This window comes from Ovis aries, chromosome 11, assembly GCF_016772045.2.
Source record: "Ovis aries strain OAR_USU_Benz2616 breed Rambouillet chromosome 11, ARS-UI_Ramb_v3.0, whole genome shotgun sequence".
In the NCBI taxonomy this organism is placed as follows: Eukaryota; Metazoa; Chordata; class Mammalia; order Artiodactyla; family Bovidae; genus Ovis; species Ovis aries.
In genome coordinates, this window is record NC_056064.1 from 5,522,783 (window position 1) to 5,594,871 (window position 72,089).

The 72,089-nt window shown below is 42.3% G+C and overlaps 1 protein-coding gene across 2 annotated transcripts; it reads right to left on the bottom strand.

The window, feature by feature from the left end:
- Positions 1–1,043: 1,043 nt before the first annotated feature.
- SMIM36 (small integral membrane protein 36) lies at positions 1,044–48,568 on the bottom strand. 2 transcript variants are annotated; one of them, XM_060395097.1, is made up of 2 exons: positions 48,018–48,568; positions 1,044–2,616 (listed from the first exon to the last, which is right to left on the bottom strand). In XM_060395097.1, exon 1 carries the CDS (start codon positions 48,464–48,466, stop codon positions 48,185–48,187), a length of 282 nt encoding a protein of 93 aa, XP_060251080.1. In that variant the 5' UTR covers positions 48,467–48,568; the 3' UTR covers positions 1,044–2,616; positions 48,018–48,184. The 2 variants fall into 2 exon arrangements, 1 of the variants encoding a protein (XP_060251080.1); XR_009595435.1 differs by lacking the exon at positions 1,044–2,616 and adding an exon at positions 9,470–10,167.
- Between the last annotated feature and the right edge of the window lie 23,521 nt (positions 48,569–72,089).

Below are 72,089 nucleotides of genomic sequence, written 5' to 3' on the forward strand. Positions count from 1 at the left end.
CTTTTGCCAAAACAGCAATAGAGCTCATGAAAGAGATAGAGATCTTTGAAACTTGACCGTCGGTATTGCAGAAGCCTCAAGTGTTTAGGTCCGGGTCAGCAACACTGGGAAATGAAGATTTTTATCTCCCTACTATCCTTTTCTTCTTTCTAGGGCAGTTCCCCTAAACTGCAGTAAATAAGGACAAAAGGCCACATTTTCCTTCCATAACTTAGAGGAGACATATGTTTCAAAGGACTCTGAGAAAGAAAATATTTAATTTTTAATTTGAAGACGTTCAGAGCATGCCTCCCTTTATAATAGGCCACTCTGACATAGGATTATTTTGTGCCAAAGGCAATGAGAAAAAGCAGACACAAGAAAAGCTCCCTGCCTTCCCCATCTCTACTTGGAAGGGCAGGATGATTGTTAATCACTGGAGACAACTCTGGACTCTTAGCAGCCCGAGATGGCACCAGGGGAAATCTAGGTAACAAACTTTGCTAACTAGCCCTTATTTTCCATTGGTTTTCCCCATGTATTTACCTTCTCACAATTTTCTGCCCCTGAAAACTTGAAGGGCCTCTTCCTTTGTCTTGTCACATCTCTACAAATTTGTTGTTCTTTTGCTAAGATGCTATAACAAACCTAAATTCTAACCTCCCTTTTGAGCTATGTATCACTGAATCCTCCCATCTGTATGCATGATACATATGTTAACAAACCTCTGTTTCACTCTTGTGAATCTGTCTTTTGCCCGTCTAAATTGCAAGGACAATCAACCTGGGCCTGGGTAGAATAAAATGTTTGTTTCTTTCTTTCCCTACAAATTCTTCTTGTGGAATATAAGTAATGTGAGTTTCTAGAAGCCAGTCACGTTAAGCTTTTCTTTCTCTTTTTTTTGACGTGGATCGTTTTTCAAAGTCTTTATTGAATTTGTTGCAATATTGCTTCTGTCTTATGTTTTGGTTTTTTGGCCATGAGGCATGTGGGATCTTGGCTCCTAGACCAAGGATTGAGCCCACAGCCCCTGCATTGGAAGGTGAAGTCTTAACTACTGGACAGACAGGGAAGGCTCTTGCCCTAGTTTATTGAACAAAATAAATCATCTGCAAAAGTCCACATTTTAATATTGCTAATAAGTTACATGCATCCCATCTCACAGTGGATCATAGATTACAACAAGGCCGGTGGTAACTAAGATGGGTCTAAGCTGCCTACGTGTCTGACGTAGGCGCAGCAGGCTAAGACGTACCCTTCTGAGCAGCTTGGGGTCTACCTTGCCTGCAACCAGATGAAGACTCAAGCTCCTCAACAGACAGACACCCTCCCCCGGCAATTGAGACAGACAAGTCAGATGACACGCAACCACCAACGCTGCCCTGCAGTGTTAGCCTTTGGGGGCTGGACCACAGCTCTGGTCACTGAGGTTCTAGGAGAAAATCTGGCGGGTGCTTGTGACCACATCACTCCCACATTCAATGGCCAGCACCTTCAAATCTCTCTGTTCTCCATCCTCTCAATGCCTTCCCTTCTGTGGAGCTAGGCTTCTTTCTTTAGAAACCAATGCCCAGACAGCCGGAGAGACTTGCCCGCCAGAGTCACAAAACAGACTGGTGAAGAGGGGGGACTACAATCCGAGCCTCTCATGCCTAGCTGAGCACATTCTTTTGCTACTTCACAAATCAGCTGATGTCTGGTTGACTTTCTGGTCTTTGAATTGTAAGTGAAGTGCCCAGGGTATGCTTAGTGAAGGGTTTCTGGAAGTTTCTGTTTGGGAGCAGTATCTATTGAAGAGCTATCTACCCTATGCAAAGTCTTTCACTAAGCACTATAATGGAGAAATGAAAGACATAAAAGTCATCATGTAATGGGAATTCTGGAAAGGAAGAGTGATTACCCTGAAAATGGTGTGAGGACATTTGGAGTGAGGTGGTAACTGACGCCTGTGGTGGGCTTGGTGGTGGTTTCATGTTACAGATGAAGTGAGTGAAGCCCTGGGAAGTGAGTGCCTTGCCCACACTCTCACAGCTGCTTACTGCGAGCCCAGGCGTGGAACCCAGGCCTTTTGATCCCTGGATTTTACTCTTTGCTTTCTGCTTAGGACCTAGTGAGAGGGAACTTGCAATTGAGTTAGGAAACAGAGGTTCACAGCCACAGAAAGACAGGATGAGCAGAGCACAGATAAAGTGCGGAAGCATGAGCTAAGTCCAGACGGTAACTGGGGAGTTCCATAGGCACTCCACCTGGACACATTTTTTTTTTTTTTTCAGTTTACCTTCTGTCTTTATAAGTAAAGTTTTATCAAGACATAGCTATGCTCATTCATTTGCATGGCATCTACGGCTATAGCAAAACTGAGTAATTGCAGCAGAAGCTACATATGACTTCTGTCGTTGTTGCTGAGCGGCTCAGTCATGTCCAACTCTTTGAGACCTCATGCACTGTAGCCTGTCAGGCTCCTCTGTCCGTGGAATTTTCCAGGCAAGAATCCTGGAGTCGGTTGCCATTTCCTCCTCCAGGGGATCTTCCCAATGCAGGGATCAAAGCTGTGTCTCCTTCGTTGTGGGCGGATTCTTTACCACTGAGCCTCCGGGGACGCATATGTGAACAGCCAAGCCCAAATATTTGCTGTCTCTAGAAAAGATCCCAGTTTTAGACCTATGGTTCACAAACACAGGTCAGAAATCCATACCTCGTAGGCCACATCAGATTGAAATAGAAACATAAAATAAGTTGACATAAAATAATAAAATAACCAAATTATACATGTGTGTACTTTTTCAGAATACATTTCTAATTCACTCTCCTCTCCATCTCCCTTGGCAGCATCTCGCTACTTAAAGTCCCCAGGGGCTTCTTATCACCCTTAGACTGAGATCCAAATTCCTGATTGTTGCCACCAGGCCTTATGTGATCCAGTCCCTGCCTCTTGCCCAACCTCATTTTTCACCACTGTCTTCATCCCTCACTGTCCTCCAACACCATCAACCTGGTCAGACCTGAGCAGCCCAAGATCTTCCTGCTTTTGGGCCTTTGCACTTGCTCTCTTGTTTGTCTAGAATGTTTTCCTTTTGGCTCTTCCTGTGGCTGACTTATTTTTGCCTTCAAGTCTCAGCTCAAATAGCTTCCCAAAGAGTCCTTAAATTGGGTTCGAGCTATTTCCTTCTTATGCTTCTTACCACATACTGACGCCGTCTCGTTCACTGCTTTGTTTTCTTCTCTTGCCACTAGAATAAAAATGCTCTGAAAACGGCCTTGAGAAATATGTATTTTCCAGGCACCTGGAACAGTGCCAGACACATAGTAGCTATTTGACAAATACTTGTTGAATGAAGGAATTTACCAGATTTCCTAAACTAAGCTGCCTGAGGAATGACTATTTATTCCTACAAAGAAGATGTAAGAGTGTTTCTTCTTTTTTAATTTTCTGGGACACTGATAGTGCCTATCAAAGGGTCTGAGAAGTTCTAAAGTAAACACTTGAGAAAACTCAGCAATCCCCGGTATATTTTTCCATTTATCCTTTTGTCAAGGAATTTGCATGAATATCCCTGAGTATAGGTGCTCCACAGAACATAGTCTGGGAACTTCTGGTATAGAAATCCTGCTACATTCTGTTAAACTACCAGTTTGTTTGAAAACAGCTGTCACCTCTAGACTACACACACGTGAGCGTAAACACAGTATTGTCTATATAAAGAGCAGAGCAAAGCTGGTGGCGGAGCTGTGTTATAATGGTGATGCCAGAAGGAAAACTCGCAGGATGGAGAAATAGGAGGTTTTCAGGTTGGCTCATGAATCCCTGGCATTGAATGTAGGAAAGTGAGGTAGGACATGTCTCAGCTTCTAGTGGAGATTTGACCATGACCCGGAGAAACCGCAGAAGCCGCAGAAAGCTCCAGCTCTTCGGCTCTGCGTGCTCCCTGCCCACAGTGCCTGTCCTGTGCTGGAAAACGGGCTTTGTCGTCATTCAGTGTATGTCCTGAGTGACCTGAGAGGCGCATGTGAATGTTTAACTTTGCTTTCTAATAAGAAAAATGATTCTGTCAATCATTGCTGCCTATTTTTGCAGTACTCCCCCACAAATTATGTCTTTTCGTTTAACACCCAGTGAAAGCAAAGCTGTTAGTTCTTCTCTCCATGGGAATCTCTAGGCAAGAATACTGGAGTGGGCTGCCATGCCCTCCTCCAGGGGATCTTCCCAACCCAGGGATTGAACCCACATCTCTCACATATCCTGCGTTGACAGCTGGGTTTTTTTTACCACTAGCGCCATCGTGGAAGCCCAGGTCATGGTTAGTAATATAAATATCCTCTTTTTCTAGCTGGCCCAACCTGAAGTTCAGAGATGAAAAGTGCAATGCTCAGCGATCTACCGCAGGTGAAGGCTGCGGTAAGAGGCTGTGTTCCCACGTGGTCACCTACCGTCTTCTCTGAAACACACCACTTGGACAGTTCCTCAGAATATGAGGCCACGCAACGTGGTTTCCAAGCATAGGTCTCTCCTATTTTCCACTCTTCTCCCTTCCTTTCACTCTCAAGTGAAAATGCAAAACATATATATTATCCTACACATCTCTTGGCAAGTTCAGCACTGATCCAACTGAAGATCCTTGCTCTGGGGATGATAATAGTGGTACCCAGGTGGGTTTATCTTTTAAACTTTTTTTGAAGTATATCATATATACTACAATGGTCACATATGTACAGTGAATGAATATTTAGAAGCTGAATAGACCCTTATAGCCAGCACTGAGAACAAGAAACAGAATATGACCAGCTTCCCAGGAGCCCCCATCACTCCCTTCTCCCCCTGCCGGTGTGGAGCCATACACCACAGTGTATTAATCCAGTCTACTGTTAATGACAGGTCCCAGGGTTCCAATACTTTGGCCACCTGATGCGAAGAGCCGACTCATTAGAAAAGAGCCTGATGCTGGGAAAGATAGCAGGTTGGAGGAAAAGGGGATGACAGAGGATGAGATGGTTGGATGGTGTCACTGCCTCAATGGACATGAGTTTGAGCGAGCTCTTGGAGATGGTGAAGGACAGGGAAGCCTAGCTTGCTGCAGTCCCTGGGGTCGCAGAGTCATACGCAACTTAGCAAGTGGACAGCGACAATAACAACAGCAGTATTGTCCCTTTTGAGGGCAATGGCAGAACCCTGGTTTTCTAAGAACTATCTACCAGCGTGGCATTGTGGGAATCTGCCTTCTGGTGTGACCCCATTAGTTCCCTGTTTAAACACTTGTCTGGCTGGAAGGACCTCAGGTCAAGTTAGAGTCAAGCCTTCTTCCTCTTCTCTCTCATTACTAGCTGATCACTCAGCGTCATCTGGTCAGCTGTGGAATTTTTGACAAAACCAGAAGTAGCTTTCTTAGTGGGTTTTGAATGTGTGTTTGGTATGAATCTTCAAACTGTTTAATAGGTAAGCTAAAAGAACAATGAAGCCCCTACATAAATTATCCCAGACAAATTAAGTCTTCAAAATAAGGTAGGAAAGGAGTAGAAAGGGAAGTTTGTGTGACATTTGGATGCGCATTACAAAAGAGAAGAAACCAGCCCAGGAGGTCCAAAACCGACCTGGCGAGGTTAACTTCCTCAGTCAAAAACAATCGCACCCGAAGGATTGCAGTGTTCAAAAATAACACCTGTATTGCTTTGGTTTTAAAATGATCACTTGTTACTTAAAAATAAAAATTTTTAAGAAATGATCACGTGTTTTTTTGAATGTAGAAAACATAGAAAAACAGAGCAAGAATTTTTAAAAGCTAATTTCAGAAGTGAGGGTTACCATTATGAACTTTTTGATGAATATCCTTTTAGTTTAGAGATCTATTCACACGTCTTTTTATAAGAATGATAGTATACTTCTCTGCAACTTTCTTTATTTCTCTAAATATGTATCATGGGCTTCCTATGCAAATAAGGCACACAGGCAAGTTAAAAATCTCTGGCTTCTCATTTGAGAAAAACACAATAGGGAAGGTGAAATATTCAAAACAAATGTAAAAAATTCAAAATATGTCACAGGCATTTTCCCCACTAACAACTCTTCTACAGTACAATGACCATTATTTTTGTTTTTCTATCTTGAGAAGGTGTCATAATTTATTTAACATCCTCTATGTTTAGTGACTGTGTGGATCACAATAAACTCTGGAAAATTCTTCAAGAGATGGGAATACCAGACCACCTGACCTGCCCCTTGAGAAACCTATATGCAGGTCAGGAAGCAACAGTTAGAACTGGACATGGAACAACAGACTGGTTCCAAATAGGAAAAGGAGTACGTCAAGGCTGTATATTGTCACCTTGCTTATTTAACTTCTATGCAGAGTACATCATGAGAAACACCAGGCTGGAAGAAGCACAAGCTGGAGTCCAGATTGCTGGGAGAAATATCAATCACCTCAGATATGCAGATAACACCACCCTGATGGCAGAAAGTGAAGAAGAACTAAAGAGCCTCTTGATGAAAGTGAAAGAGGAGAGTGAAAACGTTGGCTTAAAGCTCAACATTCAGAAAACTAAGATCATGGCATCTGGTCCCATCACTTCATGGGAAATAGACAGGAAAACAGTGCAAACAGTGTCAGACTTTATTTTGGGGGGCTCCAAAATCACTGCAGATAGTGACTGCAGCCATGAAGTTAAAAGACGCTTACTCCTTGAAAGAAAAGTTATGACCAACCTAGGTAGCATATTCGAAAGCAGAGACATTACTTTGCCAACAAAGGTCCGTCTAGTCAAGGCTATGGTTTTTCCAGTGGTCTTGTATGGATGTGAGAGTTGGACTGTGAAGAAAGCTGAGTGCCAAAGAATTGATGCGTTTGAACTGTGGTGTTGGAGAAGACTCTAGAGAGTCCCTTGGACTGCAAGGAGATCCAACCAGTCCCTTCTAAAGGAGATCAGCCCTGGGATTTCTTTGGAAGGAATGATGCTAAAGCTAATACTCCAGTACTTTGGCCACCTCATGCAAAGAATTGACTCATTGGAAAAGACTTTGATGCTGGGAGGGATTGGGGACAGGAGGAGAAGGGGACGACAGAGGATGAGATGGCTGGATGGCATCAGTGACTCGATGGACGTGAGTCTGAGTGAACTCTGGGAGTTGGTGATGGACAGGGAGGCCTGGCGTGCTGCGATTTGTGGGGTTGCAAAGAGTCAGACACGACTGAGCGACTGAATTGATGTGTAGAGACTAGACAGTTTCTAATTAGTCATAAGTAGAACAAACACTGCAGTGGATAGTTTCGGAAATCTCTGGGAATGTTCATTGTTGTTTGCTGCTGCTACTGCTAAGTCACTTCAGTCGTGTCCGACTCCGTGCGACCCCGTAGATGGCAGCCCACCAGGATCCCCCGTCCCTGGGATTCTCCAGGCAAGAACACTGGAGTGGGTTGCCATTTCCTTCTCCAATGCATGAAAGTGAAAAGTGAAAGGGAAGTCGCTCAGTCGTGTCCGACTCTTCACGACCCCATGGGCTGCAGCCTACCAGGCTCCTCTGTCCATGGGATTTTCCAGGCAAGAGTACTGGAGTGGGGTGCCATCGCCTTCTCCCTAGAAGAGGTATGCTACTGCTGCTAAGTCGCTTCAGTTGTGTCCTACTCTGTGTGACCCTATAGACGGCAGCCCACCAGGCTCCCCCGTCCCTGGGATTCTCCAGGCAAGGACACTGGAGTGGGTTTCCATTTCCTTCTCCAATGCATGAAAGTGAAAAGTGAAAGTGAAGTCGCTCAGTCATGTCTGACTCTTAGCGACCCCATGGACTGCAGCCCACCAGGCTTCTCCTTCCATGGGATTTTCCAGGCAAGAGTACTGGAGTGGGGTGCCACTCCCTTCTCTGAGAAGACGTATTGCCCATTCCAAAGCTATGCACTCAAGACATTTTGATACTGCTTTCCAAATTGGCCTCTAGAAAGATTGTACCAGTTTAAAGAAGGCTGAGAGCCGAAGAATTGATGCTTTCAAACTGTGGTGCTGGAGAAGACTCTTGAGAGTCCCTTGGACTGCAAGAAGATCAAACCAGTCAATCCTAAAGTAAATCAACTAAATCAATCCTGAAGTAATTCAATCCTTGTATATTAATTGGAAGGACTGATGCTGAAGCTCCAATACTTTGGCAATCTGATGGGAAGAACTGACTCATTGGAAAAGACCCTGATGCTGGGAAATATTGAAGGCAGGAGGAGAAGGGGACAACAGAGGATGAGATGGTTGGATGGCATCAGTGATGTAATGAACATGCGTTTGAGCAAACTCTTGGAGATGCTGAAGGACAGGTAAGCTTGGCATGCTGCAGTCCATGGGGTCTCAAAAAGTCGGACATGACTGAGCAATTGAACAACAACAAAATAGTCCCACCAGCAACTTTTATGAGTGTTTACTAGTGCTGAGAAGGTGTGAACATACAAAGAAGTGTCTGGAAATGTGATAGGGGATATATGGTACTTGGTGGATTTTTTAACTTGTGTTGTACATGATGTATCTGTTCTCTTTCTACTTCTGACACCTTTCACAATAGGACCAGTGCCTATTTTTCCAATCTTGCCTCCTATTGTTCTACACACACACACACACACACACACACACACACACACACAACACACACACACACACACACAGATTCATGTGTTCCTAACTTTATTTTTCCAGTTTTTCTTTTCCCCAGATGACATTCATACTTCATCTACTCTCACCTTAGCCTTACCAATAATATGTCTCAAAATTTATCATTTGAGACTATTTCAAAGGTCACATCAGGTGACCATATCAGGTGACCTCATCAGGTCTTTTTTGACACTTAAAACAAATGCAATCTTTCCCATTTCTTCTGTAGTTCTTTCCTGTTACTTATCTCACTTTATCTGAGTCATAGCCATAGTTAGCTCCAGCATGAGAGATCTGGCCCATGTCCTGGTGCTATCTGGCAGTTGGGGCAAGTCATTTTCCCCTGTGGCATCTCAGTTTTCTCATTGGTAAACTGAAGACTAATTAAGGCTGGATGGCTTTAAAGTACATTTCACATTTAACAATTTATCATTCAATCTTTATATATGACTTATCCCATGACCTGGGACTTCCCAGGTGGCACAGTGGTAAAGAATCTGTCCAACAATGCAGGAGACCTGAGTTCAATCCCTGGGTCAGGAAGATCCCCTGGAGGAGGAAATGGCAACCCACTGCAGTATGCTTGCCTGGAAAATCCCATGGAGAGAGGAGCCTAGTGGGCTACAGTCTATGTGGTCATGAAGAGTCTGACGCAACTATGTGACTGAGCATGCATGCATCCCATGACTAAGACAGAAATCCTTAAATATCCTGAAGTCACTGGTGCCTTTGAGAATCTGATGAAAGTTTTTGAGCCCTATTTTTCCCCCAGTGGATTTAGAAGTATAAATATTTAATAACAATATGTTTATAAAAGCATCACTTGAAGCCCATGTAAGGCCCTGAGGTTAAGAACTACAGCTCTCTCTCTCTCTTTTTTTTTAAACTATTTATTTTGGTTGCCAGGGTTCTCAAGAATTATCCACAGTTTGCTGTCTGCATAGTCCAAGGCTTTGTTGTAGTCAATAAAGCAGAAGTAGATGAATTTCTGGAATTTTCTTGCTTTTTTCAATGATCCAATGGATGTTGGCAATTTGATCTCTGGTTCCTCTTCCTTTTATAAATCCAGCTTGAACATCTGGAAGCTTGTGGTTCACATACTATTGAAGCCTGGCTTGGAGAATTCTGAGCATTACTTTTCTAACTTGTGAGATGAGTGCAATTGTGCAGTAGTTTGAGCATTCTTTGGCATTGCCTTTCTTTGGGATTGGAATGAAAACTGACCTTTTCTAGTCCTGTGGCCACTGCTGAGTTTTCCAAATTTGCTGCCATGTTGAGTGTAGCACTTTGACAGCATCATCTTTCAGGATTGGAAATAGCTCAACTGGAATGCCATCACCGCCACTAGCTTTGTCCATAGTGGTGCTTTCTAAGGCCCACTTGACTTCACATTCCAGGATGTCTGGCTCTAGGTTAGTGATCACACCATCGTGATTATCTGGGTCATGATGATCTTTTTTTGTAGTTCTTCTGTGTATTCTTGACACTTCTTCTTAATATCTTCTGCTTCTTTTAGGTCCATACCATTCCTGATCTCCTGATCTTCCTTGATCTCCTGATTTCCTAGGAAATCTGTATGCAGATCAAGAAGCAACAGTTAGAACTGGACATGGAACAACAGACTGGTTCCAAATAGGGAAAGGAGTACGTCAAGGTTGTATATTGTCACCCTGCTGATTTAATTTATGTGCAGAGTATATCATGCGAAATGTCAAGCTGGATGAAGCGCAAACTGGAATCAAAATTGCTTAGAGAAGTATCAATAACCTCAGATATGCAGAAGACACCACCCTTATGGCAGAAAGCAAAGAAGAACTAAAGAGCCTCTTGATGAAAGTGAAAGAGGAGAGTGAAAAAAGGTTGGCTTAAAGCTCAACATTCAGAAAACTAAGATCATGGCATCCAGTCCCATCACTTCATGGTAAATAGATGGGGAAACAATGGAAACAGTGACAGACTTTATTTTCTTAGGCTCCAAAATCACTGCAGATGGTGATTGCAGCCATGAAATTAAAAGATTCTTGCTCCTTGGAAGAAAAGGTATGATCAGTATATTAAAAAGCAGAGACATTACTTTGCCAGCAAAGGTCCATCTAGTAAAAGCTATGGTATTTCCAGTAGTCAGGTATGGATGTGAGAGTTGGACTATAAAGAAAGCTGAATAACGAAGAACTGATGCTTTTGAACTGTGGTGATGGAGAAGACTCTTGAGGGTCCCTTGGACTGCAAGGAGATCCAACCAGCCCATCCTAAAGAAGATCAGTCCTGAATATTCTTTGGAAGGATTGATGCTGAAGCTGAAACTCCAGTACTTTGGCCACCTGATACAAAGAGCTGACTCATTTGAAAAGACCCTGATGCTGGGAAAGATTGAAGGTGGAAGGAGAAGGGGATGATAGAGGATGAGATGGTTGGATGACATCACTGACTCGATGGACGTGAGTTTGAGTGATCTTCAGGAGCTGGTGATGGACATGGAAGCCTGGTGTGCTGCAGTCCATGGGGGTCACAAAGAGTCAGACATGACGAAGTGACTCAGCTGACTGCCTGGGTCTTAATTGCAGCACATGGGAGTTCACTGAGGCATGTGGGCTCTCTAGTTGTGGCCTGGGGACTAGTTGGCCCCATAGCATGAGTTTCTAGACCATGAGTTTTGACCAGGTTCAAAACTTGCATCCCTGCATTGAAAGGTCGATTCTGAACCACTGGACCACCAGGCAAGTTCCAACTGTGGCTGTTTAAGTCTATGTTTTTTTAATTTTTGTTTCTCTCTTGAATATAGTAGGAAAGGTCAGTAAATGTTTTTTGCAATGAATCATTTATACAGTAAGGTAGTGAGACTAAACCATAATGATTTGAATTTACTCTTTGAGATTTGAGGAGAAATTTCATGATTTTTTAGTTATCTTGGTGTCAAATGTCCACCCATATCAACATATTAAATAAGGCAAACTGAGGGGCTTTCAGAATACATTCAACATAGACCATGACCTTTAGTCTTTCAGACACTCTTAAACCTCAGGAATTTTGATGATTCTTACATAATAGTCTGCAATTTCAGATTTCCTATCCAAGGATTGCAGATCAGCAAGCAGTTATAATGTAGTGGTTTTTCTCTAACACAAGAACACCGATTTTTAAGAGATTAGTTCATGGGGTAGGAATAGATTGGGAGAGGATAAACCAGGCATTTTTCACGTAAATCTGCATTACTAGAAACTACAAAATTGCTCTCTAAATGAAGAACAGTGTTTACACAGGCTTATATTAAAAACAAAATCCTGTTGACAGCTCTCAAGTTCTTTATCAGGACCTATCACAAAGGGAAAACATTTGTAAATGCCATTAACTCACAAGCAGACCTTGAGAGTAATGGGAATGGAGAGTTGGGATTTGCATGCTGTCTGAACTGATTTACACTCTTGCTTAGGCTCCTGTTTTTAGACTGTTTCCTGTTTGTTCCTCCTTCCTACTTCACATTAAATGGAAAATAATGCCATATAAGGGCTTCCCCCATAGCTCAGTCAGTAAAGAATCTACCTGCAATGCAGGAGACCTGGATTCAATTCCTGGGTCAGGAAGATCCCCTGGAGAAGGGAATGGCAACCCACTCCAGTACTCTTGCCTAGAGAATCCCATAGCCTTGCAGGCTACATTCCATGCGGTTGCAAGAGTCCGACACAACTTAGGGACTAAATCATCAGCACCAATGAAATATAAAGTGTTTAGTCAGTTTGGGGGGCTTCAATCCTGACTTTGAACTTGGGTTTTTCCTCTTGGTGCAATTCAGCGCTAGAGCTGAGAGCAGTGACTTGACCCTGTGTCCAGGGGTTCTGTTACTTGCTTTCTCTAATTTCACCTCTATCCAAGCAAGCAAACAGACCTGCCCTCTGACCCACCATGCATGGCAGGAACTCAGTATTTCTTTTGATGGTGCAGGCCTATTGTGATGCCACGTATTTACACAGAATAAGAAGGTGACAGCACACTTTTGGTTCTGGACTTTGGTCACCTGTGTCGTGCCGCCACCTCTAGGTCATCCAGCTTTGACTCATCTCTGCCACTCACGGGACTGCCACTGGCAGTGACTCTCCAATGAGAGCCAGTTTTCTGCAGCTCAGTCCTAGATTTCTTTTGTTCAAACTTGCCTGTCTGAAGAAAACGCAAAACCCATTTGGTATATGCACAATATATATGACTTAAGTCTATAGGAGCCCTAGTTATGGGGCAAAAAAATGGCTAAAGCACCCTCATCTCAGAGAAGCCGTCCCTAGTCTCAAGATAGAAACTCCTAATACTTAGTTCTTTACAATTTTGAGATTACCATCATCTTTATATAGTTAATTATGGACTTACTTGTTTTCCGTATTTCTTCATAAGGAATTGTCTCCTTTTTTTTGTTTGTTTTAAAAAAAATCAGTACATTTAGAACGTTTTTTATTTTGGCTGATTGGGTCTTCATTGTGCAAGCCTCTCTAGTTATGGCGAGAGGCTTAGTTGCCCTGAGTCACGTGGGATCTTATTAATAGTTCCTTGACCAGGGATCAAACCCACTTTCCCCATATTGGAAGGTGAATTCTTAAGCACTGGACCATCAGGGAAATCCCAGAACTGTGTCTTTTTAAGAAACAAAACAAACAAATACATTTCTCCATATCTAGAGTTTAACAAAGTAGATGCTCAAAAATATTTCTTGAATAATTATTATTATTACTACCACTACTAGTAATATGATTATGACTACCATTTCTAAAAGTAGTAGTAGCAAGTACTGTAGAGTTATTTACAGTTTACAAAGTGCTACACATTAACCCATCAAGGATAGAACTTAAAAACAGAGCTGAGTGATAAAGAAACATTTCAAGCTCTATATCATAACACCCTTTACTTACATTTAAAAGACACGAATATAAAAATCAGCACTTTATAGATTTTAAAAATCTTCACACACCTAAGCAGACACAATAAGCATATTAGAGAGGAAGAGAGTTTGGGGGGAGAACGGCAGTGGTGTAGAGAGCAAATTGAGAAACATAATACAATTAAGAAGGAGTGAGTCCTCACCCAGACTAATGGTCATAGGAAACTGAGGACTAAGAAATATGATTATCTCAGCTCTGACCTAAGACCAAGGAGAGAGAGATTCATCTATATTAGATTTTGGAAAAACCTAAAGTAATTACTTGTACGATATTTTGAGTACATTCAATTTCTCAAATACCTAATTCTTGACTCAACATCCCCTTGTTCCTCAAAACCAACATCCTATTCCTCTTCCTTCTCGTTCTCTTTTCTTTTGCTCACATACTCTCAAAATATTTTCATCAAAAAGAAATAATTATCCATTCAGCAACGTAGATGAGTTACAAGGCGTCATGCTAAGTGAAAAAAGGCCAGATTCAAAAGGCTTTCTATTGTATTCTGTTCATATAATGTTCTGGAAAAGGTAAAATTATAGGAACAGAAACAGGGCAATGGCTGCCAGAGGCTGAAGGTGGGGAAAGAGGATTGACTGTAAAGATGGAACTTTTTAGAATGATGGAGGCATTCTGCCTCTTGATTACGGTGGAAGTTACGCAGCTATGTTAGTGGGCTAGGGGTTCTATGATAGAATATCACAGATGAGGTGGTTTAAGCAAATAACTTCCATGAGTATCCAGAAAAATACAACTTGTGCATTTTTATGACCTATTTCTTTAATGAGGAAAAAATCCCTAGACATCTCCCTCACAGTGGTAGTCCTGAATGAGTTAAGAGTATCTGTGAAATCCTATTGTTTTTGATTCTGTAATATGGTTAATAGAACACTTCAGGGCAGAGAGTTCCTGTGGAGGAAAGCTGCAAATGTGGGCTACATTAGGAACCCACTGGGAGAATGAATGGTCTGGCGGAGCAGACAGGAAAGGCTGTAGAGAGCCTCTGGTGGGGGCCCTATCCCACTTTTCAGGGTAAACTAGAACTAACCCTCCTCTTGCCCCCTTGTCTGGGGTTAGTAGAGATCAAACTCAAAATAACTGAGGACAGATTTGAGGGCAAGCATGTTGGTTCTGCGGAAAGCATACTGCCTTAAGCTGAACCTTGGACTTAGATGGATGCACTTGGGTTTCCGTAGTGGTTTCTCCACTTATTATCTTGGAAAGTTATTAAACTTCTCTGGATCTTTATTTCCTTATCTGGAAAATGAGTGAATGAGAGCCAGCATTCAGAGTTGTCCTGAAGATTCGAAATAAAGGATGTAAAGCACCGGCCTGGGGCGTTCTATAGGGACTCAAAAATCTACAGCATCTGTTATGCATTGTGATTTGAAAAGCAGAATTCAGGACAGAGATAGAGCACTTGACCTATTGGATCACTGGCTTCTGATGTGGTCTAACACTCTCGAGAGTCTTTGGAGGCCAGTTGCTGTGTCTAAGTAATGATAGAAGACTTGTTTTTCTCTTCTAGAACCCCAGAGCTCCTTTCTGGATCTCTCTGTTAAGAGTCTTCCCTTATGATGACTAATTTAGTACCCAAAGAGCTGGGGTTTTATTTGAATTCACCCAGGAGCATTTGATCTCTAAGTCAAAAGGAAAAGATCTTTCTTCTGCCTTAATGGGGGCTTCCAAGGATCCCCTTAGGCTTGATAGTAGTGCAGTTATAGGATCAACACACATAATTGGGGAGTGTCGATTAGTAAGTCTGCTGGTTGGTGTGTTGGGAGGTGTTCTGACTTAGAAAATAAGAAGCCTGGGCTATTGAGCTGTTTTTGTTTATCCGTTTTTTTCCTTTAAGGCGATGATTTGAGGTAAATAATTGTTCTTCTTTGGGTTTCATTTTCTTACTGTATGAAGGGAGAATGTTGAATTAAATGACTTTTAAGGTCCTTTCCAGTTAAAGATTTTCTAATATTCTATAGTTTGAAACTGGAGAAGGATCTTACTTGGTTGATTTCTACTGAGTTGGCCAAAAAGTTCTTTTGAGTTTTTCCATAAAATATTATAGAAAAACCTGAATGAATATTTTAGCCAACCCAATGCAAAGCTTGACAGCAACCACTCTATGTGGAGGCCTGTGTTGTGTTCTGGGCAGACAGGGAGGAACAAGCCAGGTCAGCCTACTCCCAGCCTGAGCTTGTATCTCTGTCACAATGCTTCATGTCTGGGGTCAATTTCTCTTTAACACTTTTATCAATGACTTCTCAGCCATGTTCATTCCACTTGTGGGAAGTTCAGAGTTGGGAGTATTGACATGGTGGAATCAGATTCTTGAAATATCAGGCTCAACAACAAAAGTAAGCACTTTATAATTTAGGAAGATGGACCAAAACTCACAAGATAAATATATAAGGTACAATTAAGTACAGAAAGAAAATCCTCAACTAAGGTTTAAAATAAATCAGATTTGCAGGCACAGGATAAGACATATTGGGTGGTAGCTTTAAGCATATGATACACTTTTCTGCTCAGCCTCCAGAGGTTAAAGAGTCACAGAGTAACATTAGTCACAAAGTTGGAGAAGGATTGAGTCGCTGGGAGGGATTGGGGGCAGGAGGAGAAGGGGACGACAGAGGATGAGATGGCTGGATGGCATCACGGACTCGATGGATGTGAGTTTGAGTGAGCTCCGGGAGTTGGTGATGGACAGGGAGGCCTGGCGTGCTGCAATTCATGGGGTCGCAGAGAGTCGGATACGACCGAGCGACTGAACTGAACTGACCTGAACTGAACTGAACTGAAGATCTCTGTGCCTGACAGTTGTATAACACCAGTGATGTGGCCAGGCACCAGTTCTATCATCTCTTCTATTCCCATCCCCTTTCTTTTCTTTGCTCCTTTGAGAGCAGGGTGTGCCGTATCTAACACTGTATCCACACCTGCATTTCTGGTCCATAGTTCTTTGATTTACTTATAACAGGCAATTTTTTATTTTTTCCGGAGAAAATTTGCTCCTTATTTGGGGACCAAAGAAGGTGCAGCCCTCCAGCCCAGGGGGCGGGGGCACTGAGAAATGGAATGAGGGCCCCACTCCAAGCCCTCCCTAGATGCAGTAGATGGGGAGAGGAATCCCATTATAGGCAATTAATGCAATAGAAATAATGCCTGATTTTACAATAGTCCGTGTGGATTTTGACATCAGTGGAACGTGTGATAGAACTGCCAGGAAATACTAAGATCATCTTGGCCTGTATTAACAGAAGTTTGCAGTGGGCAGTAAGAGAACTCTGTATTCTGTGCTAGGCAGACACGTTCACAAACATTGCATCCCATTCTGGATATCACATTTAATGAAAGACATTAACATTGGAGACTGTCCAAAGAATGATGAACAAGTTGGTGGCTGCATATCAGTTAAGGCCACCCACTTTGCAATCAGACAGACCTGCTCAGGTCCAAGCTCTGACACCTACTGTGCGACTTTGGGGAAGTTCCTTAATCTCTCATAACCTCAGTTTCTTCATGCAGGCAATGGAAATAATGAACTGTACCTGTCTCATGGAGCTATGGCAAGAACGATGAGGATGATGATAAACTATGATCTATATTTGAAGGAATTAGAATTGTTTAGCCAGAAAATTGAAGACTTGATGGGGAACGGATGAGGGAAGTGAAGGGGAGGTGAGACCTATTTTTAGACATCTGAACAACTGCTATTAGGAAGAGTTATTGGATTTCTTTTGGGTGATTCTCATGGCAGAATTAGATCATATAGTAGGATTTGCAGAGAAGAAGATGATACTGTCTTAAACATATGGCATAAATTTTTAACAAATGGTACTATTATAAAATGCAATTCAAGATCATACCGGAATGTTCAGGCAGGTGCTGACTTCCATGCCTTAGGACGGTACAGACGGGAGTCCTATATTGAGTGAATGAGTTTGGGCTTTTAGGTTCTCAAACTTGGCTGTGTCTCAGAACCATCTGGGATCAGGGCTCAGGAATCTCTAAGTCCTTCAGGTGTTTCTGATAAAGTCAGTACCTGCGCAGGCAATTTAGACCCTTTGGACTGGAGGAGGGGTCCCTTTGCACCTACATTAGACTGTGATGGGATTCTGGTAGCAAGGTCCTGAGAGCAAGGAGACAGGAAGATTAAAAAAAAAAAGTGCCGAACATACTTTGGAGTATTGGGATCGAACGGATGTTTCATGTAGGTGGGTGGTTGGAATCTGGTTGGAGTGAAGTTAGGGCCAGTGTGTGGAGAGTTTTAGGTGTGAGGCATGGAAGCTTGAGGTTGTATCAGGCAGGGTTCCGTGAGAAATGTGACACAAAGGAAGTTGTGTTGCAAAAACCCCTCATTCTAGAAGGGTGAAGGCAATTCCAGATGCTATATTTCATTCCTCTTGGAGTTCACCATCTTGGAACCTATAGCTTGACTCATCACTTTCTATTTTCTTCATTTCTGAGCTACCATCAGTTGGACAACGTGTGGTGATAGATCCGTGATACATTTTTAATGCATCTGTGCCTCCCTAGTATGTGGAAAGAAAGTGAGGACTTTCACGCAGGTAGTTCTTCAAGGTAGTAGAGGAAGCACCCACAGGTCTGCTCAAGTGAAAAGCAATGGTCTCGAGATCACAGTCTTGATGATGTCAGAGGTGCTGGAAGGCAAAGTTCAGGGATTTCCTTAAGGGACAAGTTCTTCTGCCTACATCCAAGCCACTGAATTCTGTAAGGTAAGCACTTTTGTTTTTATCTCAAGGCAATTCTCAAGTTAATTAGTTACAATTATTAGCTCTACTGCATGAGAACGCACAGTAACAAAAGCGGGAAATGAGGTCATCAGGGAGATACCCTTGAGTGTTCTGAGACAGCAAAGGGAGGAACTGCAACTGACCACAATGACCAATTTAAGTCTTAAGAAAACAAAAATCTAAAACAAAAACTTACTCCCCAGTCCTCATGAGCCAAAGAAGTGCAACTTATAAGACAAATACTGTACTTTCACAGTGTGCCTCCTCATATCTGCCTGCCTTTTGCGGCCATGTCCCTGAAGATGGATCAGCGGGCAGAAAGAACAGTGGGGCTGGTCAGAAGCTCTGCGTTTAAGGGCTTGCTTTCCTTTATCAGCTGTGGGATTTGGGGCCAGCCAGTTCCACCACCTGTTGCAGGTAGAGATGCCAACCTTTTAGGGTGTTGGGAGCCTTGTGGGTGAAGCCCCTATGACCATACTTATAGTTTGACAAACGTAGATTGAGTTCATGTTGGTCTCCACTGTAGTTTGGCTCTCTGACTGAGCTAGCACGTGATTTGCATGGCCCTACTTTTGTGCCTTCAAGATCATCCGGGATTGTCTCCGCTATTCTAGCAATGTTCCCTAGCTACATGTCTAAATTTGCATGCTTTCAGGGAGCATTGTAAGAAGGTGTATAAGGGTTTGGAAGTTCTGTTTGTTTCTTAGAGCTGCTGTAACGAAGTACCAAAACCTGGGTGGCTTGAAATGACAGACGTTTATTGCTTCATATTTCTAGCAGCTAGAAGTCTGACATTCAGGTGTCGTCCCGGCCGTGCTCTCTCTGACGGCTCTAGGACAGGACCTCTTCTTAACTCTTTCATCTTCTGGGCTTTGCTATCAGCCCTTGCCTTTCTCTGGCTGCAGACATATCATTCCAGCCATGTGGCTGCCTGCTCTCTGTGGGTCTCCACATCATCTTCCCTTTGCGTTGTCTTCCTCTGGTTTCAGTTTCCCTTCTTATAAGGATATTAGTCATGTTGGATTAGGGTCCACTCTAATGAGCTTATTTTAAGTTGATTACCTCTATAAACATCCTGCTTCTATATAAGGTCATAAGCTGAGATAGTGGGGATTCGGACCTTGACATAACTTTTGGGAGGCACGCAATCCAACCTATGATAGGAGGCATAGATACCTGTGTTCAAACCTTGGCCCTGCCATCTATTAGATATGATCTTGGTTGAGTTATTTATCTCTCTAAGCTTTGTTTCCTCATCTGTAAAATCAGGACTGTATTATTAACCACCTCATGAGGTTGTTTTGAGGATACATTTTTCAAGTGTCTGGCAAATGATGAAGGAGAAGGGCATTTCCATAGACATATCACTGATTTTTAGAGAGAAGAAAGCCCTTTCCCCAAGCCCCCGGAAGGGGTGGGTCACATTCCCATGTCCTCAGTACAAGAAAGCCTGGGGAAGTGGATATCTGATATTTTTACTCTCAACAATGAGACATGGGCCCTGCCAGCTATAAAAAAGTTAATATGCTGAAACCTGAATTAAAGAGAGTAGGGAGACCAGGAAAGGGCCCCAGATGACAGCAGAGCCCAGTGAGAAGAAGAAAGTCTCTTCTTTCTTGGTGAGGACTCACTTACGGGCTCTTTGCTCGCTGCAGCCTCCCACCTTCTTTTTCTTCTCTGTAAGAACATGTTCCTTCCCTTGTGCTGTGGGGACTCACATGTGGCTCACCCTGGTTGCAGATCCCAAATTGCAATTCTCTGCTGACTCTGAGAAAACCCATCTTTGCTGGGGAGATACCTGGCCTTCTATTTGTTTTCGGTCAATGAAGCAAAGAAGAGGTAAGGTTTGGTGGGAAATGTTCATCAAGTAGGCAATCAACAGTGTCTTTCCTATTCCTTTCCTTTGCATTTCCCCCAAAGAACTTGGGTTCTCTCTGAGTATTTATGCAATAAGTGCTCAGGTATGAGTCAACTAAAGGTGGGCAGTGGTAGAGTTGGCTGGGGTTCCTCTCCCCACAGTTCAGGGGCCTGAATGGCAGTTTCCTTCCACCCCCTGTGACCTGAATCACCAAACTTAATTGAAGATGTGACACCTTCCTCAGAGAAGAGTACAGTTTTGCCATCGAGGGTACCTGATACATTGGTCCCTTTACCATCTCAGTAAAGGAATAAGACAGAGACCAACCAGCTGGGTTGGAAACTACTATAGGGGGAGCTTATCCCTCAGATTTTGTTCAGCCTCAGAAACTAGGCCTCAGGTCCCCAGTTACCCAGAAGAGTTTAGGACTGATAGTAGATAAATTCAGGAGGATAGAAAAGCTCTTTTCAAGCATGTTTCTTAGCATGGAATTCCTTTTTCAAATAGATGCTTACGGAGTAGGCTAATATATAAAACATATTTCATCCATAAAAAAAGTTGAGCACCAAAGAATTGATGCTTTTAAAAAATTTTATTTATTTTTTTATTGAAGGGTAATTGCTTTACAGAACTTTGTTGTTTTCTATCAAACTGCAACATGAATCAGCCATAGGTATACATATATCACCTTTGTTTTGAACCTCCCTCCCATCTCTCTCCCCACCCCTCTAGGTTGATACAGAACCCCTGTTTGAGTTTCCCGAGCCATACAGCAAATTCCCGATGGCTATCTATTTTACATATGGTAATGTAACTTTCCGTGTTACTCTTTCCATACATCTCACCCTCTCATCCCCTCTCCCCAGGTCCATAAGTCTATTTATTCTCTATGTTTGTTTCTCCATCGCTGCCCTTTCGATAAATTCTTCAGTACCATTTCCCAAGATTCTGTATATATGCATAAGAATACGATATTTATCTTTCTCTTTCTGACTTACTTCACTCTGTATAAGAGGTTCTAAGTTCATCAACCTCATTAGAACGGACTCAAATGTGTTCCTTTTCACAGCTGAGTAATATTCCATTGCGTATATGTACTACACTTCTTTATCCTTTCACCTGTCACTGGACATTTAGGTTGCTTCCATGTTCCAGCTACTGTAAATAGTGCTGCAATGAACAATGGGATACATGTGTCTTTTTCAACTTTGGTTTCCTCAGGGTATATGCCTAGGAGTGGGATGGCTGGGTCATATGGTAGTTCTATTCCTAGTTTTTTAAGGAATCTCAATAGAGTCTTCCATAGTGGCTGTATCAATTTACATTCCCACCAACAGTGGAAGAGCATTCCCTTTTCTCCAAATCCTCTCCAGCATTTGTTGTTTGTAGACTTTTTGATGATGACCATTCCCACCATTGTGAGTTGATATCTCATTATAGTTTTGATTTGCATTTCTCTGATAATGAGTGATGTTGAGAATCTTTTCATGTGTTTGTTAGCCATCTGTATGTCTTCTTTAGGGAAATGTCTGTTTAGGTCTTCCCCCATTTTTTGATTGGGTTGTTTGTTTTTCTGGTATTGAGTTGTATGAGTTGCTTGTATATTTTGGAAATTAATCCTTTGTAAATTATTTCACTTGCTATTATTTTCTCCCATTCAGAAGGTTGTCTTTTCACCTTGCTTATAGTTTCCTTTGCTGTGCAAAAGCTTTTAAGTTTAATCAGGTCCCACTTGTTTACTTTTGTTTTTATTTCCATTAGTCTAGGAGGTGGGTCATAGAGGATCTTGCTTTGATTTATGCCTTTGAGTGTTCTGCTTACATTTTCCTCTAAGAGTGTGATAGTTTCTGGTCTTACATTTAGGTCTTTAATCCATTCAGTTTAACTTTGTGTATGGTGTTAGGAAGTGTCCTAATTTCATTCTTTTACATGTAGCTGTCCAGTCTTCCCAGCACCATTTATTGAAGAGGCTGAATAGATGCTTTTGAACTGTGGTGTTGGGACATACTCTTGAGAGTCCCTTGGACTGCAAGGAGATAAAACCAGTCAATTCTAAAGGAAATCAACTCTGAATATTCATTGGAAGGACTGATGCTGAAGCTTCAATACTTTGGCCACCTGATGGAAAGAACTGACTCATTAGAAAAGACTCTGATGCTGGGAAAGATTGAAGGCAGGAGGAGAAGGGGATGACAGAGGATGAGATGGTTGGATAGCATCACTGACTCAATGGACATCAGTTTGAACAAGTTCCAGAAGTTGGTGACGGACAGGGAAGCCTGGCATGCTGCAGTCCATGAGGTTGCAAAGAGTTGCACACGTCTGAGCGACTGAACTGAACTCAGTTGATTCTGCTTGAAATGGGTTAGTTGGCAAGCCCATCATGCCTGATGCATTTGCCTTATTCTTTTGTAGTGTCTTTTAAGACACCTTTTTGGAAGTACTCAGCCACCTTGAAAGTTCAAAAACCACTGGGTTAAATATTCATTGGTGAGGATGTTACTTTCACCAAGAGTACATACTGGAATAGGTGTTTTTGTGCATATCACCTCATTTAAAGTTATGATGGGAACACTATTAACCTTATTTACTACAGAATGAAACTAAGGCTAAAAGATATAAGCATCTGAATGCAGAGTTCCAAAGAAGAGCAAGGAGAGATAAGAATGCCTTCTTCAGCGATCAATGCAAAGAAATAGAGGAAAACAACAGAATGGGAAAGACTAGAGATCTCTTCAAGAAAATTAGAGATACCAAGGGAACATTTCATGCAAAGATGGGCTCGATAAAGGACAGAAATGGTATGGACCTAACAGAAGCAGAAGATATTAAGAAGAGGTGGCAAGAAAACACGGAAGAACTGTACAAAAAAGATCTTCATGACCAAGATAATCATGAGGATGTGATCACTAATCTAGAGCCAGATATCTTGGAATGTGAAGTCAAGTGGGCCTTAGAAAGCATCACTATGAACAAAGCTAGTGGAGGTGATGGAATTCCAGTTGAGCTCTTTCAAATCCTGAAAGATGATGCTGTGAAAGTGCTGCACTCAACATGGCAACAAATTTGGAAAACTTAGCAGTGGCCACAGGACTGGAAAAGGTCAGTTTTCATTCAAATTCCAAAGAAAGGCAATGCCAAAGAATGCTCAAACTACCGCACAATTGCACTCATCTCACATGCTAGTAAAGTAATGCTCAAAATTCTCCAAGCCAGGCTTCAGCAATACGTGAACTGCAAACTCCCTGATGTTCAAGCTGGTTTTAGAAAAGGCAGAGGAACCAGAGATCAAATTGCCAACATCCACTGGATCATGGAAAAAGCAAGAGAGTTCCAGAAAAACATCTATTTCTGCTTTATTGACTATGCCAAAGCCTTTGATTATGTGGATCACAATAAACTGTGGAAAATTCTGAAAGAGATGGGAATACCAGACCACCTGACCTGCCTCTTGAGAAATCTGTATGCAGGTTAGGAAGCAACAATTAGAACTGGACGTGGAACAACAGACTGGTTCCAAATAGGAAAAGGAGTACGTCAAGGCTGTATATTGTCACCCTGCTTATTTAACTTCTATGCAGAGTACATCATGAGAAACGCTGGACTGGAAGAAACACAAGGTGGAATCAAGATTGCCGGGAGAAATATCAATAACCTCAGATATGCAGATGACACCACTCTTATGGCAGAAAGTGAAGAGGAACTAAAAAACCTCTTGATGAAAGTAAAAGAGGAGAGTGAAAAATTTGACTTAAAGCTCAACATTCAGAAAACGAAGATCATGGCATCTGGTCCCATCACTTCATGGCAAATAGATGGGGAAAAAGTAGAAACAGTGTCAGACTTTATTTTTTTGGGCTCCAAAATCACTGCAGATGGTGACTGCAGCCATGAAATTAAAAGACACTCACTCCTTGGAACAAAAGTTAGGACCAACCTAGATAGCATATTCAAAAGCAGAGACATTACTTTGCCGACTAAGGTCCGTCTAGTCAAGGCTACGGTTTTTCCAGTGGTCATGTATGGATGTGAGAGTTGGACTGTGAAGAAGGCTGAGCACCGAAGAATTGATGCTTTTGAACTGTGGTGTTGGAGAAGACTCTTGAGAGTCCCTTGGACTGCAAGGAGATCCAACCAGTCCATTCTGAAGGAGATCAAGCCTGGGATTTCTTTGGAAGGAATGATGCTAAAGCTGAAGCTCCAGTACTTTGGCCACCTCATGCGAAGAACTGACTCATTGGAAAAGACCCTGATGCTTGGCGGGATTGGGGGCAGGAGGAGAAGGGGACGACCAAGGATGAGATGGCTGGATGGCATCACGGACTCGATGGACGTGAGTCTGAGTGAACTCCGGGAGATGGTGATGGACAGGGAGGCCTGGCCTGCTGTGATTTATGGGGGTCGCAAAGAGTCGGATATGACTGAGCGACTGAACTGAACTGAAGGCTGAGAAGTAATTTGCCCAATTTGTACAGCTAGAAAGAGGCAAAACTGGGTTCAAAATCAGCATGGCAAGTGTAGGGTCTTTCTCCCAGCCAACAGGCTACATTGGCACACAACGAGATTTGTGCCAGAATGTGATGTGTATACACATCTAGATGCTGCAAGGGTCGGAATGCCTGCCTGTGATTCTAAGAGGTGCTATGGAGAAGGTCAGATCTGTTCATATGCCTTCGGGTGTTGTACGGATACAGAATCCTGTGGGAACACTGGCTGGAAGCTTTGTCTGTGCATCAGAGGACCAGGAAGTCTCTGTTCCCCGAAGTTAGTGCAGGATCTGCAATTGACTCAATGTCTAGGAATAATGGAAGGATCCTGCTGTTCCACTGGGAACAGAGAGCACCCGCTCTTTGGGGAAATGCAGCAGGTTAGAATTCAGAAGAAACCACAGAGAAGGAGGCTGCCCACGGGTCTGCAGGACCTGGAGAACTGGCCTGTGGGCTTCCTTTTTACTCTAGAGAGGTTCCATTCTCCTTCCCAGACTCAAGATCAGAGAAAGACATTGTGGAGCGGGGTTGAAAGTAGCATCCTCACCAGTGAACATTTCACCCTGTGGTTTTTGAACTTCCAAGGTGGCTGAGTACTTCCACGAAAGGTATCTTAAGAGATACTGCAAAGGAATAAGGTACATGCGCCAGCAGGTGGGCCGTCAACCCCATCATATACTTTTGAGTTCCTAGCTGAACCACTGACATAATTTTTACTATAAACCTTACCCTCGACCTTTCGACCCTTCTTTCAAAAACATGATCATTGTTGAAAACTTCTTGACTTTTCCTGTGAGGCAGGGCCTGGCTAGTGGGAATGTCCTGTAGTAACCTCATCACCGTGTCCAGCTGAGCACCGCAAGCAGGGGGAGAACAGAAAGAAACTGGGTGGGATCTCGTGCCTGCCTAGATACTCTGTTGTTCTGGCATCAGCACGGCTGAAGGGGCTGAGAAGTACACAGTGAACTGGACAGGAAAGGCAGGGCAGGAAGAAGGATGTGCTGGGAAAAGAACAATGACCTGCAGACTATCTACAGCCCAGCCTGAGAGCTAAATGGCTGGGAACACAAAGGCAGTTTGGGCTTCTCATAAAATCAAAACCCACTGGAATAATGGTATTGTAGTTCGTATGGAGTTGGATTTAAGGGTGAAAATCTCTCCCAAACTTCTGGTCTCAATCCTAGATCTGCTAAAATAGACTCAATAATGGGACCTGAGCATCCATATTTTTAATAAGCTTTTCAGGTGTTTCTGCTTAGCTTGCTGTTTGAATGGATTTTTCGGATGCATAACTCACATCTTTTGGTTCAGTTCAGTCGCTCAGTCGTGTCTGACTCTTTGCGACCCCATGAATCGCAGCACGCCAGGCCTCCCTGTCCATCACCAACTCCCGTAGTTCACTCAAACTCACGTCCATCGAGTCGGTGATGCCATCCAGCCATCTCATCCTGGGTCGTCCCCTTCACTGCCTGCCCCCAATCTCTCCCAGCATCAGAGTCTTTTCCAATGAGTCAACTCTTTGCATCAGGTGGCCAAAGTACTGGAGCTTCAGCTTTAGCATCATTCCTTCCAAAGAAATCCCAGGGTTGATCTCCTTCAGAATGGACTGGTTGGATCTCCTTGCAGTCCAAGGGACTCTCAAGAGTCTTCTCTAACACCACAGTTCAAAAGCATCAATTCTTTGGCACTCAGCCTTCTTCCCAGTCCAACTCTCACATCCATACATGACCACTGGAAAAACCATAGCCTTGACTAGACGGACCTTTGTTGGCAAAGTAATGTCTCTGCTTTCAAATATGCTATCTAGGTTGGTCATAACTTTCCTTCCAAGGAGTAAGCATGTTTTAATTTCATGGCTGCAGTCACCATCTGCAGTGATTTTGGAGCCCCCAAAAATAAAGTCTGACACTGTTTCCACTGTTTCCCCATCTATTTCCCATGAAGTGATGGGACCAGATGCCATGATCTTCGTTTTCTCGATGTTGAGCTTTAAGCCAACTTTTTCACTCTCCTCTTTCACTTTCACCAAGAGGCTCTTTAGTTCTTCTTGGCTTTCTGCCATATGGATGGTGTCATCTGCATATCTGAGGTTATTGATATTTCTCCCATCAATCTTGATTCCAGCTTGTGCTTCTTCCAGCCCAGCGTTTCTCATGATGTACTCTGCATATAAGTTAAACAAGCAGGGTGACAATATACAGCCTTGATGTACTCCTTTTCCTATTTGGAACCATGTCCAGTTCTAACTGTTGCTTCCTGACCTGCATACAGATTTCTCAAGAGGCAGGTCTGGTGGTTTGGTATTCCCATCTCTTTCAGAATTTTCCACAGTTTATTGTGATTCACACAGTCAAAGGGTTTGGAGGCAATGGCGCCCCACTCCAGTACTCTTGCCTGGAAAATCCCATGGGCGAAGGAGCCTGGTGGGCTGCAGTCCATGGGGTCGCTAAGAGTCAGACACGACTGAGTGACGTCACTTTCACTTTTCACTTTCATGCATTGGAGAAGGAAATGGCAACCCACTCCAGTGTTCTTGTCTGGAGAATCCCAGGGATGGGCGAGCCTGGTGGGCTGCCGTCTCTGGGGTCGCACAGAGTCACACACGACTGAAGCAACTTAACAGCAGTAGCAGCAGCAGTTGTTTTTCTGGAACTCTCTTGCTTTTTCAATGATAAATCTCCCCAATACATGTGGTGTAGCAGCACAGAGGTGCAAGATTTCCTTTGATTTCTAATAATAATTATCAAGTGGGTAGCATTTCATAGTAATTGAAAGAACTTTGGTTTGGGAGCTGGAGACCTCAGGTCTAATCATGATTTTCTTTAAATTCCCAGTGATAATTTGGGCTAACCATGTAACTGCTGTTTCTTAGAGAAACAGAGGCATATCTCTTATATGCAATGTTACAAAATTTCTTCTCATGTAGACTTTTCAATGCTTCTCAATTTCTTTAGGCAAATTATAGACTGTAGCATTTCACTTGTCTTGAACTTAGCTTGTCACACAATCACAATAAATGACTGTAAGGGAAAAGCACATTTATGCGCGCACATCCATACAAACATCCATTCTCTTTTTCTGTCTCTGTTTCCCTCTCCCTCTCTCTCACACACACCCCTTTAATTAAAAGGCCAGACCAGATGGCACTAAGTCTCAAGATACTTTACATGCAGGTAATCCTCTTAGACCCTTACTCAGAGCTTATTTACTCTGACTCTGTGTGTAATTCTAACAGAGCTTGGTGATCTGGCCGCTAAGCCTCATGTAGAATAGAAGCAGCAAACAGAACAAACATGGGATGAGGTGGGGGGGATGCTGAGACCATCAAAATCTGAATGTTGTATGCTCAGCAAAAAAAGGCAGAAAAAAAAAGGAGAAAGAAAAAATGATAACAAAGCAATTTGGAGCCACTGAATTTAGGGATACATAATCCCTTGTGCCTCCACGGAGCCTGGCAATGCTATGATACAGCACAGTCTGATCCTTTCTGTTTCTGAGGCTGACTCTGAATCATCAAAGCGGCTAAATTAAGTTCTGTATTTTAGGCTTGATAAACATGGACATGGGTACTCTAGCTACGAAAGATGTAAAATGTTACAAGCCTTCAGAGAAGATTTGGTTTCTGAGAATCACTGGAATCACATTGTTTTAGAACTGGAAAGTGTCATAATCATAATAAAATTACAATTTATTACGTAATGTTTTGACAATAACCTTCACAATTGAGCTGACTGACCGGATATGACCTACTGTTGCTTGTTACTAGAAGTTGGTTGGGCTAGACAGAGGAAGTCTTTTGGCCCTCTTTAGATGAATCTTAACATCCTCTCCGAAAGTATAGAGAAGGAAGTTAGAAGGAAAGAATTTATAAAGTGCTACACAAGCAGCTCATGTCCAGACATCCTTCCTACTTCTTCCCTTGGAGAATCCTGTATTCCCTAGCACACCTACATACCGTCTGCTCCATCCTGGTCACCCGTGCGTGTGTGCGTGCTCAGGCGCTCAGTCGTTCTGACTTTGTGACTCTATGGACTATAGCCTGCCAGGATCCTCTGTCTATGGGATTTCCCAGGCAAGAATACTGGAGCAGGTTGCCATTTCCTACTCGGATCCCTAGGTCGGAACTTTGGATCCCTAGGTAGGACTTTCCGGACCTACGGATCAAACCTGAATCTCTCCTATCTCCTGCGCTGGCAGGCAGATTCTTTACCACTTAGCCACCTGGGAAGCCCCTGCCCACCTACCCACCCAGGCACAAATCTATTTCTATTCCTCAGTCTAGCTCAGCACCACCTCCTCCAAGACGCTGTCTGGAATTTTCAGTTGAAACTGATTTCTCCTTCTCTGACTTTCCATGGTATGTTACTAATCTCTTTCATTGTACATTTCAATTTCTATATTGTAGCACTTTGTTTTTAAATAATGGCTTCTTCTTTTTAAGAACTTGTAAATTGCTTGAGGACAGAATCTGGATTTGGTTCATTTCCGTGTCTCCAAAAGCGCTTGGCGCAGTGTTTCACAAATACGAGGCATCTGATAAATGCTTGTCGAGTAAATAAATGAATGAATCAAGCCAGCCAGATATCTGTCATTTGTATTTGTCAATGCTACATTGCTGTCTTACAGAAATAAATCAGGGACTCTAGGGGAAACAGGAATTTACAGAGTTATTAACATGGAAAATTAGTACACTGATTCTTTTACCTTTAGGGAAGTAACAACTTTCCCTTTTCTTAAAGTATGGGGCTGAGTGGTGGTCTCTCTCAAACGTAGAGAAAGTCATTAATTATCATTATATTGTGGCCTTGTACTTATGGCTGCAGCTTTAAAGCACTCTTGCTAGACACTCTGTGATCCCTTCGCTGTTAACAAAAGCAGTCTACTAATACCTTATATTTGCATAGCAAAGAGTTTTCAAAGTGCTTTAATAAACATAATTTCTTATAGCTGTCATGACAAAGTGTAATGGCAGGCAGGCAGATGTTACTATCCTTAATTTTCAGATGAAGACTCTGAATCTCAGTGAACTAATGTAAATTACAGAAGAGAAGCTACATGAGAAGTACCGCAACTAGTGCCATTCTTGCCAGCTCTCAGTCTGGCACCTAAGCCAGTAGAACACACAGCAATAACTGATCCAAACCTTTCTTGTTTGGTTCGGCCCAAGTGTTCTTCTGCATCTGTGACCACCCACAGTAAGCATTGCTTCACCACTCATTTTGCATTTCCTGACTTATATTGCTAGTGCTTTCTTTTTTTTTCCATAGAGGTGATATGATGGTTAATTTTATGTGTCAACTTGACTAGGTAGGCCACGGTGCCCAGGTATTTGGTCAAACATTAATCTACATATTGCTGTGAAGGTATGTGTTTTTAGATCAGATCAATATTTAAGTCAGTTGGCTTGGTGTAGAACATATTGACTCCCATAATGTAGGTGAGATTCATCTAATCAGTTGATAGCCTTAAGAGAAGAAGAGGTTTCCCTAAGAGAGGATCTTGCCTCCAGAAGCCTTAAACTTGAGTTGTAACATTGGCTCATTTCTGGCTCTTCAGTCAGCCTGCCTACTCTGCAAATTTTAAACTTGCCAGGCCCACAATTGTGTGAGGAAACTCCTTAGAGTAAATCTCTTTCTCTATATATATACATACATACATTTACAGTGTGTGTGTGTTTAACTGTGTATAAATATACACACACACTCACCAGATCTATTTCTCTGGAGAATCCTAATACCGACAATTCCTAATTTATTAAGATAATTAGTTTTATAAATATGTTTAGATTTAGCATAGAAGAACTCAATGAATTCATAATGATACAAACATTTAAAAAATGAAATAGATATCTTCCAATATGAAAGCAAACAAACAAAAACCTTCAACAACAACAACAACAAAAATAACCCAAAACTCTGGGCAGCATTGGAAGAGTTTCAACTCCTGACTCTGAAAATTGATCATTACAAGGAATGAGTTCAGTGTTTATTCTGTCCTTCCTATAAACTGTATTGAAAGTAACCCAGCTCTAACCAAATGAAGAATATTCTTTTTATTGTTCTGTTCTTGACTTAAATTTTTAATTTTTATTTTGTATTGAAGTATAGCTGATTGTCAATGTCATGTTAGTTTCAGGTGAACAGTGAAGGAACTCAGCTGTACATAACATGTATTCATTCTCTCCCAACTTGCCTCCCAGCACCGTTGCCATGTAACATTGAACAGAGTTCCATGTGCTATACAGTAGGTCCTTGTTGGCTGTTACTTTTTTCCAAAAGAATTCTGGTTAATAAACGTGGAAGGAATGATGGAGCTAGAATTATTTCAAACTCCTGCTGCTGCTGCTGCTAAGTTGCTTCAGTCATGTCAGACTCTGTGTGACCCCATAGATGGCAGCCCACCAGGCTCTGCCGTTCCTGGGATTCTCCAGGCAAAAACACTGGAGTGGGTTGCCATAACACATGACTATTTCTTTGCATTGATCACTGAGGAAGGCTTTATTTCTCCTTGCTATTCTTTGGATCTCTGCATTTAGATGCTTATATCTTTCCTTTTCTCCTTTGCTTTTCTCTTCTCTTCTTTTCACAGCTATTTGTAAGACCTCCTCAGACAGCCATTTTGCCTTTTTGCATTTCTTTTTCCTGGGGATGGTCTTGATCCTTGTCTCCTATACGGTGTCACAAACCTCCATCCATAGTTCATCAGGCACTCTATCAGATCTAGTCCCTTAAATCTATTTCTCACTTCCACTGTATAATCATAAGGGATTTGATATAGGTCATACCCGAATGGTCTAGTGGTTTTCCCTACTTTCTTCAATTTAAGTCTGAATTTGGCAATAAGGATTTCATGATCTGAGGCACAGTCAGCTCCCAGTCTTGTTTTTGCTGACTGTATAGAGTTTCTCCATCTTTGGCTGCAAAGAATATAATCAACCTGATTTCAGTGTTGGCCATCTGGTGATGTCCATGTGGAGAGTCTTCTCTTGAGTTGTTGGAAGAGGGTGTTTGCTATGACCAGTGAGTTCTCTTGGCAAAACTCTATTAGTCTTTGCCCTGCTTCATTCTGTACTCCAAGGCCAAATGTGCCTGTTACTCCAGGTGTTTCTTGACTTCCTACTTTTGCATTCCAGTTCCCTATAATGAAAAGGACATCTTTTGGGGGTGTTATTTCTAGAAGGTCTTGTAGATCTTCATAGAAGTGTCCAACTATCTATATTGATATAGATATTCAGAGATATTGAATGGTTTGCCTTGGAAATGAACAGAAATCATTCTGCCGTTTTTGAGATTGCATCCAAGTACTGCATTTCGGACTCTTTAGTTGACTATGATGGCTACTCCATTTCTTCTAAGGACATGGAACAACAGACTGGTTCCAAATAGGAAAAGGAGTATGTCAAGGCTGTATATTGTCACCCTGCTTATTTAACTTCTATGCAGAGTCCATCATGAGAAACGCTGGGCTGGAAGAAGCACAAGCTGGAATCAAGATTGGTGGGAGAAATATCAATAACCTCAGATATGCAGATGACACCATCCTTATGGCAAAAGCCAAGAAGAACTAAAGAGCTTCTTGGTGAAAGTGAAAGAGGAGAGTGAAAAAGTTGGCTTAAAGCTCAACATTCAGAAAACTAAGATCATGGCATCTGGTCCCATCACTTCATGGGAAATAAATGGGGAAACAGTGGCTGACTTTACTTTTTTGGGCTCCAAAATCACTGCAGATGGTGACTGCAGCCATGAAATTAAAAGATGCTTACTCCTTGGAAGGAAAGTTATGACCAACCTAGATAGCATATTCAAAAGCAGAGACATTACTTTGCCAGCAAAGGTCCATCTAGTCAAGGCTATGGTTTTTCCAGTAGTCATGTATGGATGCAAAAGTTGGACTATAAAGAAAGCTAAGCGCCAAAGAATTGATGCTTTTGAACTGTGGTGTTAGAGAAGACTCTTGAGGGTCCCTTGGACAGCAAGGAGATCCAACCAGTCCATCCTAAAGGAGATCAGTCCTGAGTGTTCATTGGAAGGACTGATGTTGAAGCTGAAACTCCAATACTTTGGCCACCTGATGCCAAGAGCTGACTAATTTGAAAAGACCCTGATGCTGGGAAAGATTCAGGGCAAGAGGAGAAGGGGACAACAGAGGATGAGATGATTGGATGGGATCACCGACTCAATGGACATGAGTTTGGGTGAACTCCTGGAGTTGGTGATGGACAGCGAGGCCTGGCGTGCTGCGATTCATGGGGTTGCAAAGAGTCAGACACGACTGAGTGATTGAACTGAACTGAACTGAACACATGACTTAGCGGCTGAACAATGCAATCATTCAGGCAATGATTGGCAGTGAATTAAACCATGAGATGAAAGGTCGATGGTGAAGTTTTTGATGACTTGACCATACGGACACCACTTGAATCCACTCATCAATTTGCTTATCACTAAAAGTGGGACCACCAGACATTGTATATCTCTTGATATGAGGCAATATATAGCGAACAGAACCTTCAGTGAAGAATTCTTGCCAAAAAAGTTTTACCTGAACAAGCCTTTGACTAACTTCAATGTATAGGAAATACATTAGCTAGAAGAACAAAAAAGTAAATGATGAAACAAGTGAATCAAGTTCAAGTGGGTAGGGTGACCAAAACCAGAAGGGTGTTATTCATAATTATGCTGGGACAAAAGACATAAGGCAAAGCTAGAGGAATGATCATAATGATCATCATAAAAATTGAGTTTTCTGATTGCAATAACTTGGCGCAATTTTGCTCACCTATTTTCTTCTCAAGCAGTACAGGGCCTAAGGTCAGTCTTCCGTAACTGCTTCCCACTGAGAACAGGTGTTATAGTATCCCTAGTTATATGAGTGAAACTCTTGCTGCTTGAGCTAGATAAGTTTTGGAGTCCACTGAAGTGGCATTCATGAAGTAGCCATGAAATTAAAAGATGCTTACTCCTTGGAGGGAAAGTTATGACCAACCTAGATAGCATATTCAAAAGCAGAGACATTACTTTGTCAACAAAGATCTGTCTAGTCAAGGCTATGGTTTTTCCTGTGGTCATTCATGTATGGATGTGAGAGTTGGACTGTGAAGAAGGCTGAGCACCAAAGAATTGATGCTTTTCAACTGTGATGTTGGAGAAGACTCTTGAGAGTCCCTTGGACTGCAAGGAGATCCAACCAGTCCATTCTGAAGGAGATCAAGCCTGGGATTTCTTTGGAAGGAATGATGCTAAAAGCTGAAGCTCCAGTACTTTGGCCACCTCATGCGAAGAGTTGACTCATTGGAAAAGACTCTGATACTGGGAGGGATTGGGGGCAGGAGAAGGAGACGACAGAGGATGAGATGGCTGGATGGCATCACTGACTCAATCGATGTGAATCTGAGTGAACTCTGGGAGTTGGTGATGGACAGAGAGGCCTGGCGTGCTGCGATTCATGGGGTCGCAAAGAGTCGGACACGACTGAGCGACTGAACTGAACTGAATGGAACCATATTGTATATGCAATTTGGAAATTTGCTTTTATGCACTTAATATTATATCATTAGTATATTACTGTGTCAATAAATTCACTGCTACAGTGAATGCCTACTATTCCATTGTAATGATGCACCATAATTTGTTAAACCATTTATGCTTTTAAGCATTTAGCTTGTTGCCAACATTTTATTCCTAATTCATCTTTGTTATATATTTACTCAAATGCTTGCATAGAAGAAATTTATGAAAGTGGAACTGATAGGTTAAGATGCTCTCAAATTTTAAAGGCTTTGGGCATATGCATCTGCTCAAGTTGCCCTGCAAATAGTTTGTATATATGTATATGCTCAGCAAGAGCATGTAAGCACTCATCTCCCCCCTTCCCCAACCCCAACATCATCATAACAGCTAATGTTTATTGAGCTCTTAGTATGTGCCTGACAATGTTCTAAGCATTTTATTCTTGGCAATTCACTTAATTGTCAAAATTTCTGTGTGGTAATTCCTAGGATTATTCAAAACATATGATGGGGAAACTGATTATACATAATTGTATTTTAAAAACAGAAGTATGTGTGGGACTTCCCTGGTGAGCCACAGGTTAACAATCGGCCTGCCAACCCAAGGGACATGGGTGTGATCCCTTTCCTGGGATTGAAGACCGCACATGCTGTAGGCTAACTGAGCCTGTGGTCCGTAACTACTTAGCCTCTGTGCCCTGGAAGCCATGCTCCACAACAGGAGGAGCCACCACAGTGAGAAGCCCAGGCAACTGAAACCAGAGAGTAGCCCCCAGTCCCTGCAACCAGAGAAAAGAACAGGCCGAGCATGGCAACAAGGAGCCCTGAGAGCCACAAGGAAGACCCAGCGGAGCGAAAAAACAGACAAAAACCAAGAACAAACAAAAACCCCAAACTGAACAAAACACCAAAAATGATTTAAAAAACCCCAAAAACAACATCTAGAAGTGCGTGAGTGAAAGCAAGTAAATAAGAAGCTATTTCCCCATCTTAAAATCCCACTCAATTGAATAACCACTGTTAAAAGTTTGTGTGTATTTGTCTAGGTATTTTCTAAGCATACGAAACATGTGTAAATGTACTTTGCTTTTTAAACACAGAAGAGATCATGCTACATATATAATCAAATTCCTCTGCCATCAGCATTTTCCTTCTAATGATATATGGTGGCCACTTTCTCATGGCAGTTCCCACAGACTGACCTTATTCCCTTTCACAGTTGCATGACATTCTATTGTATGAATGTCCCATATCGGCTCATGTCTCTCTCATCTCTCTGACCAGGCTGTGAATTCTATTATCTATAGTACAACTCTTTGTCACTTAGCAAGATTTTAGCTCATAGAAAGGGAATAATGGATGGAAAAACCGTAGAGCATGTATTGTTCTCTGAAAATCCAGGTCTATGAAATGGAATAGCCCATCTGAGAACTGTCACCTTTAGCAAGTTACTAAACTCTTTAAGGAGAAGGCAATGGCAACCCACTCCAGTACTCTTGCCTGGCAAATCCCATGGATGGAGGAGCCTGGTAGGCTGCAGTCTATAGGGTTGCTAGGAGTCGGACACAACTGAGCGACATCACTTTCACTTTTCACTTTCATGCATTGGAGAAGGAAATGGCAAGCCACTCCAGTGTTCTTGCCTGGAGAATCCCAGGGACGGCGGACATGACTGAAGCCACTTTGCAGCAAACTCTATAAAGTTATTTTAAAGTTAATGCCTTTAGCAACTGGCTTTATTTGGTTGTGTATTTTTTGTGACTCATAACATCTTTGAAGTTTACCAATCAGTTGCACCATCCAAAGCATCTCAAGTAGATTTGAAAATCACTAGATAGGTACTTGGGAGGCCTGGGTTTTGGTACTGACCATGCCGTGTGACCTTGAGCAGGGTACTTTTCCTTTCTGCCTCTCCATACTGTTGCACTAGGGTTTGGGACTGGGGCCATGAGATTCTTTGATTTACAAGTCAGAGCATTATCCACCTCTGTGAGCCATGCAGTAAGAATAGGCATGACAGCTCACGTTCCCTGAAGAATCATGTTACTTCTTGGCATGTACACTTGACATTTATTAAGAAGAAAAAGTACAGAAAGGAGAGCATAAGACACAGTCTTAGAATGAGAGTGAGAAGTCAGCCAAATCTGCTCTACGGCCTCCCGGAAGCAGAGCTGGAGAAAACCGGTCTGTGCTACTCACTCTCTCCTACTACATGCACCTTCCAAACAGCTTTGCAACCACAATTTGGAATGCCATTAAAAGGGAGACAGTAGGGTCATATGTAAATCCAGTTATTTTATTTAGAAAGCAAAAGAAAGATACCGCCTTATACATGCACACACTCTGATTACTAATATGAAAAATGTACATAAAAGTGGCAGAAAATGTAGCAAAATAGTATAGTGATTATCTCTGTGTTGTGGATGATTCCTATTTTATTTTCTATACTTTGCTCAAATTTTCCCTAAAGGAGAGACAGTCCTTTTACAGTCAGAAAAATGCAATCAGCAATACACAAATGCTAGTAAAAAAAACCCAAGCATGCAATTACATTAAATACTACTGGAGATCACTTAGGGTAGTTGAAATCATCATTATCTTTCTTTTCTGTTTCCAGAGTTTTTAAGTTTACCTTAACAAACAGGTATTAATCTGAGAAGGAAAAACAATCCCACTAGGGCAGTTGACTACACCAAATTCATTCTCTCCCTGTTTGTTTCTAAAGAAACTCTGATTTGGTGGGGGTGGGGAGAGAATATCAATGTATCTGCAAAAACTGCACCTTCCAGACTTCTTTTGCAGGTGGGGGAGACATTTGATTAAGTTCTAGCCAGTGAAATATGAGTAGAAATTGTTGAGTGGGCCTCTTAGCTTATTTGATGGTATCACGAGCATGATGCCACTTTGCGCTTCCCCTCTTATTCCTCTCTGTCTTTGCCTGGAACTCAGATGAAAGGTTTGGCAATGCAGCAGCAATTTTGTACAAAGAAGACAACCTCAGAGTTAGAGATCATGAAGTAAAGCTGGTGGGGAAAGCAAAGGTACCTGGGCCCTTGGGGGTATCTTGGGGCCATTGTACTTGGTTGAACCATCTCCCTCCCAACTTCAAGATGCAGGAGAGGTAACAGTCTTCATTATGTTTGAGCCACTGTGTTTTGTGCCATTAGTCATAGCTGAGCACAATTTCTAACTCATACATCCACTTACAAAAAAGCATTTTAATTCCTAACTGCTGTGACTATGTAAAAACGAGTTTTTAGGAGGAAGGCAGTTGAATTCACTTAGGATGGAAATAAAAGGCAATGTTCTACTAAAAATTAAGGGTTGTCTCTGAGGCTCCAATAAATCTAATCTGTTTCACATTGTCAGTGTTTTAAGCTTGGCAGTAAGTTCATTATTTTTACATTTGGGAACAATAAGTTTGTTAATATATTCCAGCAACTAGGAAATCAATGTATCACCATATGCCTAAACTGAGACCATTTGTCACAGTTTATGCTTCTTCCAAAGAGTGCAAAACAGACCTTGACTTGAAGAAGCACCAACGTGGGGGTAGTTACTTGAAATGTCAGATGGAAAACATGTTCGAAAGTGGGGTGTGTACACGACTCCTGTGAAAGAAAAGGACTCAGCCCTCCATTAAGCCTCCTTTGTGGCTCCCTAATCAACAACAATGCCCCAACCAAAGGCAAATTTTCAGGACAAATCCTCCTATCTGTAGTTGTTTCATTCTAAAATGCCAGGAGAGAGGAAAGGTCAGGAGAAAGGAGAGATGTGGGGTCAAAAAAGCCAGAGCTGGACAGACCTTGGGTAGCTGTTAATTAGCTTCACTGCTTTCTGCTCTAGGTGAGCAAGTGGGGGCTGAAGCCTCCCAGGAAGTGAGTGGCTGGGTTAGAACTGGAAGCCAGGGCAGCACCATTTCCGGTGAATTTAAAGTTTTTGCTTAGACAGGAAAGAATTTGGAGAATAAAGTGATAGATAAGAAGTGGATTTATTTAGAGAGAAACATACTCCACAGACAGAGTGTGGGCCATCTTGGAAGGCAAGAAAGGCTTGAAAGATGGTGTGGTTTGTTTCCAAGGGCTGGGTAATTTCATAGGCGTATAAGTGAGAGGATTATTCTGATTATTTTGGAGAAGGAGCCAGGATTTCCAGAAACTGGGCCACTACCCACTTTTTGACTTTTTATGATTATCCTCAGAACTGTCACAGCCCTAGTGGCCATGTCACTTAGCATATGCTAACATATTAAATGAGTATAGAATGAACTCAGGTCTACTGGAAGTCAAATCTTCTGCCATCTTGGACCCAGTTGGTTCTAACCAGTCTTTGTCATGTCCTATGGCTATATCATTCATTCAAAGATTGTACCCTGCTCCCTTTACTCCTATTTCAGCAGCAGAGGTGACACATGGCAGGACAAAGTACAAGAGAACTTGCAGCCATTGTCCTGGTGGTTCAGTAGAGGCATCTCCGTAGAGGAGAGATCAGAGGGAAAGAGGAAGTTGGGTGGTTTGGCGGTGCCGGGAATGGATGGAGAGGAGGAGGGACTCATCTCCACTGCTCTGGTTGCCCAGCCTCCTTACCACCTGTGCCTGTGGGGGAGCGGAGGGCAGCGGCCCAGCATCATTCCGGCTGCTTTGCTCATTAAAAGATTACGTACTGCGTGGGGATGTCAGAGCAGCCCAGTCACCTCCCTTCTGCATCTGGGGCAGTTTGTTTCCATGGGATGGTCATTCCTATTCTACAATGGAAGTAAGAAGTCTCACTTCCTCCAATAGGTTGACTATCTCCTGATGTGTTCAGTCCTTCACTGGGTGCTGGGAGCGCTGAGACAGGCACACTGGACTCTTTTGTTGGAGATGTTTAAGATCCAGCCAGGAAAGAGAATTCAAAGTAAAGGAATAGGATTTACAAAGTAGAAGAACTTGCCTTTGCATATTAAAAAAAAAAAAAAACAACAACTCATCAAGGAATTTGCCAAAGCAGCCTTAGCTGTACAAAGATCTAGTCCAAACTTGAAAACTACTCAGTTCAGTTCAGTTCAGTTCAGTCGCTCAGTCGTTTCCGACTCTTTGCGACCCCATGAACTGCAGCACGCCAGGCCTCCCTGTCCATCACCATCTCCCGGAGTTCACTCAGACTCACGTTCATCGAGTCTGTGATGCCATCCAGCCATCTCATCCTCTGTCATCCCCTTCTCCTCCTGCCCCCAATCCCTCCCAGCATCAGAGTCTTTCCCAGTGAGTCAACTCTTCGCATGAGGTGGCCAAAGTACTGGAATTTCAGCTTTAGCATCATTCCTTCCAAAGAAATCCCAGGGTTGATCTCCTTCAGAATGGACTGGTTGGCTCTCCTTGCAGTCCAAGGGACTCTCAAGAGTCTTCTCCAACACCACAGTTCAAAAGCATCAATTCTTTGGTGCTCAGCCTTCTTCACAGTCCAACTCTCACATCCATACATGACCACTGGAAAAACCGTAGCCTTGACTAGACGGACCTTAGTCGGTAAAGTAATGTCTCTGCTTTTGAATATACTATTTAGGTTGGTCATAACTTTTCTTTCAAGGAGTAAGCGTCTTTTAATTTCATGACTGCAGTCACCATCTGCAGTGATTTTGGAGCCCCAATAAATAAAGTCTGACACTGTTTCTACTGTTTCCCCATCTATTTACCACGAAGTGATGGGACCAGATGCCATGATCTTCGTTTTCTGAATGTTGAGCTTTAAGCCAACATTTTCACTCTCCACTTTCACTTTCATCAAGAGGCTCTTTAGTTCCTCTTCACTTTCTGCCATAGGGTGGTGTCATCTGCATATCTGAGGTGATTGATTTTTTCCCGCCAATCTTGGTTCCAGCTTGTGTTGCTTCCAGTCCAGCATTTCTCATGATGTACTCTGCATAGAAGTTAAATAAGCAGGGTGACAATATACAGCCTTGACGTACTCCTTTTCCTATTTGGAACCAGTCTGTTGTTCCATGTCCAGTTCTAACTGTTGCTTCCTGACCTGCATACAGATTTCTCAAGAGGCAGGTTAGGTGGTCTGGTATTCCCATCTCTTTCAGAATTTCCCACAGTTTATTGTGATCCAGACATTCAAAGGCTTTGGCATAGTCAATAAAGCAGAAATAGATGTTTTTCTGAAACTCTTTTGCTTTTTCCATGATCCAGAGGATGTTGGCAATTTGATCTCTGGTTCCTCTGCCTTTTCTAAAACCAGCTTGAACATCAGGGATGCTCATTATTAAAAAAAAAAAAAAATTTTCCTAGATGAAGTTCTTAGACAAGTTTCCCAACCCCATTCATCCAGAGCAAAACCTAAAGTTAGATGGGGATAGATTGGAGGCAGATTATTCCCCTTATACACAGACAAAATCTGGGAGCAATGTGGTGGAATGGTGTGGAGCAGTGGTCTCCGAGGTGAAGTGAATAAGAAAATTTGTAATGCAATGAAATGTGAAAATACATACGTGTATGTATAAAGTATCTATGTATATATAAAGTATAACTAGCTACAAATCTAGACTTACTTAAATATGGATTTTAAATCAATGTATACTTATTTAAATATAAACACAGAGATGAAGAATAAATTTTTCTTTACTGAAAGGAACACAGGCTGAGAGGTGCTTGGAGGTCACTGGTTTGGAGAATGGGCTTTAGATTCTTATCTGCCCAAAATGCATAAGCTTGGGAAAACGTCAGTACCTCTTAGAGTTACTAAGAGGTAACATATGAAAAGGCAGACAATATATGCAAAGTATTTAGGAGTTTTTCCGGCTACTTGGAAAGATTTGTGAGGACGTAACTTGCATCTGTTGTGTGCTTAATGTACTTCCTGGATCTGGCACAAGGCCTGTAAAAAGTAGGTCAAATATTTGTCAAAGAAATGAGTGATCAATAACCATAATATACATAATTGCTTCCGTGTTAGCTGTCACTGCTCGTATCTGTGCTGCCGCAGCAACGACGTTGGAATACACGGAAGTGACACGGCATTGTGATTGAGATTACCTTTAATTCACCCCAAATTTCAAAATAGGTAAATCATTCACAAACTTAGGTAACTTATTTTTAGTTAACACATGATTTGTGGACACCTCATGACTGATGGTGATTCATCAATATGCTATCACTGTGATCACCAAACTTACTATATCCTGTGATCTAATCTGATTGGATTCTTGAGACATGTTTATACAAATCACCATATAAACAGTGCCTTTTTTTTTTTTAAATAAAACTCAGAATGGGCAAATGAGAGAAAATGATGGTAAAGTATAAAAACAGAAGAGATTTAGGTTAAATTAGGGGAGACTTTCTTGTCGTTTAAGAAACCAATTGTTTCCTTAGCTGGATCTTCTGATTTTCCTCCTGATTTTGTCTCTAATGACTGCTACATAGAAATTCTTCTCCAAAATTCTGTTGTGTTAGTTTTTCTCCCTTCCTTAATGGCAAGCAACTTGTCACAGGTAAATTTCCATGGTAAGAATGTCCTTATCAATTCTGATAAACAGTTCAGACTCCAAATTCCACCGCCACGTTTCCCCCGCCGTCCTGTTGGCCAATTCTAAACCTCCCCATGGAGCAACAGGCTTTTCTCTCCCTGGTCTCCTTCATCCTCACCAAGTTAGTCTCTCATAAGCCTTGCACAGCTTGCAATCTTAGATCACAAGTGCGACCCCCCGAGCTATAGATGCTCCTAACAGAGAACCAGCAGATCCTATCACATGGCTGGTGTTTAATTTAATAACAGTCAAGTACTGAGAAGCTTTGAATGAAAAATAAGTATGTGCAGACAATTTCCCACTATCTTGGGAGGATGTGAAAAAGCTGAGATCTTTCTTAATCTTAGTGTCACAAACCCTTATCTGGAACAGTGACAACCCCGAAACGTCAAAGTCGAGATGAACTGTTGCAGAGGGGGAGACGCTGTTCTCAGGGAAGACGGAATAATGAGAAAGGGCCTGTCCTTGGCGCTCTTGAGCAACGCTGGACTGTGTCCTCTAGTTTTCAGGGGCTTTTGCCCTCATCAAGAGGATTGTGTTATTGGTGTTCCCTGAAAGTAAAGGCACTGAGAGACTTATTGCAAAAGTGTGCACTCGGTAGGCCCAGTATGCTCTGCTACTCTGCATAGACCCTGAGCTGCTGTGAAACCGTAGGCAAACCGGGGGCTGAGTCAGGGTCCCAGGGCTCTGTGCATCCCATTCTGTCCCCTAAAGGTTCAGACAAGACAATCTGACATTCCCTTGTCCCTAAACTAAGAATAATGGGTTCCTCCTCCTACACATTTTCTGGTGGTGAGAACTGTGAGGATCTGGCACTCACTAAGTGGCTTTTGAAGTATTAACGATGGCCTAGCTGGAGGGACGTGGGTTCTTTAGGGCTAGTTCTGAGGGCTAGTTCTTAGTTTCTTTTCTTCCTTCAACCCAGTAGGTTTACACTTGGGCTCAATACTATCTTTTCTTTGTGACTGGTCCCTTCCAGTTGATAGAAGTGAGAGATCCTTACTCTTAGGCCTCTCAGTTACCCTTTACATTCTATGAAGCAAAACCACAGCACATCTTCTTTCTAAAGACATTTCTCCTGTACTCTACCCTCCTTAAAATCACAGCAAATGACTACTCTGTGCAGGTTGGTTTCCTAGGTAACTGTGATAAAGCTTGGCCTTCTAGCTTCTTCCCAAGGCCCCAACTCAGCATGGTATCATAGCCAAAAGAATCATGTCACTAATCCCAAGTGAAAGTGAAGTTGCTCAGTCGTGTCTGACTCTTTGCGACCCCATGGACTGTAGACTACCAGGCTCCTCTGTCCATGGGATTTTCCAGGCAAGAGTACTGGAGTGGGTTGCCATTTCCTTCTCCAGAAACTAACCCCAAATATTTGCTTGAAATATTAAGCATCCCACTATGTGCTGCAAACATTGTCTTTAGAGACTATATTAGTTTACTAAACCTATCCTAACAACTTACCACAAACCAGGTGGCTCCAAATTTGGCTCAAATGGTAAAGCGTCTGTCTGCAATGCAGGAGACCCAGGTTCAATCCCTGGGTTGGGAAGATCCCCTGGAGAGGGGAATGGCAACCCACTCCAGAATTCTTCCCTGGACAGAGGAACCTGTGGGCTAGTCTTCATGGGTTCACAAAGAGTCAGATGTGACTCTTTGTCTAACACTTTCAAGTGGCTTAAACAACAGGAATTTATTGTCTCAGAGTTCTGGAGGCAAGAAGTCTGAGATCAAGATGTTGGCAGGATCATGTTCGCTTCAAAGGCACGAGGGTAGGATCTGTTCTGGACCTCTCTCTTACCTTCTGGTTGTGTGTGTTAATAGCTCAGTCGTGTCTGTTTGCAACCCCATGGACTATAGTCCATCAGGCTCCTCTGTCCATGGAATTCTCCAGGCAAGAATCCAGGAGTGAGTAGCCATTCCCTTCTCTGGGGTATCTTTGTGATCCAGAGATGGAAGCCGGGTCTCCTTCATTGCAGGCAGATTCCTTACTGTCTGAGCTCCTTGACAAGTGGTAGAATAGTCTTCACAGACATTCTCCTTATGTGTGTGTCTGCCTCCAGATTCTCCCTTTCCATAAGGACACCGGTCATGTTGGATTAGGGGTCTACTTGGCTCCACCATGACCTCCTCTTATCTAATTACACCAGCACTGATGCTGTTTCCAAACAAGATCACCTTCTACAGTACTGGGGGTAATGACTTGGACACACATCTTCAACTTCTCACAGACACTTTCTGCTATTTCCAAATTCCTGCTGTGTGCGGCAGCTCTCCAACCCCATCCCGCTTCTCCTTGAAGTTCCCATAACAAGCCTGAGTCTTCAGGAGCACCTCTGCCTCGGAGTGACGAGGCCCCCACCCAATTTCACCTTATCAGCTGGTATTATAATAACAGTGGCTTTCATTGTGTTGAAATCCTACCATATGCCAGATATTTTATGGATATCATGCTAAACCCCACCAACATTAACTTTATATTTAATGGGCTTGCCTGATAGCTCAGTTGGTAGAGAATCTTCCTGCAATGCAGGAGACTCTAGTTCGATTTCTGGGTTGGAAAGATCCCCTGGAGAACGGAAAGGCTACGCACTCCAGTATTCTGGCCTGGAGAATTCCCTGGACTGTCTAGTTCATGGGGTCATAAAGAGTTGGACACGACCGAGTGACTTTCACTTCACTTCATTGTGTTGAAATCCTACCGTATAACAGATATTTTATGTATATCATCCTAAAGCTCACCAACATTAACATATTTAAGTTGGGAAAGGTTTTGGCAGTAACAGCAGGTAGTGACAGAAGGTTTTGAGCTTGGCATTTCTGGTACAGAGCTCTGCCTTAGGCCGCCCCATCTTGGTGTCTTTCAGAACATCAGAAAATAATGTTCTGGCCCAATTATCGTAATTTATTTTTTCTTTGCTGGAAACTGCAGTCATCTTATTCAGAAGAGAAAATGTGAAAAACCATTAGATTGTTGAACAGCTTTTCATCGAGCAGCCTCCCAGGTTTGTGATTCAAGCATGGGAGAGAGGGGAGGAAGAACAAACACGGGTCTGGATGGCTGAGAAAACCTCGAGAGCAGAGGCGACGTGCCGAGGACTGAGTTCAGACGCTGCCTCCCACGCGGGCCAGCTGCGTGGCCTTGCGCAAGTTCTAGTGTTTTCCTGAGCCTCCATTTTCTTATCTTTAAACTACCCTTAGTTGTGTCTGTCTCACAGGGGAGGGTGAGGATTAAATGAGATGTGAATAAAAAGTATCTGTTATGCAGTAGATTCCTGATAAACCGCCATTCTCTTCCTCCTTTCCTTTGCCTTGAGAGTGTTTTGTTTGTGACCTTCCCATGGCTGTCATCCAGATAAAGCCAAAATACTGCATTTGCTTTAGTAAAAACTGTGCGTGATGGGAGAATCATGTTCAAATTAAAAGAAGGTGAAATAAGGGAGCCTTAATTCCCAAAGGAAGCACAAATAAGGCTGTAGAATTTGACTATCAAAGGAACTCCTTGGTTCTAGCTGGCATCCATTTCACCAGGCTTGAAGACATTAGTTACCATTTCATAATTGTGCAACTAAAAATTCCACTGGGAATTAAAACTTCATTTAAGAAATAAGGAATAAATCATAAAGGTTTAAAATACAAACAGGTAAGAGACCATGCTTACCTGAAAGACGACTGGCGGACAGATAAAGGAAAGGGAGTAGTGAGATGTTTGCGTCTGTCCGAAGCCAAGTGTTCTGGGGGAAATCACTCTTCCTTCTGGGCTAGTTTCCTCATTGGTAAAATTCTTTTATTTTTATTTTTTTTTATTTTTTATTTATTTATTTTTTTTTGGTAAAATTCTTAAAGATACTTCTTGTAAGATTCTAAGTGTACGTTGCTATACAGAAAAGATTGTTTTAAAAGTTGAAAAGCTTGTTCCTTTTGGAGAACATAACTCCAAATGAACCACAAATCAAATGAAACGAAGACTTGGAAAAGCTAAACACCCGTTATTCCAACCCTCACCCTAGAGTGTCTTTGGTTTCCTCCTTTCCTTCTTTTTTCTTTCCTCTGACTTTATTTCTGTTCCCTTTTCTGTTGTAATTGTTACTTTAACTATTTGGTTTTCTGTTCTTCTTTCTCTTAGAATTTATTTTTATCTCCTTCCATCTGTTAATTTTTTCTCTTCAACTGACCACAATATGGAATTGGAATATAATTGAAAGTTATGATTACAACTATTATTTTTGTCATCAGTTTTTTTGTGGCCCACGGGTTTTTTTTTCTTCACTGATATATTTTTGTCTCCACTAATTTATATACATATCCCCATGATGGGGAAATAAATAAGGTTAGTCCAGGTGAGGTTCACACTAGGGGAAGGGCAAGTTCTTAGAAGCAGCCTGTGAATTTACTCTATTTTCACATTCATTTTATATTTTCACTATTAAGGTAACGATGATTTTTGACTATAAAAGAAAAAAGTTCCTCTGAAAGATTTTCAAGTCACACATTTAAGAGAAAATATGATTTATGATAAAATATAAAGAAAATTTTAAAAATATGAAAATGAAATTACTGGGGTTTTCTTTATCCAAAGGCCCATTGCTGAAGCTAACAGGGCAGACTGGGATAGCACCTCCTCTTTAAGTTTTCTATAAGTTAAAATGAAATTTAGTTTCTCATTTTTTCCTCCCAGGTTTTGGAAACCATCACACTGTCACAATCCGTGAACTCTCTAATCTCTGTCTATACTATCTGTTATGTCTAAAATGCAAGCTTCTGTCCTACTGAGAAACCCCTAGTACACTTTTGTCCTCCTAGAAAATGGTTGCTTAATAACTTTCAAGACAAATCATCTTGTCTTTGAATCCTGAGTCTAAGAAGATATTGTTTACTTAACATTGTTCAAATGTTTCTTGAACCCCTTCTGTGCGCTAGGCAGCCGTGACTCCTCAGACTGCTGAGCTCTGGGCAGACTCCTAGCAGAGGCTTGGCAGTACTTTCTTGTCCTTCATCCTCTGAGTTATGCCTGATTCCTCCTTTTCCTTTTAGACAGCAAAGATCGGGGGGCAGGGGGAGAGGTCATGACACACTCATTTCTTTGTATTTCCAACAAGGCCTGACTAGAAAAAGGGGTTCAGTAAATCAACAAGTGAACATGTAAGCTGTGCTGAGCTCAGAGAAGGGAGGGTTAATAAAAACACATCTATACAATGGAGATGCTAATTCAAAATTGTGGAAATAAATGAATGAGCAGGAAAATAAATTTATGATTAGTAGCAACAAAGATGGAGAAGGAAATGGCAACCCACTCCAGTATTCTTGCCTGGAGAATCCCAGGGACAGGGGAGCCTGGTGGGCTGCAGTCTATGGGGTCGCAGCAACAAAGAAAAGGGACAAGAAGACAGCAAGTAGTGCTGGGGGGACCAAAACACCAAGCCATGGGCCCTGATAACTTTTGCAGAGTCCTCAGTAACTTTGCATTGGACCAGGTCAGACTTGCTGCTGCTGCTGCTAAGTAGCTTCAGTCGTGTCAGACTCTGTGTGACCCCATAACGGAAGCCCACCAGGCTCCCCTGTCCCTGGGATTTCACAGGCAAGAACACTGGAGTGGGTTGCCATTTCCTTCTCCAATGCATGAAAGTGAAAAGTGAAAGTGAAGTCACTCAGTCGTGTCCAACTCTTAGCGACCCCATGGACTGCAGCCCACTAGGCTTTTCTGTCCATGGGATTTTCCAGGCAAGAGTACTGGAGTGGGGTGCCATTGCCTTCTCTGAGTCAGACTTGAGGACTGAAGATTAAACATCTTGATGAGAGGGGTGAAAGGGAATAATGCTAATGTTCATCATAGCAGCTCACCCTATGTGCAAAGCATCGTCTCACGTGTTTTCAGTGAATAAACTTGTTTAGATAACCCTAACAGCCTGGAGGTCCGACCATTGGCTCTGAGGCACAAACAAATGGCTCTGGTCATATAGCTTGTCAGTGGAGGAGGAAGGGTCTGAATCAAGCTTTATGGTTAATCACCACACTCTTCAATTACTGTGTCCATTTCATTGACCCACCGTGAGAAGTAGAATGTGAAGAGCTGGTATTTATAGAAATAGTTATAATCTTAAGTCTGGGAAAGCTCAATGGTTGCCTTGAAAAGAGAGGATATGCAAAGTATACAATAGATTTGAGCTAGTTCCATTTCTCATTACACACACACACACACACACACACACACACACACACACACACAATTGCATTTTCTTCTTTAAACCCTTGCTAAACATTAGTATCTCCTAGAAGCTGCAAGGACAGCTTCATCAGGAATGTGCTTGTAACCAGCTTTGACTAACCAATGGTATTGCTAGGATTTTGTACCTGGAGGCCTTGACCAAAGGCCACTGTGGGCTTCTTACCTTGAATAGTTGCTTTATCCACAAGGAGGATGACGAGAAAGCAGAAGGGAAGGCAGAGCTCCCACTCGCATAGGCCAGCAAGACGTGTGTGCAGACAACGCTGTAGCCCGTGGCGACCGGCTTGTCCACGGCGTCCGGTGTTCTCTCCCAGTATCCCCCAGCCAGCCTCACACCACGGTGCTCTTCTTCCCCAGTGGGGCGGGATTCCCAAAGTGGAGGCTGGACCCCCGTGCCCAGGGGGCCCCCGGGGAGCCTTGCTGCATCACCACCAGACGGATGGAGGGCTGGGCATCCAGGGAGGCCTCGGGTGCGTACTCCTTACTGGGGTCCTTGCCTCGGCAGTCATAGAGCACGCAGGAGATGAGGAAAACCAGGAGCAAGATGACGTAGCTGGCGACTAGGATGATCAGGTTCAAGGTGACAGGGTCGATCTCCAAGTAGAACTCCATCGCATGGTGCACAGTTGGGAAGTGGGTTTAGAGCAGGGCAGTGGGGCCAGTTGGGGGTTCTGGGAGCAAACCCTAGCTCGATGGAATAGCTACATTGGCTCTGGAATAAAAATACATTAATCCCTACTGCTCCAGGAGACTTCACAGATTAAAGCTGCCCGCTTTAATAGCTTAAGCTCTTCTGCTAATACTACAGCCACCAAAGCACAGACACTGTCTCTCATCACTTCACCTACACAGAGAGAGAAAGAGAAAAAGAGAGATGGTTCATATGCTACCCAGGTGTGGTATATAAGCAGGAGGTCCATTCAATGTCCAAACAGTTTTGGTGAGCAGAAGAAAGTCAGCTCAGTGTCAGTTCAGTCACTCAGTCGTGTCCGACTCTTTGCGACCCCATGGACTGCAGCATGTCAGGCTTCCCTGTCCATCACCAACTTCTAGAGCCTACTCAAACTAATGTCCACTGAGTCAGTGATGCCATCCAACTATCTCTTCTCATCCGCTTCTCCTCCCGCCTTCAATCTTTCCCGGCATCAGAGTCTTTTCAAATGAGTCAGGTCTTCACATCAATTGGCCAAAGTACTGCAGTTTCAGCTTCAGCATCAGTCCTTCCAATGAATATTCAGGACTGATTTCCTAGGATGGACTGGTTGGATCTCCTTGCATTCCAAGGGACTCTCAAGAGTCTACTCCAACCCCACAGTTCAAAAGCATCAATTCTTTGGTGCTCAGCTTTCTTTATGGTCCAACTCTGACATCCATACATGACCACCATACATGAAAAACCATAGCCTTGACTAGACGGACTTTTGTTGGCAAAGTAACGTCTCTGCTTTTAAATATGCTGTCTAGGTTGGTCATAGCTTTTCTTCCAAGGAGCAAGTGTCTTTTAATTTCATAGCTGCAATCACCATCTGCAGAGATTTTTGGAGTTCAAGAAAATAGTCTGTCACTGTTTCCATTGTTTCCTCATCTATTTGCCATAAAGTGATGGGACCGGATGCCATGAACTTAGTTTTCTGAATGTTGAGGTTTAAGCCAACTTTTTCACTTTCCTCATTCACTTTCATCAAGAGACTCTTTAGTTCTTTACTTTCTGCCATAAGGGTGGTGTCATCTGCATATCTGAGGTTATTGATATTTCTCCCAGCAATCTTGATTCCAGCTTGTGCTTCTTCCAGCCCAGCGTTTCTCATGATGTACTCTGCATAGAAGTTAAATAAGCAGGGTGACAATATACAGCCTTGACGTACTCCTTTCTTGATTTAGAACCAGTCTGTTGTTCCATGTTTTGCTCTAACTGTTGCAGAAGTAAATGCATACTGTTAAAACTTGGGTTGTTCTGAAGTATGGTCATCTTTAATATAAGAGAGGCTTATTAATTTTATTTTCAAAGTGAAAATATAGTTTATTTACAATATACTAGTTTCATGGTGCGCAACATAGTGATTGAATATTGTTATAGATCATACTCTGTTTAAAGTTTTATAAAATATTGGCTGTATTTCCTGTGCTATTTATCTTGTTCATCTTATACATAATAATTTGTACCTCTTAACCCCCTACTCCTACCTTGCCCCTCACTGCTTTCCTCTCCCCACTGGTAACCACAAGTTTGTTCTCTATATTTGTGAGTCTGCTTTTGTTTTATTTGCTTCATTTTTTTAGATTCCACATATAAGTGATAATGTACATTATTTGTCTTTCTCTGTCTGACCTGCCTCACTAAGCAAAATACCCTCCAGGTCCATCCAATTGTCACTGTTGCAAATGACAAAATGTCATTCTTTTTATGGCCGACTAATATATGTATCAGTCGGTAGCATCCATTCATCTGTTGACTGACAGACACTTAGGTTTTGTCCTGGCTTTTATAAATAACGTTGCTGTAAACATTGGGGTGCATATATCTTTTCAAATGTTTTCATTTTCTTCAGATATATACCCAGGAGGGGAATTGTTGGATCATATGGTAGTTTTATTTGTTTTGGTTGAACCTCCATACTCTCTTCCATAATGGCTGTGCCAGTTTAAAATTCCCACCAACTGTGCACAAGGGTTCCCTTTTCTCCACATCCTTGCCAACATCTGCTCTTTGTGGTCTTTTTGACACCAGCCATTCTGAAGTGTCAAGGGCTGTCTCACTGTGGTGTTGCTTTGGGGTTTCCCTGGTGATCAGCGATGTTGAGCATCTTTTTATGCGCTTGTTGGTCATCTATATGTCTTCTTTGGAAAAGCGTTTATTCAAGTCTTCTGCCCATTTTTTAATCAGGTGGTTTGTTTTTTTGATATTGACTTGTATGAGCCATTTATATATGAATAAATGCATATGAATTCCTTATTGGACCTATCTTATGCACACATTTTCTTCCATTCAGCAGGCTGTCTTTTTCATTTTGCTGATAGCTTCCTTTACTGTGGAAAAACTTTAAAGTTTAGATTCCATTTGTTTATCTTTCCTTTTGTTTCCTTTTCTAGCTAAGGGATATTTTAATCCCAAGTATCCCTTTTTGGAATGATTTGAGTCTTGAGAATGGATGTTTTCATTTAATAAAAAGACCATACTCAGCCTCTGACATTTTCACTCTTTTTGCCTTTGTTGGTGTTTTTCATTCATTAATTCAAAAATAGATTTTGAGCTTCTCGTATGTTCTGGGTACTGTGCTAAGCCATAATAAGACAGAATTATTCAGTCTAGCAGGGGAGACAGACATTAAACAAATAATTGCAGAAATCCCCATTTAAGAACAGTGGGAATTAGTTTATAAAAGACAAGGAGAGGGTGGTAGGAGAGTGTATCCCAAGGTGAGTGCGAGAAAGTTTCCATGAGAAAGAGACATTTAACCTATGACCTGAATGATGGTCAAGATTCAGCCAGGTTAGGGCAGGGAGGGAAGATTCTTCAAGCCACAGAGAAGGGCATGCATGAAAGTTCTGAGCAGAAAAAAGCCTGGAAAATCAGAGGAGCTGAAACAAGGGCAGCGTAACTGTCATACAGAGAAAGAACAGGGAATGTAACGAGAGAGTGGGGCACGGGTCAGAATGCAAAGGGACGTGTGTGCCCTGCTCAGGGCTTTAGAGTGGGTGCCAGAGCGAGGGTGCCCCTGGATCAGCTGATACAGGGGAGGGAGGGGCCAGCTGGACTTCAAAGAGCTCCCCTTAGTCGCTGTGTGCATGCAAGAAAATAAGCAAAATGAAAAAATCAAATAAAAACACAGATATCCCTTGATTTATAGTCATCTTCCTGCCTCAGTGGGGTGTGTGTGCTAGTCGGGTCTGACTCTTGGCAACTGAACGGTCTGCAGCCCACCAGGCTCCTCTGTCCGTGGCCTCAGTGGTAGCCTGTCCCAGTAGCCCTTCAGAGGAGGGCTGAATAGGCTGAATAGGGCTGACTAGACTCCCAGTAGGCGTCACAGGCGCGGGACCTGGGTGGTTGCACAGACCCCTTGCTCAGAAGAACGCCACACCTAGTTTAGTGCTCTGCTGTCACCATCTTCAAATTTTTAATAATTTTTTATTGTGCGCTGGGCTCACAAATTATGTATCTTGCTTGGTCTCATATATATACAGTTTTGGCCAGACAGGGCCATTTCTCCAAGAGCTAATGGGACTCTTTTGATGCTGCTGGTTAAAGGTCAAAGGTCCTGGAGATCTTCTGGCTTATCATCGCAGTTAAGCTTTAATGTCCTAGCAGCTTCAGTCTATTCCTTTATTCTCAGCCTCTCTGGGAATGGGAGGGCTCAGGGCTGCTGTAGAAAAGCATTCTTTTTGATCTGGAGACCTTTTCCAAATAAAATATTTCATGAATCTGTGGTTATGGACGAAACTGTGGAATTATATTGAAGAAGGTGAGTGGTTCTCAAACACTGCAGGTGCAGAGCTGCCCTCACCGTTATCAGCTGGGCTTCTTAGGAATTCAGAGTCCCAGATCAGCGCCAGATCTATTGAATTAAATCTTTGGGGCTGGAATCTGCGAATCTGCAGTAGTAACAGTCTTCGTGGACAATTTTGATATGTGACCAGGATGGAGAATCATGGCTACAGGCGTGAAAGAAGGATGTGCAGAAAATGGGTCACCAGAGTAGCTGTTGGTCACTGAGATGCCAGAAGAGGCATACAGCACAGACATCACACTGTCCAAGGCTCTGAGTCAAAGAGGCTCAGACAGTTCATTTTGTCATGGGAAAGTTCTTTTCCTGGTGGTAATTCACATCTATCAAGCTCACAGGAGACTGATGTTCAACACAGAATACCAGTTTATTCAGTTACAGTGAAATATAACACCTGTCACAAAGTTGGAAGGTCTTGTGCTGAAACGACCATAGTTTTTTCCTCCCTGGAGGCAGATCTACAGACGAAGTTCATTTATAATAGAAAGCTTCTTGCTGAGCACAGAAACTCAGTAAGTAGGGTTGTCTGGTGTTTCTCTAAGTCACATCGGTGATCCCAGACTACAGGAAGCCTATTTAAAAGCAGGTATATACCAGGTAGTTACTTAGTTTTGTCCACACTGAACTCTAGATTCCTAACTTCTACAGTAAACTGACCTCCGCACAGCACAGGCTCTTCTGCATAATACTATTTGGAGTTTTTCTATTTTGATGACTTTAAACAAATGATACAAAAGCTTGCTATAATTGAGAAGTACATGAAGTTTGTGAGACTGAGCCTACTCTTTGACTCACCATGGATCGTAGCCTGCCAGGCTCCTCTGTCCATGAAATTCTTCAGGCCAGAATACTGGAGTGGGTTGCCGTTCCCTTCTTAAGGGAGTTTGTCAGCCCAAGGATCAAACCCAAGTCTCCCACATTGCAGGTGAATTTTTTACCATCCGAGCCACCAGGGAAGCCCGTATACAGTTTAGTCCACGTCAAATTAAACTGAAATGTGTGCAGCGGCTCTGGCACACGTAGCGGAGTTTCCACGTCAGCTCCACGTTTCTCTGCGCGACAGTGATGACCAGCAATCACGGCGGCTGATCTGGTCTGGCCACCTCTCTTGCACTGTCTCAGTCCTACTGATTCTCTTGTGATGTCCCAGAATATTTTGTTCAAGGCTCTTGTCTTTGGATCAGTATTTTACTACTATCTGCAGATAGCACTTTTGTCTTTGTAGTGCCCGAAAGGTCATTTCAAATCCAGCCTTATGGAGGCATTGCTTCCTTAAACTGTGTTCCGTGAAATGCTGGCTACCTGGTTTGTTCACCCCGGGGGTTGGCTGCCTTATTCCTACTGCAGCCCAACATCTCCAAAGCATCCTCCTGTTATGCCTGATCGTTAAAGAACTTTCCTTTTGTGCCATCTAGTGGCCAAAGCAGAGACTGCTAAATAAAGGGAAACCGTCGTAATGTCAAGGTGGAAGGACTTTCTCATCAGCAGTAGAGGGTGATAGAGTCACAGTTCAGAACAACCCCTTGGGGTAGTGAGGACATGGTCATTCTTTCACTCATTTACAAATATGTATTGTGCACTTACCATTTGGCAGCCTGCTTGACGATGTGATGAATGCGAAGCTGGAGGGAGAATGCTAGTGAGCAGGGAGAGCATCAGCTGCATCTTAGGAATGAAGAAACAGAAGCTCGCAGAAGCAATGGAATTCTGATTAGCTCATTCTTGCTCCCTTTCTCCCTCTCAGCCTTCTGCCTCTCTTTTTTCCTGCAGAAATATAAATAAAATATCTACATAGAATACCTTATGCTGTGTTTTCTAATCAGGTAGATTTTCCCTGGGCTCCCAGTTATGTACACACTAATTCATAATCTAGACTATTTTGTCTGCTGAGCTAGAACATCAGCTAATCAGTCAGTTCAGTTCAGTCGCTCAGTCGTGTCCGACTCTTTGCGACCCCATGATTCGCAGCACGCCAGGCCTCCCTGTCCATCACCGACTCCCGGAGTTCACTCAGACTCACGTCCATCGAGTCCGTGATGCCATCCAGCCATCTCATCCTCTGTCGTCCCCCTTCTCCTCCTGCCCCCAATCCCTCCCAGCATCAGAGTCTTTTCCAATGAGTCAACTCTTCGCATGAGATGGCCAAAGTACTGGAGTCATTCCTTCCAAAGAACACACAGGACTGATCTCCTTTAGATGGACTGGTTGGATCTCCTTGCATCCAAGGGACTCTCAGGAGTCTTCTCCAACACCACAGCTCAAAAGCATCAATTTTTCGGCGCTTAGCTTTCTTCACAGTCCAACTCTCACATCCATACAAGAGCACTGGAAAAACCATAGCCTTGACTAGACGGACCTCTGTTGGCAAAGTAATGTCTCTGCTTTCGAATATGCTATCTAGGTCAGTCATAACTTTTCTTCCAAGGAGTAAGCGTCTTTTAATTTCATGGCTGCAATCACCATCTGCAGTGATATTGGAGCCCCCCCCCAAATAAAGTCTGACATTGTTTCCACTGTTTACACATCTATTTGCTATGAAGTGATGGGGCCAGATGCCATGATCTTCGTTTTCTGAATATTGAGCTTTAAGCCAGCTTCTTCACTCTCCTCTTTCACTTTCACCAAGAGGCTTTTTAGTTCCTCTTCACTTTCTGCCATAAGGGTGGTGTCATCTGCATATCTGAGGTTATTGATATTTCTCCCAGCAATCTTGAATCCAGCTTGTGCTTCCTCCAGCCCAGCGTATCTCATGATGTACTCTGCATAGAAGTTAAATAAGCAAGGTGACAATATACAGCATTGACATACTCCTTTTCCTATTTGGAACCAGTCTGTTGTTCCATGTCCAGTTCTAACTGTTGCTTCCTGACCTGCATATAGGTTTCTCAAGAGGCAGGTCAGGTGGTCTGTATTCCCATCTCTTTCAGAATTTTCCACAGTTTATTGTGATCCATACAGTCAAAGGCTTTGGTATAGTCAATAAAGCAGAAATAGATGTTTTTATGGAACTCTCTTGCTTTTTTGATGATCCAGCAGATGTTGGCAATTGATCTCTGGTTCCTCTGCCTTTTATAAATCCAGCTTGAACATCTGGAAGTTCACGGTTCACATATTGCTGAAGCCTGGCTTGGAGAATTTTGAGCATTACTTTACTAGCGTGTGAGATGAGTGCAATTGTGCAGTAGTTTGAGCATTCTTTGGCATTTCCTTTCTTTGGAATTGGAATGAAAACTGACCTTTTCCAGTCCTGTGGCCACTGCTGAGTTTTCCAAATTTGCTGGCATATTGAGTACAGCACTTTGACAGCATCATCTTTCAGGATTTGACAGAGCTCAACTGGAATTCCATCACCTCCACTAGCTTTGTTTGTAGTGATGCTTTCTAAGGCCCACTTGACTTCACATTCCAGGATGTCTGGCTCTAGGTGAGTGATCATACCATCGTGATTATCTTGGTCGTGAAGATCTTTTCTGTATAGTTCTTCTGTGTATTCTTGCCACCTCTTCATAATATCTTCTGCTTCTGTTAGGTCCATACCATTTCTGTCCTTTATCGAGCCCATCTTTGCATGAAATGTTCCCTTGGTATCTCTAATTTTCTTGAAGAGATCTCTAGTCTTTCCCATTCTATTGTTTGTCTCTATTTCTTTGAATTGATCACTGAGGAAGGCTTTCTAATCTCTTCTTGCTATTCTTTGGAACTCTACATTCAGATGCTTATATCTTTCCTTTTCTCCTTTGCTTTTTGCTTCTCTTCTTATCACAGCTATTTGTAAGGCTTCCTCAGACAGCCATTTTGCTTTTTTGCATTTCTTTTCCATGGGGATGGTCTTGATCCCTGTCTCCTGTACAATGTCACGAACCTCATTCCATAGTTTATCAGGCACTCTATCTATCAGATCTAGTCCCTTAAATCTATTTCTCACTTCCACTGTATAATCAGAAGGGATTTGATTTAGGTCCTACCTGAATGGTCTAGTGGTTTCCCCTACTTTCTTCAATTTAAGTCTGAATTTGGCAATAAGGAGTTCATGATCTGAGCCACAGTCAGCTCCCAGTCTTGTTTTTGCTGACTGTATAGAGCTTCTCCATCTTTTGCTGTAAAGAATACAGTCAATCTGATTTCGGTGTTGACCATCTGGTGATGTCCATGTGTAGAGTCTTCTCTTGAGTTGTTGGAAGAGGGTGTTTGCTATGACCAGTGTGTTCTCTTGGCAAAACTCTATTAGCCTTTGCCCTGCTTCATTCTGTATTCCAAGGCCAAATGTGCCTATTACTCCAGGTGTTTCTTGACTTTCTACTTTTGCATTCCAGTCCCCTATAATGAAAAGGACATCTTTTTTGGGTGTTAGTTCTAAAAGGTCTTGTAGGTCTTCATAGGAGCGTTCAACTTCAGCTTCTTCAGCATTACTGGCGGGGGCATAGACTTGCATTACTGTGATATTGAATGGTTTGCCTTGGAAAGGAACAGGGATCATTCTGTCCTTTTTTGAGATTGCACCCAAGTACTGCATCTTGGACTCTTTTGTTGACCATGATGGCTACTCCATTTCTTCCAAGGGATTCCTGCCCGCAGTAGTAGATATAATGGTCATCTGAGTTAAATTCACCCATTCCAGTCCATTTTAGTTCACTGATTCCTAGAATGTCGACGTTCACTCTTGCTATCGCTTGTTTGACCACTTGCAACTTGCCTTGATTCATGGACCTGACATACCAGGTTCCTATGCAATATTGCTCTTTACAGCATCGGACCTTGCTTCTATCACCAATCACATCCACAACTGCGTATTGTTTTTGCTTTGGCTCCATCCCTTCATTTTTTCTGGAGTTATTTCTCCACTGATATCCAGTAGCATATTGGGCACCTACCGACCTGGGGAGTTCCTCTTTCAGTATCCTATCATTTTGCCTTTTCATACTGTTCATGGGGTTCTCAAGGCAAGAATACTGAAGTGGTTTGCCATTCCCTTCTCCAGTGGACCGCATTCTGTCAGACCTCTCTACCATGACCTGCCCATCTTGGGTGGCCCCATGGGCATGGCTTAGTTTCATTTAGACCAGGCTGTGGTCCTAGTGTGATTAGATTGACTAGTTTTCTGTGAGTATGGTTTCAGTGTGTCTGCCCTCTGATGCCCTCTTGCAACACCAACCGTCTTACTTGGGTTTCCTTTACTTTGGGCGTGGGGTATCTCTTCACAGCTGCTCCAGCAAAGCGCAGCCACTGGTCCTTACCTTGGATGAGAGGCATCTCCTCAGTGCTGCCCCTCCCAACCTTGAATGTGGAATAGCTCCTCTAGGCCCTCCTGCTCCCGTGCAGCCACCACTCCTTGGATGTAGCTCCTCCTGGCTGCCGCCCCTGACCTCGGACATAGGGTAGTTCCTCTCGGCCGTGCTTGTGCGCTGTCACAGCTGCCCATGCACATCACCTAATAATGCCAGACAAATATGTTCCATTTAAGTTTGGGGGAGAACGGATACGTGTATATGTATGGTTGAGTCCCTTTGCTGTTCACCTGAAACTATCACGGTGTTGCTAATCGGCTATAACCCAATGCAAACTAAAAGTTTTAAAAAAATGTATTCCATGTAAATGCATTTCCAAGCAGCTAGTGTTTATTTCCTTTTTTAAAAAAATTTGTTTTGGCTGTGCTGGGTCTTCGTTGCAGCATGAGAGAGATTTTTAGTTGTGGCCTATGAACTCTTGGTTGCAGCTTATGGGATTTAGCTCCCTGACTGAGGATTGAATCCAGGTCCCCTACCTTGGGAACATGAAGCCTTAGCCACTGGACCACCAGGGAAGTCCGAGAATTTATTTCTTAAAACTCCAAAATATTTTTGTATTTTAACCATGCTGGATAGGAGTTTAACTGATATTCACATTGCCTTGCTTCTTCAATAAAATACAGGATTCCAAAAGCCTTGCATACAAGCTAAGTTGCTTCAGTCATGTTTGAGTCTTTGTGACCTTATGTACTGTAGCCTGTCAGGCTCCTCTGTCCGTGGGATTCTTCAGGAAACAATACTGGAGTGGGTTGCCGTGCCCTCCTCCAGGGGATCTTCCTGACAAGGACTGAATCTGTGTCTCTTATGTTCTCTGCATTGGCAGGTAGGTTCTTTACCACTAGTGACACTTAGGAAGTATAGTTTCAATTTTTAATAACCTCAGAGGTAAAAAAGTCACAAACTTACAAAAGAGTCATTGGAAGTCTAATTATTTTACAATTGAGGACAGTGAAGCTCATGGAAGTGATTTGCCTCAGAGCCAGTTAAGTTCAGTTCAATTCAGTTCAGTCGCTCAGTCGTGTCCAACTCTTTGTGACCCCATGAATCACAGCACGCCAGGCCTCCCTGTCCATCACCAGCTCCTGGAGTTCACCCAGACTCATGTCCATCAAGTTGGGGGGCCAAGCAGATGGTAAATGATAGAATCAAGACTTAAAGCCAAGTTTTGAATTGTAAGCTAGTGCTTTTTCATTGGAGTTATTAACTAGGTAGGGAGGAAAATGAAAGAGGTCTAGCTGTATTAGATGCTAGAAGAGCAAGAATGGCAATCATCATAAAAGCCAGATGATAGCCATCTGTATTTTCAAAAGACCACTTGACTTAAACATTTTCCCTGAGAGAACATAACTCTACCTCCAACCCAAGGCCCCGCTCAACTTTCAGTCAGATTCTAGGGTGTGGTTCACCTGGGACCTACTGGAAAAACACTGCCACAAATTATCACAGAGCAAATTTAAGATAGTTTTCCACCTCAGTTCAGTTCAGATCAGTCACTCAGTTGTGTCCGACTCTTTTCGACCCCACGTAGTGCAGCACACCAGGCTGCGCTGCCCATTGTCAACACCCGAAACTTGTTCAAACTCATGTCCATTGAGTCAGTGATGTCATCCAACCATCTCATCCTCTGTCGTTCCCTTCTCCTCCCACCTTCAATCTTTCCCAGCATCACGGTCTTTTCCAATAAGTCAGTTCTTCACATCAGGTGACCAAAGTGTTGCAGTTTCAGCTTCAGCATCAGTCTTTCCAATGAATATTCAGGACTGATCTCCTTTAGGATGGACTGGTTGGATCTCCTTGCAGTTCAAGGGACTCTCAAGAGTCTTCTCCAACAACACAGTACAAAACCATCAATCCTTCAGCGCTCAGCTTTCTTTATAGTTCAACTCTCACATCCATACATGACTACTGGAAAAGTCACAGCTTTGACTAGATGGACCTCTGTTGGCAAAGTGATGCCTTTACTTTTTAATACACTGTCTACATTTGTCATAGCTTTTCTTCCAAAGAGCAAGCATCTTTTAGTTTCATAGTTGCAGTCACCATCTGCAGTGATTTTCGAGCCCGAGAAAATAAAGGCTGCCACTATTTCCATTTTCTCCCCATCTATTTGCTGTGAAGTGATGGGACCAGATGCCATGATCTTAGTTTTTTGAATGAAGAGTTTTAAGCCAGCTTTTCACTCTCCGCTTTCAACTTCATCAGAGGTTCTTTGCTTCCTTTTTGCCTCTGCCATAAGGAGGGTGGTCTTCATATTTGAGGTTGTTGATATTTCTCCTGGCAACCTTGATTCCAGCTTGTGATTCAGCATTTCACATGATGTACTCTGCATATAAGTTAAATAAGCAGGGTGATAGTAAACAGCCTTGATATACTCCTTTCCTAATTTTGAACTGGTTCATTTTTCCATGTCTGGTTCTAACTGTTGCTTCTTGACCTCCAGACAGGTTTCTTAGGAGGCAGGTAAGGTGGTCTGGTATTCCCATCTCTTTAAAAATTTTCCGCAGTTTATTGTGATCCACACAGTCAAAGGTTTTATTGCAGTCAGTGGCAGAAGTAGATGTTTTTCTGGAACTCTCTTGCTTTTTCTATGATCCAACAAATGTTGGCAATGTCTCTGACTCCTCTGCCTTTTCTAAATCCAGCTTGTGTGTCTGGAATTTCTCGGTTCATGCACTGTTGAAGCCTAGCTTGAAAGATTTTGAGCATCACCTAGAGCCTCTAGAAAGGACCAAACCTGCTGACACTCTGACTTCACACTTCCAGTCTCCACAATTGAGAGAGAATAAAATTCTGTTGCTTTGCATGGCTCTGTTTGTGGTATTTTTGTTATAGCAGTACTAAAAAGTGAATATACCATCTCTATAATGCTTAGGGATTGTGGAGTAATCCCAGAGCATGGCGTGGCTTGGAGCAAAATCAAGCTCTCCCGTGGATATACTCCCTTCTGCTTCCTTTAGACAGTTGCTCTTCTAGCTCTGGCTGTGGGTCCTGGCTCCTTCTGCTTTGGTATGGCTCCATTTAGAAAATGCCTGAGATGAAAGAATTTCTGTATGTGAAATTTGCTTCTACAAAAATAAACACAAACATTTCAATTAAAAACAGCAACTGGGAGAGAACAAGGTGGCAGAGGAGAAGGTGGACGTGGAGTACATCTCTCTCAACAGATACATCAGGAATACACCCTCAGACACAGAAGTACTTGCAGAACACCAGCTGAGAGTGGACAGGAGTACCTAACTAGTGGAAAAAAATATATAGGACCACGCAAAACTCGATAGGATGAAAGAACCAGGGGGAAAGACAGGAGTGTTACTAGGCTGGACCTGCCCTTGGCTGATGGGGAAACTGAAGCAGGGGTCTGATCCCCCCATTGGGGTGATTGAGTCAGAGGAGAAACACTGAAGGCTGAAAGTGAAACAGCTGATCTGTGGCAGCCTAAACGGAATGAGAATCAGACCATCCTTGCCACAGTCAAACCTACCCTGGACAGGGATGTGGGTCCCCTAGGAGGTGCAGTGGCTGGGAGCTGGAGTTTAGGGATCGTGGAGTAATCTCAGACTGATGGCGGCTGTTCACTGTAGAAAGACAGACCAAGGGGATGTGTAGGAGGAGACTGTGGTGGGAAATGAGGAAAGCCAGGCAGCCATGGAAGCAAGACAATACTGCTGAGTCATGCGTAGGAGTTGGAGACATCACCATAGCCTCTCTCTCCCCACACGCCAGCATCGGCAGCTGAACAATCAATTGCCTGATGCGCTGAATTACAGAGTAGGACCCCAGCCAGGGTGCCCCTTTAGTGCCTGATGCACCGATCTACAGAGTAAGACCCCCGCCAGGGGGCCCCCTCTATGTGCCTGATATGTGGAACAACAGAGAAGGACCCCAGGCAAAGGAACTCTCTAAGTGCCTGAATGGATGGGGCTATGGAGAAAGGCTAGCAAAGAGGCCTTGTGAATGCCAGCTACCGGAGGCTTGAAAAAAAGATGGATAGCACCATAACTCCTGCAGTTCAGGCAATCCATATCCCTGCACACTTGGTACCACCAGGGTCCCCATGACCCAGGCAGCTGTGCCACCTTCAAGCTCAAACCTCACTGAGGCAGAGCTGCCACAGTTAAAAAAAAAAAAAAAAAGTTATGTCTATGCCTGTGGGGTCGCTTTGGTCATGTCCAGCTCTTTGAGACCTTGTGGACTGTGGCCTGCCGGGCTTCTCTGTCAGGAAGGTTCTCCAGGCAAGAAAACTGGAGTGTATTGGCCAATACTGGTCGCCACACCCTTCTAGAGCACTATGTTCCCTTCTGCCCTAGCCGCCAACCCCCCTGAGTACCTGGTGCTGCCAGAAGCCCTGCAGCCCAAGCAGCTGCACCTTCTCCACACCTGGCCCTCGCAGGGGCAGACCCGAGTCCTCCAGGGCAGCCTCAGGAGCAAACCCCAGTGGACGACCCCCATGCAGAGGCAGAAACAAAACCACAGTTGAAGCCCAGGGGCAGTGTGCTAAGGAAGAAGACCCCAAACCTTCCCACCGGGTGTACAAGCTGGATTAAATCCACATGATCAATGAGGCAGACTGCGTCTATGGAACATATAAAAGGACATTGAGAGCTGCCACTAGTTCTCGTTGCTGTGGACATTGGAGGCGAGAGCGTACAGGAGGAGGACCAGATTAGAGTCTCAGCTGCCCCACAGCAGGCCCAGAGATCGGCACAGAGCTGGAGGGCATCCCAGGGAGGTGAGGTGGACTGTGACTCCCATCAAGGGAAAGGACTCTGACAGCACTGGCTCAAGAGAAACATTTATTATTCTTATATTTTGACTTGTTCTGTAGTTTCTTTTGGATTTTTTTCCTCCCCTCTCCCCTCACTCCCTGTTGCAGTTGTCAATTTTATCGGCACTATGCAATCTAATTAAGCCTCTGAGTTTTTTTTTCCCTTTTTTCAATCACATTTTTTATTGTTGTTATAAACCTCTGCCTCAACATTGGGCTGTTGCAGTTTTATGGAGTTTTCTTTTCTTTTCTTTTTTTTTCTTTTCTTTCTCTTTTTTTAAATTTTAGTTTTTAATTTTTTAAAACGTATTATTTTTTCTTCACTTATTCCTTTGTTTGCTTTTCCTACTGTTCTTTTCCCCTTGTAGTTAATCTTAAATATACATAAATCTTCTTTATCTACTTCTATTTAGTTTTGCATGTCTATTCTTTCTTTCTTTCCTTTCCTCTCAACATATTTGTTAGTTTTGTTTTCATTGCTCTGTTCCTCACTTGGCGCCTTCCTTTACTTTTGCTTTCCAGTTTGTGCTTTAGTTAGTTTTGTTCTTAACTGGTAGATATAATTTTTGGTTTCCTTTATTCGCTGGGTCAATCTATTGTACTTTATTTTTGTTGGACTGTATTGATTTTGCTTATGGATATATATGCATATTGCATTATTTTAATTATTATTTGCCTGATTTTGTAACTGTCATTTGTCTGGGGTTCATCTTTGCTTTTTCTCTTTTAGGTATGTGTTTTAATCTTACTTAATGCCATAACAAACTACTTGTGGAATCTTCATTCCTGACTGGAGATAAAGCCCTGAGCCTTTGGAGTGGGAGCACTGACTCCAAGGCCCTAGACTCCCAGAGAACTAACCCTAGGGAGTTCTCACCCTAGATAGTGAGAACTCACACAAAGAAAACCACTTGAATACAAGATTACCCAACCACCAGGACCTTATCCAAACAACAAACAAAACAAAACCAAAAACCCAATCATCAAGAGCCAGGATTAGCACAGCACTCAGCCCTGCCCATCAGAGGAAAAACAAACAAACAGAAAACAAACTCAGCATAAAACTCACCCTATAGGAAGCTTACACAAACCACTGCACTAACCTTAGGAAGGTAGAAACCAAAAGGAAGAAAGAATTCAACCTGGAAGCCTGGGAAAAGGAGACTGCAAGCACAATAAGTTAAAAAAAAAATAATGAAAAGGTAGAAAAGTACTGCACAAATGAAGGAACAAACTAGAAACACAGAAGTCCAAATAGATGAAGAGGAAACAGGCAAAGTACCTGAAAAAGAATTCAGAATAATGATTGTAAAGATGATCAAAAACCTTGAAAACAGAATGGAGAAAATGCAACAATCAACTAACAAAGACCTAGAAGAATTAAAGAATAAACATACAGAGACAAACAACACAATTACTGAAATTAAAAATACTCTAGAAGAAATCAATAGCAGAATAGCTGAACCAGAAGAACGAATCAGTGAACTGGAAGATAAAATGGTGGAAATAATTCTGAAGAGCAGAATAAAGTAAAAAAAAAATGAAAAGAATGAGGATAGTCTCAGAGACCTCTGGGACAATATCAAAAGCACCAACATTTGAATTATAGGAGTCCCAGAGAAAAGAAAGTGTATGAGGAAATTATTGAAGAGATTATAGTTGAAAATTTCGCCAACATGGAAAAGGAAATAGCTAATCAAATCCAACAGGCTCAAAGAGTCCCAAACAGGATAAACCAAAAGAGAAACATGCCAAGACACATACTAATCAAACTAACAAAGATTGAACACAAAGAAAGAATATTAAAAGCAGCAAGGGAAAAGCAACAGGTAACATAATAGGGAAACCGCATACATTTAACAGCTGATCTTTCAGCAGAAACTGCAGGCCAGAAGGGAATGGCAGGATATATTTAAAGTACTGAAAGGGAAAAATCTACAACCAAGATTAGTCTACCCAGCAAGGATCTCATTCAAAATTGATGCAGAAATAAAAAAGCTTTTCAGACAAGCAAAAGTTCAGAGAATTCAGATTTACAACAAATGTTAAAGGGTCTTATTTAATCAAGAAATAATCAAGAAATACAAGAGAAGAAAAAGATCTACAAAATCAAACCCCAAACAATTAAGAAAATGGCAAATATCAATATATCAATAATTACTTTAAGTGTAAATAGATTAAATGCTCCAACCAAAAGACACAGATTGGCTGAATGGATACAAAAACAAGACCCATATATATGCTGTCTAAAAGAAACCCGCTTCAGACCTCAAGACACAAATAGACTGAAAGTGAGAGGATGGAAAAATATATTCCATGCAAATGGAAAGCAAAAGAAAGTGAAGTAGCAATCCTCATATCAGACAAAATGGACCTTAAAATAGACACTATTACAAGAGATAAGGAAGGACACCACATAATGATCAAGGGATCAGTCCAAGAGGAAGACACAACAATTGTAAATATCTAGGCACCCAACATAGGAGCACCTCAATACAAAAGACCAACACTAACATACATAAAGGAAGAAATTAACAGTAACACAATAATAGTAAGAGACTTTAACACCCCACTCACACCAATGGCTAGATCATCAAAACAGAAAATTACTAAGGAAACACAAGTCTTAAATGATACATGAGATGGATCTTATTGATATCTTCAGGACATTCCATCCAAATGCAGAAGAATACACCTTCATCTCAAGGATAGATCACATCTTGGGTCAAATATCAAACCTCAGGAAATTGGAGAAAATTGAAATGATATCAAGCATCTTGTCTGAACACTATGCTGAGACCATATATCAATTACAAGGAAAAAAACTGTAAAAAACACAAACACATGGAGATTAAACGATTTGTTTCTAAATAACCAACGGGTTACTGATGAAATCAAGAGGGAAATAAAAAAATTTCTAGAAACAAATGACAATGAAAACATATCTCAAAATGCAGCAGAAGCAGTTCTAAGAGGGAATTTTATAGCAATACAATCCTACCTCAAGAAACAAGAAAAACATTGAATGAACAACCTAAATTTACACCTAAAACAACTGGATAAAGAACAAAATTAACAGAAGGGAAGAAATCATGAATATCAGAGCAGAAATAAGTGAAAAGAAATGAAAGAAACAATAGTAAAGATTAATAAAACTAAAAACTGGTTCTTCGGGAAGATAACAAAATTGACAAACCTTTAGCCTTACTCATCAAGAAAAAAAGAGAGAAGAATCAAATCAACAAACTGAGAAATGAAAAAGGAGGGGTTACAACTGACAATGCAGAAATACAAAACATTATAAGAGACTATTATGAACAACTGTATGCCAATAAAATAACCTGGAAGAAATGGAGAGATTCTTAGAAAAGTTCAATCTTCCAAGACTGAATCAGGAAGAAACAGGAACTATGAACAACAATTACAAGCACTAAAATTGAAGCTGTGATCAAAAGTCTCCTAAAATACAAAAGCCAGAGGGCTTCACAGGAGAATTCTATCAAACATTTAGAGAAGAGCTAATGCCTATCCTTCTAAAACTCTTTCAAAAAATTGCAGAGGAAGGAACACTTCCAAACTCATTCTACAAGGCTACCATCACCCTGATACCAAAACCAGACAAATAAAACAGAAAAAGAGAAAACTACAGGCCAATATCACTGATGCACACAGATGCAAAAATCCTCAGCAAAATTTTAGCAAACAGAGTTTAGCAATGCATTAAAAAACTCATACACCATGATCGGTTCAGTTCAGTCGCTCAGTCAGGTCTGACTCTCTGCGACCCCATGGACTGCAACAGACCAGCTTCCCTGTCCATCATCAACCTCTGGAGCTTGCTCAGACTCATGTACATTGAATTGGTGATGCCATTCAAACCATCTCATCTTCTGCCATCCCCTTCTCCTGCCTTCAATCTTTCCCAGCATCAGGATCTTTTCCAATGAGTCAATTCTTCGCATCAGGTGGCCAAAGTATTGGAGTTTCAGCTTCAGCATCAGTGTTTCCAATGAATATTCAGGACTGATTTGCTTTAGGATGGACTTCTTTGATCTCCTTGCAGTTGAAGGGACTCTCAAGAGTCTTCTCCAACACCACAGTTCAAAAGCATCAGTTTTTCAGCACTCAGCTTTCTTTAAAATGATCAAGTTAGGTTTATTCCAGGGATGCAAGGATTCTTCAATGTAGGCAAATCAATCAATGTGATACACCATATTAACAAATTGAAAGATAGAAACAATATGATAATCTCAATAGATGCAGAAAAAGCCTTTGAAAAAGTTAAGCACCCATTTGTGATTAAAACTCTTCAAAAACTGGGCACAGAAGGAACCTATCTCAACATAGTGAAGGCCATATATAATGGGCCTACAGCAAACATTTTGCTAAGTGGTGAAAAACTGAAAGAAGTCTCCCTAAGATCAGGAACAAGAAAAGGGAGTCCACTTCCTTAATACCACTATAATTCAACATAGTTTTGAAAGTCCTAGCTACAGCAATCAGAGAAAAGAAAGAAAGGGATCCAGATCAGAAAAGAAGAAGTAAAGTTCTCAGTGTTTGCAGATGACATGATGCTGTAACAAAATATAGACATTAGTACCTAAATATACTTTACTTAAATAAAAATCTTAAATAAATGATCAGAAAATTACTAGAGTTAATCAGTGAATTTAGCAAAGTTGTAGAGTACAAAATCAACACACAGAAATCACTTGCATTTATATATACTAACAATGAAAAATCAGAAAGATAAAGAACCAATCCCATTCACCATTGCAACAAAAAGAATTAAATATCTAGGAATAAACTTACCTAAGGAGAGAAAAGAACTGTACACAGAAAATTATAAGACACTGATGAAAGAAATCAAAGATGACATAAACAGATGGAGAAATATTCCATGTTCCTGGGCAGGAAGAATCAATATTGTGAAAATGATTATACTATCAAATGCAATCTACAGATTTAAAGTGATCCCTATCAAATTGCCAATGTCATTTTTCACAGAACTAGAACAAAAAATTTCACAATTCATATGGAAACACAAAAGATCCTGAATAGCAAAAGCAGTCTTGAGAAATAAGAATGGAGCTGGAGGAATCAACATTCCTGACTTCAAATTATACTACAAAGTTACAGTCATCAAGACAGTATGGTACTGGCATAAAAACAGAAATATAGACCAATGGAACAAGATAGAAAGCCCAGAAATAAACCCATGCACCTATGGATACCTTGTTTTTTACAAAGGAGGCAAGAATATGCAATGGGGAAAAGACAGCCTCTTCAATAAATGGTGCTGGGAAAACTGGACAGCGACATGTAAAAGAATGAAATTAGAACACTTCCTAACACTATACACAAAGATAAACTGAAAATGGATTAAAGATATAAATGTAAGACCAGAAAACATAAAACTCTTAGAGGAAAACTTAGGCAGAACACTCAATGACATAAATCAAAGCAAGATCCTCTATGACCCACCACCTAGACTAATGGAAAGAAAAACAAAAGTGAACAAGTGGGACCTGATTAAACTTAAAAGCTTTTGCACAGCAAAGGAAACCATAAGCAAGGTGAAAAGGCAACCCTCAGAATGGGAGAAAATAATAGCAACTGAAACAACTGACAAAGGATTGATTTCCAAAGCATACAAGCAACACATACAACTCAATACCAGAAAAACAAACAACCCAATCAAAAAGTAGGAAAAAGACCTAAACAGACATTTCTCCAAGGAAGACATACAGATGGCTAACAAACACATGAAAAGATGCTCAACATTGTTCATTATTAGAGGAATGCAAATCAAAACTACAATGAGACACCACCTCACATCAGTCAGAATCAGTCAGTTCAGTCACTCAGTTGTGTCCAACTCTTTGCAACCCCATGGACTGCAGCACGCCAGGCCTCCCTGTCCATCATCAACTCTCGGAGTCCACCCAAATCCATGTCCATTGAGTCGGTGATACCATCCAGCCATCTCATCCTCTATCATCCCCTTCTCCTCCTGCCCTCAATCTTTCCCAGCATGAGAAAGAGTCATGTTCTGACTTTTCCAATGAGTCAGTTCTTCTCATCAGATGGCCAAAGTATTGGAGTTTCAGCTTCAGCATCACTCCTTCCAATGAACACCCAGGACTGATCTCCTTTAGGATGGACTGGTTGGATGTCCTTGCAGTCCAAGGGACTCTCAAGAGTCTTCTCCAACATCACAGTTCAAAAGCAATCAGTCAGAATGGCCATCATCAAAAAGTCTACAAACAACAAATGCTGGAGAGGGTGTGGAGAGAAGGGAATGCCCCTGCACTGTTGGTGGGAAAATAGATTGATACAGTCATTATGGAAGATGGTGTGGATATTCCTTAAAAAATTAGGAATAAAACCACTGTATGATGCAGCAATCTCACTGCTAGGCATATACCTTGAGGAAACCAAGTTGAAAAAGACACAGGTAACCCATTATTCATTGCAGCACTATTTACAATAGTTAGAACATGGAAGCAACCTGGATGTCCTTTGACAGATGAATAGATAAAGAAGTTGTGGTACATATACACAATGGAATATTACTCAGTCCTAAAAAGGAACACATTTAGGTCAGTCTGATGAGGTGGATGTACCGAGAGCCTATTATACAGAGTGAAATAAGTCAGAAAGAGAAAGATAAATATTGTATACTAATGTATATGTACGGAATCTAGAAAAGTGGTACCGAAGAATTTATTTACACAGCAGCAGTGGAGAAACAGATATAAACAATAGCGTTATGGACATGGGGAGAGGGGAGTAGAGGGTAAGGTATATGGAGAGAGTAACGTGAAAACTTACATTCAGTTCAGTTCAGTCGCTCAGTCATGTCTGACTCTTTCCGACCCCATGAATCGCAGCATGCCAGGCCTCCCTGTCCATCACCAACTCCCGGAGTTTACTCACCTCCATCGAGTCAGTGACGCCAACCAACATTACTGTATGTAAAATATGTCCCAATGGGAATTTGCTGTATGGCTCAGGAAACTCAAACAGGGGCTCTGTATCAACCTAGAGGGGTGGGATGGGGTGGGAGATAGGAGGGAGGTTCAAAAGGGGAGGGAATATATGTATACCTATGGCTGTTTCATGTTGAGGTTTGACAGGAAACAACAAAATTCTGTAAAGCAATTATCCTTCAAAATAAATAAATTAATAAAAATTAGCAACTAGATGGCAGGCCCTGATATGACCCCCTTCTATATATTGCCAATAAAATCCTTGGGAGACACAGAAAACTATGAAGGCCTACAAAAGAAATAAAAAAGGTAGTGTATCAGGGGGTAATATTTTAAATATATTAAGGCATTGTTTCTCCCCTCTTCCCTTCTCAATAATTATTTGAACTCATTTCTCTTCTCGTACATAAGTGACTCTCAAGAGAGATGCATCCTGAAAGAGGAAAATTCATCATTCTTGAGCTACTTTGTAGACTTCTGTAAATTTATGCCACAGTCCATAGGCTTAGGGCCAGCATTTTGGGGAGAGTAAAGACCATTTTTAAAAATTACAACATATTGGCTTTGTGTATCAGGAGACGATGCACATAGAATTTACATCACAGGCCAAAAGTAGGAAAGGGAAAGTAAACAATGGGAGTAACTCTTAAGGCAATGAGTTGAAAGGGGGAGTCCAGGAGGGAGTAACAAGAGCTTAGATGCTAGTGTGCCCCTGTGAAGGCCCTTCCCTTTCCCCACACCAGAGACTGTAGGCTGATTCATGCTTCAGCACTCCAAAGCAGAAAGGCTGGGGGTTTGATTCCACAGTATGACTGTGGAAGACTTTCATACTCTTGGGGAAGCCCCATGCTTAATGTGACACTGAGCAGCAGAGTGCTGGAATAGCAGAGAACAATTTCCAGAACAGGAGATGACTGGACAAGCCAGGGCTACCTTACAATCAAAAGCAAATCAACGAAAATAGCCAAGAGTTCCCAGAGCTCCAAAACGGATTAAGATGGAAGAGTTGAGTGATGTCTGATTGAAAAGATTCTACCAAAGGGCAGAGAGTGAGCAGACTGCCAGCGGTAGGATTGGAGGCTTGGAGAGGAGCAGTGAAGTAGCTGTGCAGAGTCTGATGCCCAGGAACAGGGTGGGGCAAGCTTCACATCAGTGGGGGACATCGAAGGCAGGTGGAAATATGTAGACCATATGTTCCTTCCCCAAAGTTGGGACCTAAGCCCTCTGGAACTTAGATGACTCCCAGAAAGAAGGTGGGAAGAAGGAGACAAGTGAGAATCCAGACTTTGAATCGGTATTTACTTCGCCAAAGATGAGAAGCTTCCCTGGTCGTTTAGCTGGTAAAGAATCTGCCTGCAATGCAGGAGACCCCAGTTCAATTCCTAGGTCAGGAAGATCCCCTGGAGAAAGGATAGGCTACCCAGCCCCAGTACTCTTGGGCTTCTCTCATGGCTCAGATGGTAAAGAATCCACCTGCAGTGTGGGAGATCTGTATTCAATCCCTGGGTTGGGAAGATCCCCTCGAGGAGGGCAAGGCAACCCACTCCCGTATTCTTGCCTGGAGAATCCCATGGACAGAGGAGCCTGGAGGGCTACAGTCCATGGGGTCACAAAGAGTTGGACACGACTGAGTGACTAAGCACTATAGCACTCCCCAAATATGAAACTTTAAACAAGAAGTTGTTGAACTTCTTTTTATTGGCAAGATTGGGTTTTCATCATTGGCAGATGAGGAGTCTTCTGAACTTTTATCTTACTAACAGACAAATGAAGCAAAATAGAAAATGAAGGATTTGTGTACTTGAGTTATGCCTGTCAGTTATACAGGCATTCAAGTAAGATTGAAAGATAACCTAATACCAGAGTTTGACAGACTCTTGACTAACCATCAGGTAGACGGAGCTAGATTTATCAGTATTTAAAGTCTTCACTGCAGGGCATAACCAGGGCATTATGAAATAAAGAATGTTTCAGGATAGTTGGACATTTGTCCAACCAAAACCCCATCTGGCCCTGTACCATAGATCCAGGACACAGAACTTTATCACTTTTCCCATCCTCAGCATCTTCAGTGCAAGGGACGTGAGTATGAAAGGATGGGTGGTGGAGGTGGTGCTGCCTAACACCATGGGCACCCATTCCTCACAAGTTAGATGTGAGGAATGTGATGATTTGATATACGTTATAGATCATGGATATCTCAATAAAGCTGAAAAAAAGAAAAAGAAGAATAAAGAGAACAAAAAGATAGCAGGAATCCTGAGAAAAGGCACAATGGGCAGAAGAAAGCTCCATCTCTATAACAAAGGTGTACCAGGTTAATGCAGGGTCAGGTCACAGAGGATGTGGTAAGCTCTACTAGAGAATTTGGATTTTACTCTAATTGCCACAAGAAGCTATCAGGGAGATTTCAATAGGTTGACAGTGATCACCCTTAATCTTGGAGAAACTTGCTATGGCTGATCTTCAGAGAATGAGTTATCAAGAAACAAGAGTAGGACGAGAGGGATGCATAAAGGAGGCTGCTGCAATGCTGCAGGTGAGATGTGGTGAAGGCACGGACTAGAATATTGATGATGCCGAGAAGTGGCTTGGATTTGAGAAATAGATGTGACACTTGCTGAGGGTTGGGTGTAAGTGATGCCTGAAAGAGGATTTTGGCCTGAGCAACTGAATTTAGGGTGGTAGCCG

Coding starts and splice junctions, on each gene's coding strand:
- SMIM36 (XM_060395097.1), bottom strand. CDS start 48,466: ATGGAGTTCTACTTGGAGATCGACCCTGTCACCTTGAACCTGATCATC.